General features: G+C 46.6%; 1 protein-coding gene and 1 long non-coding RNA gene across 5 annotated transcripts in view; both read right to left on the bottom strand.

The window, feature by feature from the left end:
- The window catches only part of ABHD2 (abhydrolase domain containing 2, acylglycerol lipase), a 112707-nt gene extending 108679 nt beyond the window's left edge, over positions 1-4028 (bottom strand). For 2 of the 3 annotated variants that reach the window (XM_049614271.1, XM_049614268.1), the window contains exon 1: positions 3893-4025. The gene's annotated coding sequence lies outside the window, so the exon portion shown is untranslated. Of the gene's footprint in view, positions 1-3892 lie in introns of all 3 variants that reach the window. The other variant, XM_049614269.1, reaches the window with a different exon arrangement.
- A 34644-nt stretch (positions 4029-38672) lies between these two features.
- On the bottom strand, positions 38673-60352 carry LOC125910770 (uncharacterized). 2 transcript variants are annotated; one of them, XR_007454168.1, is made up of 3 exons: positions 59817-60352; positions 42543-42646; positions 38673-39379 (listed from the first exon to the last, which is right to left on the bottom strand). It is a non-coding gene; the product is annotated as an uncharacterized LOC125910770 (long non-coding RNA). The 2 variants fall into 2 exon arrangements; XR_007454167.1 differs by lacking the exons at positions 38673-39379; positions 42543-42646 and adding an exon at positions 54256-54734 and having other exon boundaries at positions 59817-60336.
- Positions 60353-71733: the final 11381 nt, after the last annotated feature.

Genomic DNA, 71733 nt, shown 5'->3' with positions numbered 1-71733 from the left:
CCCGGTCATCTACGCGCTCAAATTGGTCAAGGGGTACTCAAAACCCACACTGCAATAAAAACCAGAATAATGTTAGCAGTAGATCACAGCAGAAATTCTGCCACATGAAATTCTATTATTTTGGCAGTCTCCCTGCTGGGGTTTTTAATAAAGAACCAGGTTTTAGGCAAAAGGGAAGCCAGACTCCACTTCGGTCTTCCACAGGGACCAAAGAAATTACCTCATGTTCTGGGCACAGGGGAACCACCATATTCATTGTGGGCTCTTTCAGAGATGACCAGGAGGAAGGTGGAAGTGGAGGAATTAAGGAGTAACCGCCAACGAGAAGCCTTAGGCAGGAAAAGGAAGGTGGGGGGAAAGGGGCCCATGTTAACACACAAAGGAACGAAAACAATTATTCTAAGATGGCTGAGCTCTAGAACGTCCAAAACAAAAACCCCAAACTCAGAATCAACTCTTAAGAAGGTGTCAATCAGTGAATATGATAATCTTTGGTTCATTCTAGAAAACTCATAAACACACAGAAGGTAAAACCAAAAGTGACCAGATTCCTGCCAGAGATAAAGGTGACTGGTTATCTTCCAATTAGAAAGGAATTGGCTGTGGCGCCTGGGTGGCTCAGTCAGTTAAGTGGCAGCCCCTTGGCTTCTGCTCAGATCATGATCTCATCGGTTTGTGAGATTGAGCCCCGCGTCGGGCTCTGCGTGGACAGAAAGGAGCCTGCTTTCCATCCTCTCTCTCTGCGCCTCCCCTGCTTGCTCTCTGTCTCTCTCTCTCAAAATAAATAAATAAACTTAAAAAATAAAAAAAGGGATGGGACGCCTGGGTGGCTCAGTCTGTTAAACGTCCGACCTCGACTCAGGTCATGACCTTGCGGTGCGTGGGTTCGAGCCCCGCGTCAGGCTCTGTGCTGACAGCTCAGCACCTGGATCCTGCTTCGGATTCTGTGTCTCCCTCTCTCTCTGATCCTCCCCCTGCTTGCTCTCTGTCTCTCTGTTTCACCCTCAAAACTAAATAAAGAATAAAAATTTTTTTTTCTTAAGTAAAAATTAAAAAAGGGAACTGGCTGGCAAAGTGAGATAAGATATATTTATCAGAACCATGAAAGCAATAATGGAAAGGGAAGGGAAGGAAAGAGAACTGTCCCAACTAAAACGAGAGGAAAAGTCATTCCACTGCACTTTCTCGTTTATTTCAAGCCCGAGCAAAGAACTGGGAAAACATGGGAAAACCAGTGAAGAAGCTACATTCCCAGCAGAAATCAGTCACACGCTTGTGCTTCTGCCGAGGAAGACAGGCGCTGTGGGTGCTCCCCCTGCTCCAATGACTAAGTAACTTGCTTAAATGCATTTGACACACGATCCTTGAACTTCCAAAAAGCACTTAATACAGTGGCTCATGAAATCTTCATCTAAAAATGTTCATCCATTTATAATCAAGCTGCATCACACTGACGAATGGGCAGGAGGGCCGCACAGAGGGAACAGATATTTGGAAGGATGCCGTCAAGACTGGTATTATCAGGGACTTTGTTGATCACTCGGAAGGATTTCTTCCTCCCTTTTTTTTTTTTAATTTTTTTTTTTTCAACGCTTTTTTATTTATTTTTGGGACAGAGAGAGACAGAGCATGAATGGGGGAGGGGCAGAGAGAGAGGGAGACACAGAATCGGAAACAGGCTCCAGGCTCCGAGCCATAAGCCCAGAGCCTGACGCGGGGCTCGAACTCACGGACCGCGAGATCGTGACCTGGCTGAAGTCGGACGCTTAACCGACTGCGCCACCCAGGCGCCCCTCTTCCTCCCTTTTTTAAAGAGAATAAAAGAGATCTGTGGTCTAAATGCAGAGTAATTACAAAGGGAGGACTAACAGAGGAAATGAATTACATGATTCGATAAAAGAAAAAAAAAATTTTTAAATGCAGTGTGACTTAGAAACCCCCACAGATGTCTCTGTTACAATGAAATCTGGAATATGTTTGATGACTTGGGGGCAGGGGGGACAGGGAAAAAAATTAGCTCCTGATAGAAAATATTAGATGGTAGATATGGGGGGGGGGGGTGGAAAAGGCAACTGAACATCAAATTTAGCAAATCAAGAGTGGTTACTATGTGCCAGGCACTGTTCTAAATGCTTCAGATATAGTAACTCATGTAAACCTCAAAACAACCTTCTAATCTAAGTACATTATTCCTGTTTTATAGGTGAGCAAACAGAGGCACAGAGAGGTTAATTAACTGGTCAAAGGTTACAGATTGTAAGACGCAGGGCTAGGATTCCAATCCAAAATCTGTGCTCCTAACCCTTCTGGCTTCCCCTAGAATTTAAACACCGAGAGGGTCAGAGAAATACGAGTCACGCATTGGCTAAATCCAGGGTTAGGAGATCACCCCTTAGTCACGGCTCCGTGATGACCAGTCAGCCCTGTGACCTCTGCGGGCCTTAGTTTCCTCACCTGTGCATTGAAAAGCTAGATTAGGCGAGCTCTAACCAAAGGTTCGGCAGCTCTAAGCTGCCCCAAATCTATGCCGACGGTCTACGGTATATGGCCTGGTCTGCTTTCTGACCAGGATACTCAAAGATTATTTCATCCTAAAACAGGCAGCAAGTTGTATTAAGGTTCTTTCTCTGCCTCCTGACCTTCAGAAGATTATTATGTCCCCTCCATTCAGGCAAATGACAGAGAGTAATGAAAGGGGTACTGTACGGTTTCTCTTCTGGACTCGACTTAATGCGGTTGTAATGAAATGGCTCGAAAAGCTCTCGCTGCAGACCACGGGAACTGTGCTAAACCTACCCATCCCGGGCCCCTCTCAGGAGCCAGTTCTTGGAATCTACCCTCCCATCTGGCTACCGAAATGCAGGTGAAATTGACACACTGGAGGTGGAGCAACCAAAAGAGAGGAATTGGGGAGATGAAGACATGGAGGGCAAGGGAATCCCAATTACAGAGTTTCGCGGTGGCTAAATAAACCTTATCTTCTTGCCATACTCCATTCTCTTTGCTGACACCCACTCTTCAGAGTCGAGACCACAAAATTCATTATGGTGAACTCAACACCCACTTCCAAAATAACAGACCCCCAGAAATATCCTTCTCAAGCTGGGCCTTAAAGGTCACCCAGAGTGCATCTGTGAGTGAAGGAGGACCTTCTAGGTGGGTCATGCAGTCCCTCCTTTGAGAGTCCTTTCTAAGCATCCCTGACAGGTGGCTGTCATCTGGCCTCTGCCTGGACACTTCCAAGGTCGACGCACTGCCTTGCCGGACAGGCAGCCGCCTGCGCTGCTGGACAGCTCTCTGTAGGGAAAGCCCACGAAGCGCCTAGAACAGTGCCTGGCGTGGGGCCAAGCTCAGTAAGTGCGCCTCCAACTGGGTCAAAAGCTGCCTCCTTACAACTTGAACCCACCGATCCATGGTGCACCGCTGGAGCCCTGCAACGCAGAGGCCCCTCGGATATCCGGGGCTGTAAACAGGCCCCTCGGCCCTCTCCTTCCAGGTGCGGATCCCAGACCTCCATCACCAGGCCTGGGTCGGCAGACCCCCTCCCCAAACCCCAGAGGTCCCAAGAGTGAGCACCAATGGAGAGACAGCCGGCAGGGAGGCCGCAGTCAGGGATGCCCCAACCTCGGTACCCGGGGCAGGAGGGGACAAAGAAGAGCTTTCAGAAAGGCGTATCCCACGCGCCGCGGTCCAGGCTGCCTCCCTCCCAGCCACTGGGCGAGCCGGCCCTCGGGATCCCCGCGGCGCCAGGTGACAGGCCCCGGAGGATCCGAGGCGCAGGCAGCGGCGCGATGGGCCGAGCCACGACGGGGACCTCGGGGCTCAGGGATCTGGCCCGACGGATCGTGGGAGCGATCCCGGCTTAGCGGAGCTCGCCGGGCCGTGGCTTTACCTGCGCGTGGTTGACTACCGCGTCCTGGTTTGCCCCTAGCCGGGTTCCCGAAGCTCCGCGGCTTGCCGGCGGCGCTCATGGAAATGCAGCCGGAACCCCTGGCCAGCGCAGCTCCCGCCGCTACCGGCCCCGCCCAAGCAACTGCCGCCACGCCCCTGACGACCGCTTCTGCCACGCCCCTGACTCGGAACCCGCCCGCTCATTGGGCGGCCAAGCCGCTGCTCTACGAGCCCCGCGCGCTCATTGCACCCGGCGGGAAATCCATTGGTCAGCGGAGCTGCTTCTCAGGGTGGAGGCGGGACCCTCGGCGAGAAACTCCTCCACAGTTGGTTACCTTTGACGTCTTTAAGCCTGTGGGCTGAGACGCTATTGGATGAGACCAGTGCGGAGGGAGTGGGGAAAGAGGGAGGTGGGCTAAAAGATGCGTCGTGTTTTGCTGTTGATGGGGGCGGGGTGCAGAAAGGGAGGCAATTGTGACCGCGAGCTTGTTTGGGGGGCCGGGTAAGGTCAGGTGTCTTGTGAATTGAGCGGAGGGAGGCCAACTGGTGGTTAGCTCAGCTGCAGAATCTGGTGGCTCCAGGCCTACCGACTAACTCACCTGTAGCCCAGAACACAGCCCAAGACACCGGTCATAACCGGGAGAGGAAGGAGGTTGGTGAATCACCGAGCCGCAAAGAGAAGAAAGGATGTGGAGGCATCAGCCTCTGGCCCCTTGCAGCTGGTTAGGGTGATGGGGACGTGCTGGGCAGTGTGGACCTGTTACTGCCCCACTGCCCTTTCAGCACTTAAGATGACAGCCCAGTGGGAGGCAGCCTGCAAGAATGCAGCCTTTAGAGTCAGACCTGCTGTTGATTAGTACTGGTTGCATGGCCTTGAGCAAGTCACTTAACCTTTCCATATGCACCCTGATTTCTTCCTTTCGCAACTGGGAGTAACAGTGATAATTGACGAGGAGATTAAATAAATCTGGTAAACACTAAGTGCCTGGCACTCAGCAGGCATTTAATCAAAACTGGTTCTCCACCTACTCACCTCCATGGGTCCATGGAACTAGGCCCAGTTCTAAAATTCTATGAGCCTGAAACTGCTTTTGCAATGGCATGTGCTTCGCCAAGAATAGAACATTTGACTGACTTGAAATGCAACTCCTTTAAGGGCTGGACAGGGTCACCCTACCAGGGCACGGCAGGGCTGGAAGAGAGAGAGGAGAGGAGGAGATGGAAGGAGCATTTAGTGAGAGAAGGGAAGCAGCATTTGTAGCAACGTTAAGTCTTTTCCAGCACATTTCAGGCTTATGACAAGGGAGAATGGAGCTCCCCCCATCCTGTTCACCCAACTGTCCAAGGGCTCAAGTTTCATGGAGCGTGACCAAATAACCCTTTGAAGGCTGATCAGCCCTGGACCAGAAACCACCACGTAAGATCTTTCAGGGATTCCTGAAGCCCAGTCCCCATCCTGAAGGCATGGAAGTCCGAGAGCCTCTCGCCTGAATTTAGCCCCAGACCCCTTGGGACCCAAGGTGTTCCAGGGTGAAAGAGGAGAAAGAATCCTTTGCCATTGCTGGATTTTTCATTCAGTTGTCGCGTTACCTAAAAAAATGTTGCACCTCAGTAGTTATTTATTCCTCTCTATTCTCTTACATCTTGGAAACGAAAAAGCCAGGCTTCAGAAGCAACGAATTTTAGTGAGGGACCTCCATAGTTCTGGCTCCTGTTAAAATAGCTTGGGCCGCCAGAAAAGAGCTTTTGATCTGCTGCCAGTTGTGTGTGCCTGTGTGTGTGTGTGTGCGCACACATGTGCACACGCATGCACCCACAGTTGGTTCTGCCCCACGGTTTTCATGTCTTTAAACAGGACTGCTTGGTGGCCATACATATGTCTGTACATGTGCTGGGGAAACTGGCCCGGCCCGCTTCAGGTTAGCTCCTGCCGTGTTTGCTGAAGGAGACTGAGCTGTTTTGTTAGACCCTGTAAGACATTAAAGTGGCTCCTGAGGTCTGGGAAGATTTCTCCAGCTTGATTCAGAGCCACAGAAAGCAGCTGTTAGAAGTAGATGACTCTACTGGATGGATTTTTCCCCCCTTGTCAGGAATACAAGTTTAGCCAAGAGTTCCAGAAGGGGACAGTCATCCGGTTCAGGAATTCTAAAACAATTGCATCACAAAGGCTTAAAAAGACTTTCGGAATGAGCCCAGAGGAGGAAGAAGGAAAGGATTCCGCGCATCTCTGGCTGGCTTCAAGAATCATCCACTGCCTTCTGCAACACATAGAACTTGTGTTCTTACTTGTTGCTGGTTTCTGTGTCCTCCTCTCTACTTTGGCTCTTGCTGTGTTCTGTTGAATCACATTATTTCCTTCTATAAAGCATTTCTGTGGGAGGCCATTTAGGAGACAGAATGGACTCATTTTTGCCTCCTGGGTTAGTAGTCTGTGGGGACTGAGGATTTGGTGAGGGTTGGCCTGGGATAACCAGTTTGTAGAACATGGCTACGAAATGCATTTCTGGGGGCGCCTGGGTGGCTCAGTCGGTTGAGCATCGACTCTTGATTTTGGCTCAGGTCATGACTTCACGGTTCTCAGGATTGAGCCCTACATCAGGCTCTGTGCTGACAACACAGAGCTTGCTCGGGATCCCCTCTCTCTCCTTCTCTCTCTGTCCCTCCGCATGCTTTCTCTCTCTCAAAATAAATAAAAAATACGTATGACGTACATTTCTGAAAGCATGAGAGTGCCTTGTTATGAAGACAACCAGGGAGAATATGTACACTCACTCTTGTTCTGGAAAAGCTCCGAGACTCTACTAAAGTCGACCGGGCTCTAAAGTCACCTGGGGACGCCTCTGCAGGATTTCCTAACCCTTTGAAAATCTGGGAGGCCCTCCAGGAGATGGCAAGCAGCAGTGGTCAAAGCAGATAGTGTTCTCTGTTTATTCTCTTCTTGCAAAATCAGCAGTTCACCTGGTTGGTCAGTTTCATTGTTTATCTTCAGGGAATGGTTGAGAGCAACTGGCCTTGGAGCCTCTGCTACTTGGCCTTGAATCCTGGCTCTGCCCTTCCTTGCCTGGTGTCCTTGGGCAAGTACCACACCTCTGTATCCCACTTTCTTCTGTAAAATTCGGGTGACATTAATGGTGCTTCCCCAATGGAGCAAATAATAGATGTTAAGTGCATCAAACAGTACCTGGCATATACTTAGCCCTTAATAAATGTTTGCCATGGTTATGACAGGAGACCACTTAAGAACCTTTCTCGGGGCACCTGGGTGGCTCAGTCGGCTAAGCGTCTCTTGATTTCCGTTCAGGTTAGGATATCATGGTCTTTTTATTTTTTTTAATGTTTATTCATTTTGAGAGAGAGACAGAGACAGTGCAAGCAGGGGAGGGGCATAGAGAGAGGGAAAGAGAGAGAATCCCAAGCAGGCTCCATGTTGTCCCAATGTGAGGCTTGAACTCAAACCATGAGATCATGACCTGAGCCAAAATCAAGAGTCAGACACTTAACCGATTGAGCCACCCAGGTGCCCCAGGATCTCATGGTCTTGAGATCAAGCCCCACATCGGGCTCTGCAAAGGACATGGAGCCTGCTTAAGATTCTCGCTCCCTCTCCCTTTGCCCCTCCCCCACTTTGGCTCACATGCTCTTGCTCTCGCTCTTTCTCTCTCTCTCTTAAAAAAAAAAGGAAACTTTCTCTAAGGTGATCATTTAAAAAAAATTTTTTATGTTTTTATTTTATTTTTGAGAGAAAGCCAGAGTGCAAGCAGGGGGAGGGGCAGAGAGAGAGGGAGACAGAATCTGAAGCAGGCTCCAGGCTCTGAGCTGTCAGCGCAGAGCCTGACGTGGGGCTTGAACTCACGGACTGCGAGATCATGACCTGAGCCAAAGTCAGACATTCATTCAACTGACTGAGCCACCCAGGCACCCCTATACTTTACCTTAATATAGCTTTAGATTCACAGCAAAATTGGGCAGAAAGTACAGAAAGTTCCCATTTATGCATCCCCACCCCAGAACGGGCAGGATTTTTTTTTTTTTTACTAGCAATATCTACCAGCTGGTGAAATTTTTCTGTTGGAATACCCTTACCAAAAGAGGGTTCCAAGGACAGAGTCAAGGTTTTTGAGGATAGACCTCATCACCATAATAAATGAGAAGGAAACAGGAAAGGATGTGGCTGAGAAAACCATACTAAAAACTGCAGTCTGGATGTTGATGAAATTTCTCAGAAGGCCTAAGAGTGTCGACTCTAATGAGTCAAAAATTGCTACTTTCTTTTCACACCCAGTGCTGCCTATGTAAAGTCTAGACAGGGAGCTCAGAGTTCTCCATGGCCAGACTTCCTGGCTAGATTCTTATTGATAATGGTGATGATGTTTGCTCAGAAGTCCCTGTATGCAATAGTTGTAGGAGAACAAACTATGAGGAAATTCAAGAGTTTGGCTTGTTTTGTTATTGAAAAGCTTCCTACTGGCCGTTTGAAGCAGTGATGAGTCATAACCTTATGTTTGGGGCTGCTTCCTTAAACCTACATGTGAGGTTGTCTATAAAAAACGCATAGGGTGGTTTTATGCCCAGGATAGTCTTGGTTTATGCCTATTGCCCTGGAAATTTTTTAACAATGCCCCCCTTTAGTCTCAAATGGACTCAGTTTGGGTGATAAATTATATGGCGATATTTACACTTACATACACAGGACCAAGCACTGAAAATGCTCAGGAAACACTGCCCCCCACCCCCCATCCCCCCACACACAGGCGAAAAGGGAATGTTTCAGCCTTATAATCAGATACAGAGTATCGACAGGTGGCTGGCTAAAGATGTCTTCTTAGTCACCATGCATTCGTCTTCTTGACGTCATCCTTAATTACAGTAATAAAAATTGAACTCCTCATGCTATCAACTCAAAAGGAGTCAATAAAACCCGTGCATTAAATAAGTGCATCACATATCCTTTCCTGCATAATTTCATGTTATTGAGCTCTTTTAAAGCTGTTTAGGGGCACCTGGGTGGCTCAGTCAGTTAAGCGTCCAACTTTGGCCAACAGTTCGTGAGTTCGAGCCCTGTGTCAGGCTCAGTGCTGACAGCTGGGAGCCTGGAGCCTGCTTCGGATTCTGTGTCTCCCTCTCTCTCTGCCCCTCCCCCGCTCATGCTCACACTCTGTCTCTGTCAAAAATAAATACACTTAAAAAAAATTTTTTTTAAGCTGTTTACATCCTACCAGAGATCCCTATTTTGTTTTTCCATATATTAGAATTCATTAACAAGATAGTAAATATTTTTACTGCGTGGGACGTATAGTACTAACAAGATAGAACCATAAACCAAAGTCCCATCTCGATATAGGACAAATACTGTAAGAGACACTAAAAAAAGCTGAGCAGTAAGCAATACAGTGTAATCAACATTGCGAACAATTGTTCAGAGGAGGCAACAATTTCTTCTGGTTTAGAATCTTAGAGATTTGAACTGGGCCTTGAAGGTCCACGGGGCTGAAGTTGGGGTGGGAGGTGGGTGGCATTCCCAGCAGGTGAGGACATCAGGAACACAGAGGCCCCTAAGTAGAAGAAAACAAGTTGTTTTGTCTGGAGCAGAGTCCAAGTGGAGAACCAGCAGGCGAGAAGATGAAAAGGCGGACAGGGCCAGTGATAGGCAAAGTTCATATGCCTTCGTCCGAGTTCATCTCAGCTGCCAAGTATTTGGACATCCTAGCACGGTACACGGCATGCTCCAGGCATCTACATATCGCCTTAATAATTTTGAACCTCTCTCTTTAGTACCTGCTTATTATTAACAGTTTCATGAAGCTCACTCACTTTTTAAATCAAATACCTTCTCCGGCCTCGTACCGAATCTCAACTAGGGGGCAAGTTCGCCCCCCAGCTAGAGATGTTTTTTGGTTGTCACAACTAAAGAGAGTACTGCTAGCGTTTAGTGGCTGGAGGCCGGGGATGCTGCTGAACAGGACAGCCCCCACCACAAAGACTTATCTGGCCCAAAATGTCAGTAGTGCTCAGGTTGAGAAGCCCCGATTACAGGCTCGATGTGCTCGTTCTATTTTATTCTACTTTACATTAAAATAATTTCACAGCTATTAAATTTTAAAATCTTCTTCCCTGTGCTACTTGATTCGAACAGATATGTGAACATCCACGTTCACTGCAACATCATTCACGATAGCCAAAAGGTGGAAACACCCTAACCGTCCACTGATGGATGAAGGGATAAACCAAGAATAGCACATACACAACTATGGAATATCATCCAACCTTAAAAAAGAAGAAAATTCTGACACCTGCTATACCATGAATGAACCTTGAAGACATGATGCCAGTCACAAAAGGACAGGTATAGCATGATTCCACCTATATGAGGGACCCGGAATAGTCACATTCACAGAGACAGAAGCTAGAATAGTGACTGCTAGGGAGTGGAGAGGGGGTAATCAGTAGTTAGCTAAAGAGTAAAGAGTTTCTGTTTTGCAAGATGAAAACATTCTGGAGTTGGAGGGCGGCGATGGCTGTATACCAATGTGAGTGTACTTCATATCGCTGAATTGTGCATTTGAAAGTGGTCGAGAGGGTCGACTTTATGTATATTTCACAATAAAACTCTTAAATTTGTTCTCAAGATCATTGGTGATACACCTCAATCCAGTTTTGAAAACACGAGGTGGAGCTCACAGTAGGTGGTCAGTAATGTTCACCGAATGAAATGGAAAGGAGTTAGATGTGTCTTCTTCTAAGACATAAGATGCAATCAAAGGCCACGTGCTTTAGAAGCAGAAAGATCTGAACTTAAATCCAGGCTGTGGCAATTATTAGCTGTGCTTTCTCAGAGAAGTGAACGAAGACCGTATGAGTTTCTATTTCTTCATCTATAATGTAAAGAAAATAATACCCATGTCATAATGGTGGAAAATGAGATCCTGTGTGTGAAATACTTAACACAGTACCCTGTATATTGTAAGTGCTCGATGAGTGCACTCATCGATAATAGCTGTTGCTATTATCATGATTGTTTTTTACAGCTTTAATGAGATATAATTCATATACAATACAATTTACCCATTTAAAGTGTACAATTCAATGGGTTTTCGTGTATTCATAGAGTGTGCAACTATCACCACAAGCAATTTTAGAATGTTTTTCTCACCCCCGAAAGAAACCTCTTCTCCATTAGAAGTCACTCCCCGTTTCCCCCAAACACAACCCCCACCAGCTCTAGACAACCTATTATTCTTTCTGTCTCTTTAGCCTTGCCTAGTCTGGACATGTCATATAGAGGACAGAATACATTATGCGGTCTTTTATGACTGGCTCCTTTCACTTAAAATAATGTTTTCAAGATTCATCCACATTGTAGCCTGTATCAATATTTCATTTCTCCTTTAAAAGATTTAAGTATATTTCTTTAAGAGAGAGCGAGCACAAGCAGGGGCAGAGAGAGAGAAAGAGACAGAGAGAGGGAGAGGGAGGCTGACGGTGCATGGAGCTCATTGCGGGGCTCTATCTCACGAACCATGAGATCACAACCTGAGTCGAAATCAAGAGTCTACACTGTAACTGACCGAGCCACTCAGAAACCCCTTATTTCTTTCTTTTAAATTGAGTTGTAAGTGTTCGTTATGTATTCTAGATATAAGTCCCTTATCAGATATATGATTTGCAGATACTTGCTCCCATTCTGTGAGGTGTCTTCATATTCTTTTTTTTTGAATTTTTTTTAGCATTTATTTATTACTGAGAGACACAGAGAGACAGAGCATGAGCATGGGAGGAGCAGACACAGAATCCGAAGCAGGCTCCAGGCTCCGAGCTGTCAGCACAGAGCCCGACGCGGGGCTCGAACTCACAAACCGCGAGATCGTGACCTGAGCCGAAGTCGGTCGCTCAACTGACTGTGCCACCCAGGTGCCCCAAGGTGTCTTCATATTCTTAATGGTATCCTTGGAAACACAGATGTTTTTAATTTTGATGAAGTCCAGTTCATCTGTTTCTGTTTGTGCTTCTGGTATCATAGTGAAGAAAGCTTTTCCTAACCTGAGATCCAGAGGATTTACTTCTATATTTTCTTCTAAAAGTTTTCTAGTTTCAGCTCAGGCATTTAGGTCTAAGACCGAGTTTGAGTTCATTTTTGTGTGATGTGAGGAAGACGACCAACTTCATTCTTGTGCATGTGAGTATCCAATTGTCCAGCACCATTTATCAAAAAGCAATTATTTTCCCACTGAATGTCATGCTTGTCAAAAATCAATTGGCCGGAGATGTAGGAGCTTCCTTCCGGGCTCTCAATTCTATTCCACTGATCTATATGTCTCTCATGAGGCCAGTATTACATTGTCGTGATTACTGTCGTTTTGTGGCAAGTTTTTAAAAATCGGTTCAGTGTGAGTCCTCCAACTTTGTTCTCCTTTTTCAAGGTTATGCTGCCCCTTCCGGGTCCCCTGATGAATTTTTCGTTTCAGTTAGTGAACTTTTTGATTCCAGAATTTCCATTGGTTTTTTCATAATTTCTCTTTACTACTGAGATTCTTTACTTAATGAGACACTGCCGTCAGACCTTCCTTTACTTCTTTAAACATGGCTTCCTGTATTTCTTTGACCACATTTATAACAATTGCTTTCAAGTCTTCGTTGGCTAAGCCTGACAGCTGAACCCTCGCAAAGGCAGTTTCTGATGCCTGATTTTTTTTTCTTGTATATAAGTCTTCGATTCCTGTTTCGTTGCGTGTGTCATAGTTTTTGTTGAAAAGTGGATACTCTAGGTAACTTTGGATATAGATTCCTCCTCACCCTGAGGCTTGTTGTTGTTAGCTTGCTTAGCTTTCAGGGACTTGGCTGGACTATTCTAGTGAAGTCACTTCCCCCAGAGTGTGCACTCTGATGTCACTCCTCCGAGGGTGCAGCCTTGGGTATGTGCACAGTCTCTCTGAGATGACAGTGGTCAACAAGGCTCTCTTTGTCTTTTTACCTGATTTCTCTGGTAAGCTGTCTGCCCCCTGTGGTATCACATCCCGCTGTTAGCCTCCACCAGCTGCTGGCTGGCTGTTCTACTGGGTTTAACATCGTCCCGGGGCATAAACTGCCCCACAGTCTTGTCTAGCTACATCTGGGCCCCCCTTGCAGGGGTAGTCTTCGAGGCTTCCAACCAAGCTTCGAGCTTCTATGATTGCTCCGTAGCTGTCTCTTTCCCTCGTCCCCTCTAGTATACCTCTAGCTAGTCTGTGGTTTAACTTCTTGTTTGAGTGGAGCTCCAGACTCCTCTTAACCGCTTCCCAACAATGTCTCCATTGTTTTTGAGAGCCCCCTTACCTTGCACTTGAACTTCCCCACTTTGTATTGCAAATAAAGTGAGTTTCCTTGGGGTGAGCCTTGGGGCTCTCCGTTCTTAGGGCCTGCTTCCCCTCCCTAGGCAAAACCACTGCTCCCAACATGGGGAGTATGGGCAGGGGCAATGGCCTTCTTATCTTAGAGGGACAGCGGTGCTTTATGAACAGAGTGCTGGACAAAGGCAGTAGCCTCCAGTTTTGTTGGTTTGCCTTCCTGCCCATAGACACTCTGGCCTGTGAGCAAGCTGGGGCAAGAGTGACTGAGGCCCCAGTACTTTCAGCCTGTTCTGCCCTATGAGTGGGACCTGAGTAGAGTCACTGAGCCCGGAGCGGTGGGAGGGAGGGAGAGGTCTGAGGCTCTTTTGTCACTGACTCTCACTGTTCTGAGCTTTAGTGAATTTTCTTGCACAAAATTTCCTAATTTGCTGTGTGCTCTTCAGACAATTTTCAGATACTGTAAAATTATTGTGATTTGGGTTTTTGTTATTATTATTTTTTTAAATTTTCACCAGTTACGGCTGTTTCGGTATGGAGAGGGTTTACGGAGCAACTCATGCCGCCATTCCAGAAGTCAGGTGCTCTGTTGTGATCATTCATCGCGAGGCAGTACTTTGGCCAAGTTAGTCTGGAGGCAGTGTTCTGGGTAATTTAGCAGTAGGAGTGACTGATGCCAGGTAGAAGAGACAGTTGGCTACTGTCCTGGTTCAGGGGTAAAGTGATAAAGGTCTGAACTTGACAGAGGGAGTACAAAGGAAAGGAGTGGTGTGGGCACGGCCAGATTCATCAGGACCTCCCTGCAGGTTAGATTTGGGGTGCGGGGGCGGGGAGGGAAGGGTCAGAGAGGACTCCAGGTGATTCTAATGTGGAAGAGGTTGGGCAAGTCTGATGTAGATCTGTTGAGACTGTGGTAACAGATATATTCAAGGGAAAAGGCAAAGAGTGCATTGTGATCAGAAAAAAGCAGAACTGGAGAGTAGGGGAAAGGTGGTGTTTTGTAGACAAGGGTTTTTGCAGTCATACTTTTTATGTAACACTTTACAACGTCGCCCACACACAAGATAGCAGAAGTCATGAGAATAGATAATTTTCAGACAGAAAAGCAGACCAGGCCATTTAAATGTGGGAGAATGGAACTCTGAGGGGGCAGGAGTGAGGGAGATCGAGAAGTTACCACAAGAAAGGTAGGAACAATGACTGCTAATACTCATTACCCCTTACTAAGAGCCAAGCACTGTTTTAAAAGCTTTACGTGTTGTCTTACATTTAATCCTCAGAAGAACTCCCCAGGGTTGGGATTATTACTTCCATTTTACAGATCAGAAACCTGAGACCAGAGAGGTGAACGAATGGGCTCAAGTTCATACAGGTGGTAAGCAATAGGGCCCAAACTAAAACCTAAGCCAACTGGGTGCCGGGGTGGCTCAGTGGGTTAAGGGTCCAACTTCAGCTCAGGTCATGATCTGATGGTTCGTGGGCCCGAGCCCCGCATCGGGCTCTGTGCTGACAGCTTGGAACCTAGAGCCTGCTTCAGATTCTGTGTCTTCTTCTCTTTCTGCCCCTCCCTTACTTGCCCTCTGTCTCTCTCTCAAAAATAAATAATAAATATTAAAACAAAAAACCTAAGCGGTCATGGACATATATACAACATTCATTCCAAAGTGTGCACACCAATGTTCACGGTGGCACCATTTGTAATAGCCTGAGACTGTAAATCGCCCTCGTGTCCATCAACACTGGAATGGATAATCAAATTGTGGTACCTTCGTATTCAATGGAATATTATACGGCAGTGAGAGTGAAAAAAAAAAACATTGCTAGAAGTAACAACACGGACACAGTGATGGGGTTTTGGGGTGATGGTGGGGTTCGGAGCTGATGGCCAAGAAAGAATTCTTGAAGACGTCTTTGGTGCAAAAGGTGATTTTATTAAAGCACGGGGACAGGACCCGTGGGCAGAGAGCTGTCTGGTGGGTTGTGAAGAGTGTCTAGTTATATACCTTCAGGTTGGAAGGGGATTCAGGACAGCGTAAGTCTCTAAGGAATTTTGGAACTAAGATTTCCAGGACCTTGAGGGGCTAGCGGCCGTTAAGAAAACGTCATTTATTACTGGTTGGTAAAACCTCAGTCAAGAGACCCTTCAGATGTATATCAGGGGGCCATAAGCCCGGAGTCTGATTGCCAACCTGTATCTTGGGTGGGGGGTAGAGATAAAGGAAGTTTCCAAAGGAATTTTTATGTGTTTAAGGAGATTCACAGGATCCTGGGGGGGTCAGGATAATGTTAAGCCAAGATTCCCTTTTGCCCCTAACAAAGTGTCATCATCGAGGCAGCTGAGCTCCTAGAGGGAGGTCACTCTGCCTGTTTCAAGGACTCGTCACTGGGCTGTAGGCAATAAGGGAATTTAATTTTCATTTACCTTTGTTTCCCACATCGCCATGGCAAGCACTTAAACTCCTTTGCTTTGTTATTGAGTAGCCAGGAGTATTGGAGGAATATCGCACATATCCTACCTTACGGGGGTGGGGGGGGGAAGGGGTTGCTGTTAGCCTGTCCTTTGCCCTCAACTTGCCCTACACTCCCTCATCAATAATACTGAACGAAAGAAGCTGTCACAATAGAGAATATGTTGTATGATTCTATTTATATCAAGTCCAGAATGAGGCAAAATGAATCTATGGTGTGAAAAGTCAGGTCACCTCTGTGGGGCAGTAGAGACTGGGAAAGGGCATGAGGAAGGGGTCTAGTAATGTTCTGGTTCTCGACCTGTGTGGTGGTTACACGGGTGAATTTAGGAAAATTCACCAAGCTGCACACTTAACAATTCATGTACTTTTCTGTGTATAGGTAACACTTCACTACAAAATCTACTAAAACAAAAGAAAACAAAATGGAAGTAGGCTGTATGATTGTGTGATTGAGAATATACCCTTTAAAAAAATTGGTTTTTTAACGTTTATTCATTTTTGAGAGACACAGACAGAACGTGAATGGGGGAAGAGCAGAAAGAGAGGGACACACAGAATCTGAAGCAGGATCCAGGCTCTGAGCTGTCAGCACAAAGCCCAACGTGGGGCTCGAACTCACCAACCGTGAGATCATGACCTGAGTCGATGTTGGACGCTTAACCTATTGAGCCACCCCGGCACCCCATGAGGACATACCCTTTTTAACCATGAAGCTGTCAAGATAGTGGCTGTCTTGTTTCCTCTTCAACAAATAAGATTCAAAGAAAAATACACAGGGAGTCCATAAAATCATAATTTAAAAGAAATTTAAGAGGCAGATTGACCAAATGTAACATATAGGACTTGTTAACTTGTTAGCATCCTTATTAAAACAAAGTGGAAAAAAATAAAAATGATGAAACAATCAGAGACTTTAAACACATTGCATCCAGATGACATTAAAGTATGGTTGATTTTAGGTCTATTATTGTATTGTGATTATTTTTAAAAAGGCTTTATATTTCAGAGATATATATTGACATATTTATGAGTGAAACAATAGGACATTTGGGATTTGCTTCAAAATAACGTGGGCGTAAGCATAGAGATGAAACCAGATTGGGCAGGAGTTGATCACTATTTTTTTTAATGTTTATTTACTTTTGAAGGAGAGAGAGCAGGGTGAGGGCAGAGAGAGAGGGGGACAGAGGATCCAAAGCGGGCTTTGCATTGACAGGCTAACAGCAGCAAGCCCGATGTAGGGCTCAAACTCACGAACTGTGAGTTTATGACCTGAGCTGAAGTTGGATATTCAACTGACTGAGCCACCCAGGTGCCCCAGGAGTTGATCACTATTGAAGGTGGAAGGTAGTTATCTGGGTGTCACTGTACTATTCTCTCTACTTGGGTGTATGTTTGAATATATATATATATATATATATATATATATATATATATACACACATACATACATACACATACACACACTGTATATATATATATATATATATATATATATATATATATATACACACACACACACATATATGTATGTATGTGTATATGTGTGTGTGTGTGTATTTTACTGTTTATTTTGGGGGGAGGGAGGAGAGAGGGAGAGAGAGAATCACAAACACAGAGCCTGACATGGGGCTTGATCTCATGAAACATGAGATTGTGACCTGAACCTACATCAAGAGTTGGACACTTAATTGACTGAGCCACCCAGGTGCCCCCGAACATATTTTTAAATAGAAGTTTTTTAAAAAGAAGAAAACTAACACAATCCCTATCAAAATAACACCAGCATTCTTCACAGAGCTAGAACAAACAATCCTAAAATTTGTATGGAACCAGAAAAGACCCCGATTAGCCAAAGCAATCTTGAAAAAGAAAACCAAACTGAGAGGCATCACAATCCTGGACTTTAGCCTGTACTACAAAGCTGTAATCATCAAGACAGTATGGTACTGGCACAAAAACAGACACTCAGATAGATCAATGGAACAGAACAGAGAACCCAGAAATGGACCCACAAACTATGGCCAACTAATCTTTGACAAAGCAGGAAAGAATACCCAGTGGAATAAAGACAGTCTCTTCAGCAGATGGTGCTGGGAAACTGGACAGCAACTTGCAGAAGAATGAACCTGGACCACTTTCTTACACCAGACACAAAGTAAACTCAAAATGGATGAAAGACCTAAATGTAAGATTCCTAAAGGCTTCCTAAAAGGAAGCCATCAAAATCCTAGAGAAAAGCAGGCAAAAACCTCTTTGACCTTTGCAACAGCAACTTCTTATTCCCCAGAGGCAAGGGAAACTAAAGCAAAAATGAACTATTGGGACCTCATCAAAATAAAGAGTTCTGCACAGCAAAGGAAACAATCAGCAAAACGAAAAGGCAACCGATGGAACAGGAGAAGATATTTGCAAATGACATATCAGATAAAGAGTTAGTATCCAAAATCTATAAAGAACTTATCAAACTCCACACCCAAAAAACAAAATAATCCAGTGAAGAAATGGGCAAAAGACACGAATAGACACTTCTCCAAGGAAGACATCCAGATGGCCAACCGACACATGAAAAAATGCTCAACATCACTCATCACCAGGGAAATACAAATCAAAACCACGATGAGATATCACCTTACACCTGTCAGAATGGCTCACATTAACAACTCAGGCAACAACAGATGTTGGCAAGGATGCGGAGAAAGAGGATCCCTTTTGCATTGTTGGTGGGAATGCAAGCTGGTGCAGCCACCTGGAAAACAGGATGGAGGTTCCTCAAAAAATTAAAAATAGAACTACCCTATGACCCAGCAATTGCACCACTAGGTGTTTATCCAGGGGATACAGGTGTGCTGTTTCAAAGGGGCACGTGTACCCCAATGTCTATAGCAGCGCTATTGACAATAGCCAAAATATGGAAAGAGCCCCAATGTCCGTCGACAATGAATGGATAAAGAAGATGTGGTATATATGTACAATGGAGTATTACTCTGCAATCAAAAAGAATTAAATCTTGCCATTTGCAGCTACATGGATGGAACTAGAGGGTATTATGCTAAGCGAAATTAGTCAGAGAAAGACAAATATCTTAAGACTTCACTCATATGAGGATTTGAAGATACAAAACAGATGAACATAAGGGAAGGGAAGCAAAAACAATATAAAAACAGGAAGGGGGACAAAACATAAGAGACTCTTAAATATAGAGAACAAACAGAGGGTTGCTGGAAGTGTTGTGGGAGGGGGGATGGGCTAAATGGGTAAAGGAATCTATTCCCGAAATCGTTGTTGCACTAGATGCTAACTAGCTTGGATGTTAAAAAGTAAATACCTTTTTTTTTTAATTTTTTTTTAATGTTTATTTATTTTTGAGACAGAGAGAGACAGAGCATGAACAGGGGAGGGGCAGAGAGAGAGGAAGACACAGAATCGGAAGCAGGCTCCAGGCTCTGAGCCATCGGCCCAGAGCCTGACATGGGGCTCGAACTCACGGACCGTGAGATCGTGACCTGAGCTGAAGTTGGACACTCAACCGACTGAGCCACCCAGGCGCCCCAAAAAGTAAATACTTTTTAAAAAAAGAAGAAAACTAACATTCAGTGTGTCAACAAAGTACAGTAAAACCTTGGTTTGCGAGCATAACGTCTTCTGGAAGCATGCTTGTAATCCAAAGCACCTGTATATCAAGGAATTTCAAGAACCATCGGCTCAGTTGTCATCATGTGACAGACATTTGGCGTCACTTACTACTCGTATTGCAAGACATCGCTCATTTATCAAGTTAAAATCTATTAGAAACGTTTGTCTTGCAGAAAACTCACAGAACAAGTTACTCGCCATCCATGGTTTTACCGTAATTGATTTCCATGACTCCATATTTTTAAGTTTGTTTCCACTGAGATGGACAGAGGAGAGCGCAGACACATGGTCACGGATACCAGGGGAGGAGGGAACTAACAGTCTCGCGGTGCGCACTGCCGTAGCTCTGTTTCTGTCTCCACTGCTCCACTGGAATGGTTCTGGCACAGGTCACCATGACCCCCATGCCTGAGATTCTAGCCGCAGGTGCTTCTGCTTTTCCCTGTCTCCCTGTTAGTCTGCGCTATAGACCCTTCTTCCGGCGGCTAAGCTATGCGTTCTGTCATCAGGCCTCTACTCTTCTCCCCTGTACGCTTCCCAGGTGGTTTCATCCTCTCCTACGAGCTCAAGCTGCCGTCATGCTGTCTGTCTAAAATACCACTTTGTTGGGGCGCCTGGGTGGCTCAGTCGGTTAGGCGTCCGACTTCGGCTCAGGTCACCATCTTGCAGTTCATGGGTTTGAGCCCCGCGTCGGTCTGTGTGCTGACAGCTGGGGGCCTGGAAGCTGCTCCGGATTCTGTGTCTCCCTCTCTCTCTGCCCCTCCCCAACTTGCACTCTGTCTCTCTCTCTCTCTCTCTCTCTCAAAAAAAAAAAATAGACATTAAAATACAACTTTGATCACCTGATTCCCTTGTTAAAACCAGAAATGGCCTCCCATTCCTCAGCGATAATGTTCTAACTCTTCTTAGAGGCACAGGACAGCCATCAGCCTCTCTTTGCATCTCCATGTCTCCAACTACCTTCCAGCTTCCCTCTTCCCATTCCCCTTCTGACCTTCCATGTCTGCCTGTTACATCATCAGCACTTCTGGAATGTGCCGTCTTCTCCCATACCTTTGAGTCCATCTGGAATTCCTACCTGTACACTTCCTCACCTGGAAAACCCTGCTCATCCTTTAGGACTCTGCTACCAGGTCATTTCATGTGTAAAGCCTTTCCTCATCTTCCTGTGGAGTTCATTCAGTCATTCAATCATTCATTCATTCATTCAAAAAATATTTATGTTCAGGGCCCTGTGCTAAGGTTGAGCGCTGAGGTAAAAAAATCTACACAGTTCACACTTTACATAATGACTCTTATCTCACTAGTAGTGTTGACTCACTTACGTAAAAGCCACTCCTATCCCAATACCCCACCTCTTGAGGCCAAGAATGGTGACTTATTCATCTTTGTACCCCAGTAGTGGTAGGCATAAATATGTTTGTTTAGTTGAATTGAAGGAGAACAGTCACTGAGAAAACACCTCTGGGTTTGACTATCCAAACGCTCTTGATAATCTTTGGGTTTCTATGTCATAAAGTTCAGGATCAAGAGTGGACAGAACCAGTCCACACTTGGAAACAAGATGGCAGCAAGATTAGGTGATGGGGTGTTCAGAGTGTTTTAAAAGGCAGTGGGAGGGGCGCCTGGGTGGCTCGGTCGGTTGAGCGGCCGACTTCGGCTCAGGTCATGATCTCGCGGTCCGTGAGTTCGAGCCCCGCGTCGGGCTCTGTGCTGACAGTTCAGAGCCTGGAGCCTGTTTCGGATTCTGTGTCTCCCTCTCTCTGACCCTCCCCCGTTCATGCTCTGTCTCTCTGTCTCAAAAATAAATGTTAAAAAAAATTAAAAAAAAAAAAGGCAGTGGGAAGAGCCAATAGGAAACAGGTGAGGGGTGCCTAGCTGGCTCAGTGGGTGGAGCCTGTAACTCTTGATTTTGGGGCTGTGAGTTCAAGCCTCATGGTGGATGTAGAGATTACTTAAAAATAAAATTTTTTAGGGGCACCTGGGTGGCTCTCTTTTTTTTTATGTTTCTTTATTTGAAAGAGAGAGAGAGAGTCAGGGAGGGGCAGAGACAGGGGGACAGAGTATCCAAAGCAGGCTCCAGGCTAACAGCAGAGAGCCTGATGCCAGGTTTTTTTGCACTCATGAACGGTGAGATCATGACCTGAGCCGAAGCCAGACAGACGCTTAGCAGACTGAGTCACCCAGGTGCCCAATTTGACTCTTGATTTCTGCTCAGGGCATGATCTCACAGTTCATGGGTTCGAGCCCCATGTCGGGCTCTGAGCTGACAGCCTGGGACCTGCTGGGGATTCTCTCTCTTTCTCTGTCTCAAAATAAATAAGAAAACATTAAAAAAAAATCTTTTAAAAAAGAAAAATGCCGCTTAGTGGAGGCAAACATCCAGAAGCAAAATGACAAAGACGAGGTTTGCTTTTTTTGGTGGGGGATGGGGGGTGGGGTGGGGAGGCGGGCCTTGGACCGACCCAGAGACAGTGGCAGTAAAAAGAGAAGTAGAGATCGCGGTCCCCTGGAGTGCCCATGTCAGGCCAGATCCTTTGCATCTTGTTGTTTTAAGCTTATTTGTTTTTAAGTAATCTCTATGCCCAATGTGGGGCTCGAACTCATGCCCCCGAGATCAAGAGTCGCACGCTCCACCGGCTGAGCCACCCAGGCCCCCCTACATCTTTATTTTACTTAATCCTCACAGTCTTTACGTTCAAATGAGGAGATTAGCTCAAAGCGTGTCAGTGACTCTCCAGCCTGGCTACCCATTGGAATCACCCGAGGAACGTGCGAAAATGTGGTTCTGGGTCTCCCAGCTTTTCTGGTTTCATTTGATCCGGGATAAAACACAGGCCTCTGCGCTTTTAAAGCTCTTCAGGTGATTTTGTTGTACAGTCAGAGGGTAAGGAGTCTGGGATGGAATTTAACTCCTAGGAGCCTGATGCCCAAGCCTGTACATTTCCGCCTGGAGCCGTGGTTCTCGACGTACGGTCTCTGGAACGTTTCCCGCAAGCAGAGACCTCACTTTCTTGTTGACCTGGTACATGAGAACCCCCGGAGCCCAGCCATCTCCCTCCACAAGCCCCCCTAGGTGGCTCTGATGCTCACTCAAGTCTGAGAACCACCTCGCCCGCAAGCCTTGCTCCTCAAAGTGTGTTCCACGAACACGCAGCATCAGCCGCACCCCCCAGACCTACTGAATCAGAATCTGTGTTTGGCAACACCCCTGGGCACGTCGTACGTGCATTAAGGTTTGAGAAGCGCTGCCTCAAGCCAGTAGTTCCCAGATCTGCCAGACGAACTGAATAAACTCAGGGGCTTTTTGTTTTAAAGCACAAATTCCCCGGGCGCCTGGCTGGCTCAGTCGGTGGAACTCTTGATCTTTGCTCCACGTTGGGAGCAGAGATGACTTTAAAAACTAAAATCTTGGGGCGCCTGGGTGGCTCAGTCGGTTAAGCGCCCGACTTCGGCTCAGGTCACGATCTCGAGGTCCGTGAGTTCGAGCCCCGCGTCAGGCTCTGGGCAGATGGCTCAGAGCCTGGAGCCTGTTTCCGATTCTGTGTCTCCCTCTCTCTCTGCCCCTCCCCCGTTCATGCTCTGTCTCTCTCTGTCTCAAAAATAAATAAACGTTAAAAAAAAATTAAAAAAAAAACAAAAAAACTAAAATCTTTAAAAATCAGTAAATAAATAAAAAAATAAAGTACAGGTTCTCTAGGTATCCCACCCAAGCTTCTGATTCATTAGGTTTGAGATCACGCCTAGGTCCCTTCTTCAAAGCCCCCTGTAAATCTGATGGTCAGTTACGTTCAGGGACTATTCCGCTCTATGATGCTGCCTCTCGGTACAAGAAGGAGTTTTCTGAGTATTCTTCCTTTCCAAGGCACCTCACAAGGTGTTTCCCCTACAACTATGGTTGTGAGATTTGGCAAATGAAAATACAGGAAATACAGGAAAATACAGGACACCCAGTACAATTTGAATTTCAGATAAAGGGTAAATATATTTTGGTGTAAGTATATCCCAATGTTGCTTGGGATATACTTATTAACACTATTTCATATAGTAAGTTCTTAAATTTAGTGTATTTACTAGTAAAAAAATTAAATGTAGTAATTTGGGCAATTTAAATGTAGTAAAAATTGCTAACAATATTTGTTGTTTATGACTTAAATTTAAATTCACATTGAACTGGATGTTCTGAATTTTTTCTGGCAACCCTACTCACAACGTCCCAGGGCTGGCTGGCTGGCTTTCTTTCTTTCTTTCTTCTTTTAATTTTAATTAAACAAATTCTTAACGTTTATTTATTTTTGAGAGACAGAGCGCGAGCAGGGGAAGGGCAGAGAGGGAGACACAGAATCTGAAGCAGGCTCCAGGCTCTGAGCTATCAGCACAGAGCCTGACGTGGGGCTCGAACTCACGAACCGTGGGATCATGACCTGAGCCGAAGTTGGACACTTAACCGACTGAGCCACCCCCGCACCCTAGTCCCAGGGTTTCAAGGAGAAATTTGGAATAACCTTAGGAAGAGGCAGTGCTTGCCAAGACATCAACAAGAAATGGATGAATGAATTCGAGAATATAAAAAACACAGGCCACGTTATTTCAGTCGGCTTAGGCTAAGTTATGCCTAAGGCTGCAGAAACAAATGATTCATGTCTCAGTGGCTCACAACCCCAAACGCTTATTTCTTGGTCACATTCCATGTCCATTAAAGGTCAGCTGCATCTCCTCCTCATTCTGTAACCAAGGCTCATGGGAGGCTTCTAACCTAGAATATTCCTGGCTTCATGAAAAGGAAAAAAGGAGAATCGTTGGCCACATAATGATTTTTTTCCCCCTCAGCACTCTCTCTCTCTTTTTTTAAATTTAAATCCAAGTTAGTTAACATATAGTGTAATAATGATTTCAGGAATAGAATTTAGTTAAAAAAAAAAAAAGGCATAGAATTTAGTTATTCATCACTTACATATAACACCCAGGGCTCATCCCAACAAGTGCCCTCCTTAATGTCTCTTGCCAATTTAGCCCATCCCCCCAACCCAACACCCCCCTAGCAACCGTCAGTTTGTTCTCTGATTTAAGAGTCTCTTATGGTTTGTCTCCCTCTCTGTTTTGATAATATATTGGCTTTCCTTACCTTATGTTCATCTGTTTTGTGTCTAAAATTCAACATATGAGTGAAGTCCTACGATATTTGTCTTTCTCTGACTGACTTGTTTTGCTTAGCATAATACATTCTACCAGTTTCCTCCATGTTGTTGCAAATGGCAAGATTTCATTTTTCTGATTGCTGAGTAATATTCCATTGTATTATATACCACATCTTCTTTATTCATTTGTCAGTTGATGGCCATTGGGGCTCTTTCCATACTTTGGCTATTGTCAAGAGTGCTATGAACATTGGGGTGCAGGCCACATAATGATTCTTTTTTTTTAATGTTTACTTATTTTTGAGAGGGAGAGAGAGGGAGTGCAAACAGGGGAGGGGCAGAGAGAGAAGGAGACACAGAATCCGAAGCAGGCTCCAGGCTCTGAGCTGTCAGCACAGAGCCCTATGCGGGGCTCGAACCCGGGAACTGCGAGATCATGACTTGAGCCGAAGTTGGATGCTTAACCGACTGAGGCACCCAGACACCCCAGGCCACATAATGATTCTTAAAGCTAGGGTGGCCAAATGTCCCATTTTGCCCAGGACTGGGGGCTCCTGAGACACAAGACATTAGTGCTAAAACTAGAGTAGTCCTGGACAAATCAAGATGGTTGGTCACCCAAGGAAAGCTTCTACTTGGAAGTGGCACGTGTCACTTGTGCTCACATTCTATTGGCCAAAAGAGTCACATTATCAAGTTTGTCATCACTGCGGGGAGCACTTATAAGCCTCCAGTAGTGAGGGATCCACAGAGAGAGACAATGAATATTCTTAATGCTAATACAATCTACCACAAAAAGCAGGTAGAAAAACCTCACAGTCCCCAGGAGGGCATATGCCCTCTTTAGGAAGACTAGAGAAGAGGAAAGACCTCCATGATGACAGAGCCAAGGGCCACGAAGGACAATAGTGTGAGGATCTCCCCTCTCCCTGGGAGCAGGACTAGGCCCTAATCAAGAAACCCTGCCCACACTCAGGGTCAGTGTCAGCCCAGTGGAATTTCGAGACTTCCACAGAGCAGTGACTACTATGTCCCCCGTTCTTTCCTTTCCGAATGGATTGGGATCCCCTCATCCCTGTTCTTCCTTTCTCCATCGAAAGGAACGGATAACTTGTCTTGTTAGTTCTAGACCTCCAGATCTAGAGGAACCACATCCAGACCCGACATATCATGAAATGCTGGACTTAGAGTCTGATGCCGTGGTTAGATGGGACTTTAGGTTGTCTCCCGAGAGGACTGAGATTTGCAGAAAAGAGGGAAACAAATACCTGTGGCCAAGGAAGAATATTGGGGTAGATCGTGTTATAACCCAAAATATCTGTTGCCCCTCCAGGACTACCTCCTTTGGGATCCCTACCTATATGAGGACTGTGTTGGCAACGCCACTCACCTGAGGGTTAGCCCTGCGACTCGATGGGGTCAACAGAATGTAAGTAGAACGGACGCGGGTCCCTTCAGAGCAAGGGTTTGAAGAGCCAGCCCATGACCTACTATCTTCTTTCCTTCTGCCCTGAGATTAGCATTGTTCCAGAGAGAGGCTGAATCTCAGAGCAGAGCTTCAGCCAATCAGCGACAAATACGTGGCTACGAGTGAGAAACAAGTGTTTGTAGTCGGAAGGCCACTGCGATTTTGATGTTTGTAACCACGGCATAACGAAGCCAAACCTGCCAGATACGAGAGCAAACACGCAACATCACCTAAGAAAATCGCTGTATGATTCTGTTTTTACAAAGTCTGCCAACTGGCAAAACTAAGTAGTATCTTACTTAGGAATAAACCTGGGGTGGCAAACTTATAAAGAAAGCAAGGGCCTGATTAACACAAAATTCAGGGGAGGGCTTGCCTTTGGTCGGGGGTCAAGGAGACATAAAATTATAGAGTTTCTCCACTATTCATATGTCATATTTTCTCTTTTGCGTGTGATTATAGAACTTAAAGAAAAAGCCCTGACAGATTCTGTTTGCCAAAGATGGACACGGTAACTCCCGTCTACATTTTCTTTTAGAAACTTGCCACGCCTTGACCCTGGGCAACTGTGTGACTGCTTCAATCAATACACTATGGCAGAAGCAATGCCTTGTGACTCCTGAGGCCGGATCGTGAAAACGCCACGCGCTTTTGCTCTGATTTCCTGGACACCTTCTCTTTGATCCCAACCGCCAGCTGGTTTGAGCCCATATGGAGAGACCATATGTAGGTGTTCGGGCTGACGGCCCAGCTGAGGATCCAGCCAACAGCCAGCATCAAATGGCCAGACATGTGAGTGAACATGCCTCCAGATGACTCCAGCCCCCACCCCTGGAGACACCCTCAGCCTTCCGGTCTTCCCACATGAGACCCCAGGCATCGGGGAGCAGAGACAAGCCACCCCTCCTAGGCTGTCATAATTTCTGATGTGCAGAATCCATAAGCATAATAAATTGGTTGTTTTATGCAACCAAGTTTTGAGGCAATTTGTTATGTAGAAGTTGATCATCAACACCCTTCAGATGCACACAACACATTTTGAAAACTGTTTCGGTTCCGTGTTATAAATATCTCTCCCTGGGTCCTCCTACAGTGAGTTTGTGATAGAAGATGGTAGGCTGCCCACAGAGGCCCCTGCAGGGGAAAAAGTCCAGGGCCAGGGTCTTTTTTATTTTTCAATGCCTATTCATGTATTTTTGAGAGAGAGAGAGAGAGAGCGCGCGCAAGTATGAGCGGGGGAGGGGCAGAGAGAGGGGGAGACAGAGAATCCCAAGCAGGCTCTGCTCTGTCAGCACAGAGCCCGACACGGGGCTCGAACTTGCGAACCATGAGATCATGACCTGAGCCTAAATCAAGAGTTGGACCTTTAACCAACTGAGCCACTAGGGCCAGGGTCTTTGAGAAGGAAATTCTCCCTCATTCCGTGGTGAAGGAGGTGGAGGGTTATTTAGTTTTTGTGAACAGAGGGTTGCATCGGACTGTGATTCTGCACTCCGTTGCTTATTCATTTAGAAATTAATTCATTCAGCAAACAGTGGCAGGTCACCTCGAGCGTAGAGCCCAAGAAGGCCATCTGGCCTTCCTTGGTGGTCTGGATCCTCAGAGGCTGGGGGGGAGACGGACAAGCAGCGAGTTCACTCCTGAGTGGTAAGTGTTAGACGCAGGCTGCTGTAGAATTCCAGCGAGGTTTTCGGGAAAGGGACCGAGACACCTCAGTCTCTTCAAACCTCCCTTCTTCTTTGCCAAGAACCGACACAATGTCGGAGCAGAAGCGGCAGCAGACCTTCTGCAAGTTCACGCACGGCGGGCAGCATGGACCTGGATTGCAGGCGGGATGCAGCCTGCCCACCCGTGAGCTGGAAGTGGTGACTGCGCACCTGCTCGGACACCTGCTGATGCGCCTGCAAGCGGCCGGGCAGCCTGGGGTGTCTACACCCTCGAGACGTTCAACCAGGTGGAAATGCAGCCTGGGATGACTGGCCACTACCTGGGCGAGTTCTCCATCACCTACAAACCCCTGAACCCCGGCTGCCGGGCATGGGGGGGCCCCTCCTCCTCCCGCCTCACCCCCCTCAAGTAAGAGGCAAAGGCACAGACTTCTCTAAAACAACACGCAACAAACCTCTCTCCTTGACCCTACAGAGTCTGCGGCGGAAAGAGTCACGAGTCTCCACCGCTTTTGCCTCTTTGTCAATCAGAGCCAAACTCCCTGAGCCCTGTGACCTCACAAAGGCCCAACCATGTCTTCCAGAGGGCAGGGCATCCAGAGGGGGGACGACTATCGCAGCCGGGCCCTGTCGCCACGCCCTCAGGAGCTCGGCTGCTGACACCAGAGGGAAACACTTCACCACGGGTCTTGCCCCGTCTCGCTGCTGGCCCGCTGGCTCCCTTGGCCTGCAACCAAGAGGTCCTGCTCAGCGGCTCAGTGTACATTTATATCCAGCACTCCTGTTGCGGATTTGGCTCCGGAAGGCCCTCTGGCACCTCCTGGTTACTTGTTTGAACAGAAAGTAATGTGCCTGCCATGCCCCAGAAAGAATATAGGGCAGCAGGATGCCCAGGGTAGTGGGTTGAACTGTGTCTCTCCAGAAAGTTATGTTCCAGTCCTAACCCCTGATATCTGGGACCATAACTTCATTGGAAGTAGGGTCTTTGTAGATACAATCAAGTTAAGACCACACTGGGTTAGGGTGGGCCCTAGGGCCAATGACAGGCTGTTTCTGAGAGAAACACAATGACAGGTGTTTCTGAGAGAAAGGAGAGGGTGACTCAGTTGGAAGAGCTTGCGACTTGATCTCTGGGTGGTGAGTTCAAGCCCCACATTGGGTGTAGAGATTACTAAAATACATAAATAAATAAGCCTAACACAAAGAGAGCAAGGAGAGGGAAATTTGGATATAGAGACCGAGAGAGACAGAGGCAGGTAGGCCACGTGGCTCCAGAGACGGAGATTGGAGCGATACACTGCCAGGAACACCGAGGATCGCCAGCAACCGTCGGAAGGTAGGAGAGAGGCGGGCGAGAGATTCTCCTCCACAGCCCTCGGCCCTCGTAAGGGACCAATCCTGCCCAAACTTTGATTGCAGCCTTCAGCACCGTGAGATGGTAAAGTTCTGTTGTTCAAGCCACCGGGTCTGCGGGGCTTTGTTACAGCAGCTGTAGCTAACTAATACACCCAGGGAAAAAGTGCCGAATGCTGCACGATGTTAACCCTTTCCAAAGAGAGAATACAGAGCATAGTGGTCACGCACAGACACTCTAGTGAGGTACAGACCAGATCCAAATTCCGAAATCATCCACCAGCCGGTGCCTCTCGATGCATGATTGAACCTGAATTCCCTTATGTGCAAAAGTAGTAAAATTTATTCTCTTCGGATAATCTATGTAAAGTGCCAGGAACATGGCAAGCATGAAGCAAATGGTGGCTAACACTAGCATATCAGCCCAGACTCCTTTCTCTGCCATCACCAAGGATGCTTTCCTTTTTCACCGGGTCTCGTGCTAGTACGGAGGCAAGAAAGAAGGGATTTGCAGATGGCTGAGGACAACCCGAACTACAGTCTGGATAGAAGGGTGACGTAGAAGGGGGAACTAAAACTCCTGTGAATAATCATGAAAATGCCTATACTCGTTTGGGATAGAAGGAATCTTAAGCAGTTGGGTTGTTTTTAATTAAATGTCTCCTCAATGGGCACTAAAAAAAAATATAGTGTCTGAGATCACTGTTCTTAGGAGAAGAGTGTTCGTGTATTGGTTTTATCCTAGAGTTGCCTGTAGGTTGTCAAGAAAAGAATCAGGAGGAGCTCAGAAGGAGGGAGGAAGCCTATCCTACCCTAGAGAAGGGAGCCTCCAAAGTGACGAGTTGGGGATGTCAGAGTCCACCCTGGGCAATTTTGCTGAAGCCTCCCCAGCATGGTGTCCCTCTAGACTCATTATTCAGATTTTGGGAAAGAGTACTGTGGGAATCTATTGTTCCAATGGATTTACCCCAATGGTTGGATGGGAATAGGGCCAGAAGGTGGAAGGATTCTTAAGTGATGCCAACCTTGAGCCTTGTGTGTGTGTGTGTGTGTGTGTGTGTGTGTGTGTGTGTGTGTGTGTGTCTTCCTTGAAGGAGGTGGAAAATGACCTCAATCACCAATGGCAGAGGAGGGGCTCTCTCAGATGGAAAGAATATATATTTTAGTAAACTCTGCACTCAACGTGTGGCTCGAACTCATGACCCCAAGATGTAGAGTTGCATGCTCTACTGACTGAGCCAGTCAGGTGCCCTAAGAATTAGATATTTTAAGTCTGGAAAGGAAGGCCAGGAACCAAGATGTCCAGAACACCCTTACTTTTTCTTTTATCCTGTAAGTACATATTTAAGATCTAGTCTTTGGGGCAGAGGATGCATACTCATATGATAAAATTTTGGAGACAAGCATAGGAAGGATTAACACAAAATTCAGGATAGTGGAACCTTTGGGGGTGAGAGACCAGTAAGATGGGGCAGGGCCTCCAGGGGGCTCCTAAAGTTCTGAATGTGTTCTATTTCTTAAGCAAGGAGTGAAAGTACAGAGGGGTCCATTTTATTATTATCCCTTAAACTTTATATATGTTGTATCTTCTCATATGTAATATATTTCTCAACAAAAACATATAAAGATTGCTCATTACGGAGAGGTTAATTAAGTAAAAATTTTGAGATGATCAAGTGTTTATTATCAGTAATCTGGTTAAATAACTTATAGAATATCCGTTTAACAAAATATTAACTAGCCATTAAAAATAATACTGTAGGGGCGCCTAGCTGGCTCAGTCAGTAGAGTAGTGACTCTTGATCTCAGAGTCATGGGTTCAAGCCCCACGTTGGGTGTAGAGATTACTTAAAAATAAAATAAAATAATACTGTAATCTTACTTTATTGACATGAAACAATGTCCACAATATGCTAAGTGGCGGCTTAAAATAACTTGTGTACTCGAGCACCTGGATGGCTCATTCGGTAGGGTGTCCGACTTTGGCTCAGGTCATGATCTCATGGCTCATGGGTTCGAACCCCACATCCAGCCTTGTGCTCTCAGCTCGGAGCCCGATTTGGATTTCCTGTTTCCCCATCTCTCTGCCAGCCCCCCATTCACCTCTCTCTCTCTCTCTCTCTCAAAAATAAATAAACGTTAAAAAATAACTTATGTACCAACTGTCTATGGACAGCTGAATGGATAAACAAAATGCGAACATGATGAAATATCATTCCACCTTAAAAGGGAAGGAAACTCAGAACATGCTACAACATGGATGAAACTTGAAGACATTACACTAAGTGAAATACCCCACAAACAAACAAACAAACAAACAAACCCAAAAAACCAATTTCTGTGATTCCACTCATAGGAGATCCTTAGAGTAATCAAATTCAAGGAGACAGAAAGTCGAATCGTGGCCACCAGAGTCCGGGCGGGGATGAGGAGTTAGTGCTTAATGGGTACAGTGTTTCTGTTGGGGAAGATGAAAAGGTTCTGGAGATGGATGGTGGTGATAGTTGCATGACAATGAAAATGTACTTAATGCCACTGAACTGTGCACTTAAGATGGCTAAAATCGTAAGTTTTATATTTTGTATATTTTACCATAAAAATAGCTATATGTATAGTTACCTTCCTCTGTGTGTGTGTGTGTGTGTGTGTGTGTGTGAGGGAGAGAGAGAGGGAGAGAGAGAGGGAGAGAGAGAGAGAGAGTATAGGAAAAAGTCTGGCAGGATTTATATCAATATGTCCACAGTAGTTATCCTTTGGGGTTCAGGTTACAAATGATCTTTATTTTCTTCCTTATACCTCACGTGTTTCTATATATTGATAGTTTTTGGCTATGAGTAAGTTTTAAAACGTGTAATAGAAATAAATAAATAAATAAACCTGGGGGACCTGGGTGGCTCAGTCGGTTAAGCGTCCGACTTCAGCTTAGGTCATGATTTCACCTTTCATGAGTTCAAGCCCCGCGTCAGGCTCTGTGCTGACAGCTCAGAGCCTGGAGCCTGCTTCGGTCTCCCTTTCTCTCTGCCCCTCCCCTGTTTGTGCCCCTGGTTTGTCTTTATTCTCAAAAAAGAAAATAAACATTAAAAAAATAAAAATAAATAAACCTGATTTAGAAAGAAAGGGATTCTATCAAGAAGCAGCAGTTGTGATCGGCAGAGTTAAATGAACAAGATAAAAAAAAATTAAAAGGAAATTATTCTCCAATCAAAGTGACTCATCTGGTAAGTGGTAGAAACCAATAAAGTGAGATGGGGCCAGACTTCGATCTCTTCTTTGACATATTCATGCCCACCTTACAATCAAACATCTCCTCAAATGACCCCTATTCTCCTCTTGCCAGAAGAACCAACCAGCACTGTGAGTTCATTCTTAAATGGCTTTTTAAAAAATCAATTCCTTGACCTCCTCCGGACTTCCCCTGGTGCATCACGCCCAATCTGAATGAACAACGACCCTGGAGCCCCTAAACACCCTTCTTCACAACTGTGCTTCTTGGACCTCAGTCTGCTCTCAGGACTCCACTTTCCTTTCAGCCCTGGGGCCCAAAAGACTTCGCTCTCCCGATTTATGTGCTTTATCCTCCAGAATTCATGTCTTAAAAGTGTCCTCAGGCTTCAGCAGTCTCTGTGAGCCTTCACCTTGAGAGTTCTGCCTACTCTTGCTTCTCAAGCTGGGTGGTGCTGGGGCACCTGGGGGGCTCAGTCGGTTAAGCCTCCGACTTCTGCTCAGGTCATGATCTCACGGTTTGTGAGTTCGAGCCCCGCGTCAGGCTCTGTGCTGACAGCTCGGAGCCTGGAGCCTGCTTTGGATTCTGTGTCTCCTTCTTTCTCTGCCCCTCCCCAACTTGTGCTCTCTCAAAAAATAAATGTAAAAAAAAAAAAAAAGCTGGATAGTGCTGGATTCGCTCCTCGCTGGTGTGGCTTTAGCCTTATGACGCGATGGGGCTTAGAATTAAGTCTTGCAGACACAGCCCTTTCATACTGCTGGTGAGTAAAACCTTCCAGAACAACCATTTGGCAGTATGGAAGAAGGTCCTGAAAATATTCATAGCCTTTGAGACTCTGACCTTGTATTTCATTTCCAGCAATATTTCCTAAGGAAATATTCTAAACCGATAGACAAGGATTTATGCAGAAATATGAATCAGATCATTGAAATCAGCAAAACGACAGAAGCACCTTGGATGTCTAAGAGTAGAGAATTGATCAGGCAAATTATGGCATACACATATTATGGACAGTTGTGCCACCATTGATATGTCTGCAAAGTATTACTAACGTTATGGAAAGTATTTTCGATCAAAATTATGTATTTGATATGATTTCATGATTTCAAGTGAAATAATAAAGGCATAGAGCAAAGATAGGAAAGAAATATGTCAAAATATTGATAATTTGCCTCTGGGTTGTGAGATTATAGATGCTTCCCCTCCCCCCATTTGTCTTCATACTTATGGTTTTCAAAAGTTCTATGTGAGTATAAATCACTTTTATAACCTGAAGGAAAAAAACTCCAAAAGACATCTCATGGGTAGAAGAAAAATTATTAAATTACACTTGAACTTGGTATCCTAGTGTGATATTGTGATTTATAATATGAAACATATATTTGGTCTTCCTCTGTGGTTCTGGGCACAGAGCTCCTAAAATCACTGGAATTTCTTAAGTAATGAATCAGGTTGAAGTATCTTTTGTTGTGCTAATGAGGTGACTTTTGGGGAGCACCTAAGGGTGGGGGGCTGGTTTGCATGGGAGCCAACCATTATGATTGAGGAGTTGGAACCTACAGCCCCACTGTCCAATCTCTAGGGATGGGGGAAGGGCTGGAGATTGAGTTCAATGGCCAATGATTTAATCCATCATGGTAGCTAATGAAGCCTCCATAAGAACCCAAAAGGAGGGGATTCAGATAGCATCCAGGTTGAGGAATCAGAATGCTTCCATGTGCCACCATGCTGGGCCCCAGACTCCACAGGGACAGAAGCGCCTTTGTTTGGGACTTCGCTCTAAGTATTTCTTCAGCCAGCTGGTGACTCATGTCTTTTAATATCTTTTGTACTAAATCAATAACCTAGTGAGTAAACGGGTTTACTCCTGAGTTCTTTGAGCTGCTCTAGCAAATTCATAGAACCCAGGGAGGGGGTTCGTGGGAGCCTCTCTATGATAACCAGTTGGTCAGAAGTACAGGTAACGCCCTGGGCTTGTGATTGGTATTTGAAGTGGAGACCAGTCTTGTACGACTGAGCCCTTTGCCTGTGGAATCTGATGCTGATAGTGTCAGAATTGAGTCAAATTATAGGGCACCCAGCTGGTGTTGGAGAATTGCTTGTTGGTGGCATGGAGAACCCTCCCCTCACAACACACACACACACACACACACACACACACACACACACACACACTGGACTTTGGAGTTTAGAACCTTTTACCTGAACTGTTGAACTTCAAGGCCTCCATAGATATCACTGAGAACTTATGTTTTATCTTATTGTCGATGTAGTGCGAAGGGTTCCTTTTCCTTTTGGGGTGAGGCTGTGGGGAAAGAAATCTTCAGGTTTTTGAGATCTGTGTTCTTCCCAGTGGATCTCTAATATGGGGGAAATGGCTGACATGTCCTTTGTATGGGGAACTGGAGTTGAAAACAGGCCCTGGGGTAGTTCTCAGGGGCAGGAGGGAGGTACAGGGTTGCTTTGCAATGAGAGGCACCTGTCTGAGCCACACCCCGCTTGGAATGGGAAAGGCTATGTTACACGAATGCTTAAAAGAACTAGGAACCAAGAGACAATGCATTGGGAGCCGGAGAGGGGCCCCCAAGCTCATGGAGGAAGATGTGTTCCTTTGAGGACCTCAGCTGGTCAGGGGACGGTGGAGTAAGATTTCCCCCTGTGACAGCAGCCTGCCCTCCTACCCCACTTCTGCCCCAGTGCCCACTGTCTCCGGGATGGTGTCTGTAACTCTCCTGCCAGCTTGCATATCATAGGCTAACCAGTCACGCTTCTCAAGCCCATTGCTACATTACAGTCAAATTCTCCAACCCTTATGGTTCAAGGGTTTTTCCCCTTTATCCAAGCCATTGTGTGCCCAGCATGTTGGCAAGAGATCCAAGGCTTCCTTCACAAGTTGACTTATGACCATCTGACCAACCTCATGAATTTTGACCAGATTTGTGGGTTAGGGAATTGGAACAGTAATCTGTAGGGAAGTAATCTGTACGGTGCCCCCTTAAGGGGCAAATAATAGCCAGTCTGGAGGCTCCTCCCAACTGGCGAGTGGTCAAAGACTGTGCCAGCTTGCTCTAGGACACACATTTTGTTGAGGTTGCGGGCGGGTGCCTAGTCTGAAGAGGTACCCCTTCCCGAATGCCCTGGCATATGGGCATTCGTGGTGCTGGTCCAGGGGCTCAAATGAGATGGAAGGGATGTGACCAGGTAGAGCAGAGAAGGGAGCACCTCCCCCACCCCCGAACAAGGGGGGGCATGGTGAGAGGTGCTGGAGAGAAGAGAAAATTTCCATTTGGCTTTTCGAGCTCCTTGCCATGTCCCCAGAGGACAGAAACTTGGCAGCTGTGTGCTTGATCCCTAGTCTTTCTTCATGAATTTTTTATTTCAGGCAAAGAGCCTTATCTCTCCCTGGAGCTGCTTCGGAAGCCTGCTTTCCCATCAGCTGAAGACGGGGCAGATGAAGAGTTGCATTAAGGCGGGAATTATCGGTCCCTTGAGAAAGGAAGGGCACTCTGCTTTTGGAAGGACAGCTCCTACCCCCCCCCCCATTACTGTAGGCCTCTATTCTTCATATAAATGTTAGGTTGCTGTTTTTATTGGGATATTGTTGAGGGCTCAGGGAGAAAGGTTTGGGGGCAGCCACTGCGGGCTTGCCTGCAGGGTGAGGTCCTTCCTGGTGCCACTCGGTGAACATGACAAGCATCCACAGCAGAGATGAGGCACCAAGATGGGGACTTGGCCTCCGACAATTCAGATTTCCAGAAGTCCAGATGTCTGGGGGCATGCTCAAATGGCGGTGGGCTTAAAGATGTCATAGGGGTGCCTGGGTGGCTCAGTAGGTCGAGCGCGTAACTCTTGATTGTGGCTCAGGTCACGATCTCACAGGTTCGTGGGTTCGAGCCCCACATCGGGCTCTGTGCTGACATACAAAGCCTGCTTGGGATTCCCTCTCTCCTTCTCTGTCTCTCTGCCCTCTCCCCTCATGTTCTCTCTCTCTCAAAATGTACCTAAAAAAAAAAAAAATGATGTCATCTGTCCCTGCCCCAGAGCAAGAGAGGCCCCTGCTCTGTACCTCTTCAGTCTGCCCCCTTCCCACCCTATTATGGATTGGATAGCAGCCCCCCGGAAGGCATGTTGAAGCCCTACCCCCAATACCTCAGAATATGACCGTATTTGGAAATAGGGTTATTGTAGATGTTAATTAGCTTACACGAGACACAGACACACGAGGGCAGCGCATCACGTGAAGACAGAACCAGGACTAGAGTGCCGCGGCTACAAGCCACAGACCGCCAAGGACTCCCCGACAAGCCACCAGCAACTAAGAAGAAGCAAGGAAGGATTCCCACCTGTGGGTTTCAGAGGGCACGTGGCCCTGCTGACAGCTTGGTTTTGGACTTCAAGCCGCCAGCTCTGTGAGGCAAAGAGCGTCTGTTGTCGTAAGCCATCCAGTTTGTCGTACTTTATTACAGCAGCCCTGGGAACTTAATGCACACTCCCAGACTAGACTCTGGGTACCAGAGCCCCCAAATTCCTGCCCAATTAGCACCAAGCTCTCTTCCTGCGTGGACTTCCTCTCTGGGTCTGTCCGCCCAAGGGTGGTCCTCACTAGTGTGCGTGCCCTAGCTCCTCAGAATAGCCAAGGGGTGGCTATTAGCAGAGGCGTGGTTATCACATATATAATTATTGTTGGTTACTAGTATGGGCGTAAAGATGACATGTATGGGCTGGGGTGCCCACAGCCATGAATGTGATGGGGCTCACAACGTGGGAGGATTGGACGTGATTTGGGAAGAGAAGGGGTAGATCAAGGGCTGGAGGTAGGGAGCCAGGAGCCAATTCTCCCAAGCCACTGTATCCTGACATCCATCTCTAAGGAGTCTGAAAAATCCTAAATCTGGACCTCGTCTTCCAGATTGTTGTGAAAGGGTGTATAGATGTCAAGGTGGGAGGACGGGAATAATGTATTTCAGTTTGCTAGCTCGAGTGAATAACTTCAAAGTATTCGGACACAGAGTACGCGAGCCTCCACTGTCCTCTTGCTCAGGGCTCTGCACAGGTAGTTAGCCTTAAATTTGGAGGTGGGGACCAGGGAGCCCTAGTCCCTCTGGTTGGAAAGGGCCGTGAGCTGCAGGAAACAAGCGAGTCCTGGCGAGCTAGAATTCTAGCTCATGATGTCCTCTGAGTCCATTATCTTTTTGCTGTTCCTCAGCTTTTAGGACAGTCTTGTCGGAAAGTTCCACCCGTGACAGTTCCACTGCAAGGCAGATGGCCGCTGTTGCAGAGGGAGCAGTGCCACCCTGAGGCCAGGTTGGGAATGGCAGCTGGCGTCTCTGAGCGACACCCAAGGAGGCGTGCCTCTGGGGGAGCCGGACACACCCGACAGATGGGTCTTCTCCCTGGTCCCACAGCCACAGCCACAGCCACATTAGAGAGTCTGCTTTTTCTTTTCTTACCCCAAATACCATTTTCCTCTTTGATGCTCCCCAGGGAACTCTCAGCTGTTTGCTAATGGTGAAAATCAATCCTGGAAGGTTCCAAGGAATGCAGCCCCCAACCTCCCCATGGCCCCTGCGTAACCCCTCCTCCCCCATCCCCAGATACCACCCCCACGCCAAGTGCCGATATGATGCACGAAGGGAATTAGCTGTGAGTAGCTCAGAAGAGCTAATCTGGGGGCAGCCTCTGAAGCAGAACTCACGCGGCTGCCGAGGGGATTAAACAGGTCTTTCCCCCTTCACTGAACATTGTTTTCAATTGTACCAATTGTAGATTAAACTGGATTAAGAGCGTGCAAAAATGTTCACGCCTATTTGCTGTCTTTCCTGGCATTGCCCTCACGTCAACCCTGACAGGTAGAGATTGCTACCATCCCCATTTTATAGACAAGGAAACTGAGGCATGGGGCAATTAATGAACTGCTCAAGGTCAAGCAGTAGTAAGGGGCATTGCTGGATCTGTCTGTGGTTTTTTTTGTTTTGTTTTTTGTTTTTTGTTTTTTTTAAAGGCACTGTCCTGCAAGGGTCTCTGAAAGGATTAAACCTAAAAATTCCTACCACAGTCCCTGCACTGGGGCATGGCGTTCTCTTTTCCCTGTTACTTCTTAAAACATCTTCTACTACATTATTCAAGTTGCAATGTCACACACATCATTGTAACTAGTCAGATACCTCCAACATCAATCACCTCCTGAGGTGAATGATATTAACGGGTTTGTGAGTTATTTTCCCGGGGAGACACAAACTTGTAAAAATGCATATAGGGATTCCCCGCCTCCACTTACAATATTTAAATCGAAAGCGAAAATCAGGGACGCCTGCCAGGCTCAGTTGGTTAAGTGTCTGACTTCGGCTCCGGTCGTGATCTCCCAGTTCCTGAGTCTGAGCCCCGCATGGGGCTCTGCGCTCATAGTGTGGAGCCTGCTTGGGATTCTCTCTCTCCCCCTCTCTCTGCCCCTGCCCTCCTAGCACTGTCTCAGTCTTTCTCAAAATAAATACACTTAATTTAAAACAATTTTTTTAGTAATCTCTACACCCAACATGGGGCTCGAACTCACAACCCTGAGATCAAAAGTCGCATGCTCTACCCACTGAGCCCAATGGGGCGCCCCATCCCCACCCCTCTGGCACTTCCTTTAAACCCTTCAAGAAAGCCAGTCTGCTTGGGCGGCTGGTATTGGGGGCACGTGCGGGGCACAGATCTCGGAGCAGGCCGTGTCGGACGGCACTGGTCCTGCAGGTGGCTGGCTTTGTGGGAGGTCCGGCCCAGCTGTAACACAGGTGGTGGGGTCAGGTCGTACGTTGTCTCTGACCACAGAAATGGCTGGGCTCCTTTTCTGGAACAGCCGTGGCGAAGTACCACAACCTTAACAGAAATACGCTACGTTACTGTCTGGGGGCCGGAAGTTTGAGGTGAAGGTGTCAGCAGGATGGTTTTTTTCTGAGGGCCGTGAGGGAGCGTCTCGGCCGTGCCTCTTTGGGTGATTTGCTGGCAATCCTGAGAACTCCTTGCCTCACAGACACCGTCGTCTCGTATGGCGTTCTCCCCGTGTGGGTGTTTGCGTCCAAAATTCCTTCTTTTCATAGGACACCGTCACGCTGGATTAGGAATGAGGAAGCATTTACATCAAACAGAAACTGTGAAATTCCGAGACAGGTCCGGCTGCTGATTTGGTAGCAATTTAGAACTTTCTTCACCTCTTCTTCCTGCGAACTAGTCCTTTAATAGGATTATAAATGTATGTGAGCAGATGGTTTTGTTATCAAATACACTAAAGACTAACCTTAGGCCTTTTCAAGTTGAATCCCTTCCTGAACCACACCAAAGCCCAGACAAGAAGCCCTCCGCCTAAGGCAGGTCCAGCCCCCCCCCCACCCCCCCGCCCCGCCCCAAGAAAGGAGTTCGGCCACAGGGCTCCCACCTCTCTGAGCCCTGGTCTGGGGAACGGCTTGAGTAATCTAGCTGAATAACAGTATGGGTAAGTCAGTTTCCATCCTGTTGCCTGAGAACCTAGCCTCCATTTATGGTATTGTTCCCATGGGAAAATGCATTCCAAATTCCAAGCAAGTGATTTGCACATGAACTTTCACTCCGGAGGTTAGGGACTGCCAGAATGTGTTCTCTTGTGGCCCTGTCTCCCGACAGCTTCCCATGAGTCCGTTCCCCTGTCCCCCTCCTCATCTCCCACCTCTCCTGTGTACACATTCAACCCTCATATGGTCGAGCCCTCTTCTGCGAAGTCTCCATCACATCTCTCTCCCTCCCTTGAGTCCTTGGATCTTCGGGCCTGGGCTGCATTGCTTACTGTGCTCTGTCTGAGTCTGAGGAATGTGTAAAAGGGTCCTGGCCTCTTACAGGATCTTCAGATCCTTGAGGATGAAACTGTATTTTCTTCATCTTGTATCTTTCCAAGGAAGAGCACGAGAGCGCTTATGAATGAGCATTTATGAAGCACCTACTGTATGCCAGGCTCCGACACAATGCTTTCTTGCATTCTTTCTTTTACTTATCCCCCAGTGCCTAGCCTAGGACTTGGCACATCACAGATGCTCAGTAGGTAACCCTGAAATGGATTGAAAATCTCCCCCCAGCCTCCTTTCCCTCAGTCTTCTCCTGGCCACTGCAGCATGCTCCCCCAAGCTCCCTGACTCACGAGGCTCAGGGAACTGGGCAAGCGGCAGGATTAAGTCCCTGGGGAACTGTCATCTGGTGTCTCAGGGAAAGCTAGCCCCTCCTCTCCACCTCCTACCCCAGCAGATGGGACCCAGTGAATTTTCTGGGAACAGGAACAGGTTGGATCCCCAGGACTCACTATGTAAGAACAGGTGTGCCGGGTAGCAATCTCAGTCAGAGAACTCAGGCGCACGTGAGATTGAACTTCGTTTTTCATAAATCAACTATTCGGCCGAACTGGGGGAAACTGAATTCCGGTTCTTCTTGGGGATGAGTTTCCTACTTCCTAGCCCCCGTGCTGTTGTGCACTCCAGCCCCCAAATCTTAGACTGGGCCAAGCCATCTCGTTGGACGAATGTCACATGGTTACTGCTGAGATGCCCATAGTCCCTGCCCTCTGGTCCCTATGTCCCCAAACTCTGCAAATTCCACCTAAACTGGCTCCCCCACCTGGACACACTCTCTTGCCATCCTTCCCTGTGGTTGCACATGAAGCTTCTGAGTCCTGGCAGGGAGCCCGGCCAGGTCTGTGCTGCTCCTGGGACCCGTGACCTCTCCCTCCGCCCAGGCCTAGCGTCCGAGGGGAGGGGACACCCAGCTGCCTTCACCTTTCTCCAAGACGTTTTGTCTGCCCCCGGAAACCTTCTCAACCTTGAGGACTTAGACTAGACCTATGGAAACAGTCCAGAAAGGGAGCTGGTATTTAGTGGGTGATTTTGTTTTCTGCCCTGCAATAGCCCTGCCCAGAGACAATGAGCTCACTGCCTGTACATTTGGAGGGATGGCAAAAATCACAGTGCAAGGAAGAGGGGAAAAAAAAAAAAACTCATCGATAAATATATTGAAATATTTCTCCCAACCTCGTAGATTGCCCCTGACCTCAACTCTTTCACCGAGAGCAAACACGCCTTGATTTAGGGTGCCAGGAATAGCCCAGGCAGGGTGGACTGTCTCCTTCTCAGGGACTCCAGGTCCGCTATTTGTCCGCTATTTGTCCACAGCTGTGTCACTCGCTGTTTCCTGGCCACCCTGATGATGTTGGAAAGAGCTCTGACTTGCATCCCAATGGTCAGCACAGACACAAAAGCAGATCATGGCAAGCCCCGGAATGAGAGTGGGAAAACCAACGAGTCTAGGCAAGTTAAGAAGGAGGGGATACATTTCCAGGAGGGGAGCAAGCAGGAAGTCTGCATGGAGGAGGTGGCATTCAGTGTAAGGATTTAGGTGTATGCTGTGCAGGAAATGAGCAACAAAACTAAAAGGCGACCTACGAATGGAAGAAGATATTTGCAAACGATAGATCTGATAAAGGGCTAGTCTCCAAAATATACAAAGAACTGATACAACTCAACACCCCAAAAATGAATAATCCAACCAAAACGGGCAGAAAATATGAATGGACATTTTCCTAAAGAAGACATGCAGATGGGGGCGCCTGGGTGGCTCAGTTGATTAAGCAACTGACTTCGGCTTCAGGGCATGATCACGTGGTTCGTGAGTTCGAGCCCCGCCTTGGGCTCTGTGCTGACAGCTCGGAGCCTGGAGCCTGCTTCGGATTCTGTGTCTCCCTCTCTCTCTGCCCCTCCCCCACTCATGCTCTCTCCTTCTCTATCAAAACAAATAAATACACTTAAAAAAATAATAAAGTAGGTGTGCAGATGAGTTAATACCTGTAAGGGGCTTAGACTGGTACTTGGCACAGTTATGCCTCAGTGTTGTCAACAATGTTGGTGATGATGATGATGATGGGCTCCCCTCCCAATCAAACATCCTAGGGGACCCCTCCTAGCCCCACCCCCAGCTGTGCCTCTGATTCCAGATAGGGGAAGATGCTTGTGCCCTTCCAGGTCTCAGGTCCCTTATGCTGTGACCACCTCACTGCCACCAACCTCTGTCTCTGCTTGTCCGCCCCTTACGGAGGGTCTGGGGGAGGCGAGCCCTGTTGATGGAGGCAGGGTGTCATGCATGGTCAGCGGAGCAGGCCGAGGGCAGAGTCGCTTCCCCAGCGGGCACTGGCCCCTGCCCCGGCTCCACCCCGCATGCCTCAGCGTTCTGCTTGGTGACCTCTTTTCTCCTTAGTGACGTCTACCCAGAAGCCTCTTTTCTCCTTAGCGACATCTACCCAGAAGCCCTGACAGAGGCACGGGCTTGACCCAGATCTCACAGCCAATCAACGGCCGAGGCTGGATTCACACGCAGGTAGCCTGACCTTTAACTTTCTGCACTAGAAGCCACTGCACGAGGCCCAGGTACCAAGGGAGTTCCAGGAGTCTTGAAGTCTTAAGTGGTCCTGCCAGGTCAATGCTGTTGAGCCTAAACAGAAGTACCATAAGTATATAGTCAATAAATCATAATAAAGCAGCATTCAAGCCCAAACTCAGAAAAGTCAATTCTTTCTGTGCCCTTGCAAACTACTCTAAAACGTTGTTGGCTTAAAATCACAAAATTCCCATTTGCTTACGGCAGGGACAGCTCCTCTGTGCTCCACGTGGCATCATTTGGGGCCGCTCCACGGAGGCTGGAGGATGCAGTCCCAGGAGGCTCACTCACTGGGCTGGAAACTGATGCTGGCTGTCGGCTGGGGGCTCAGCTGGGGCCGTCAGCCCAGGCGCCCTCCTCCTGCGGCCTCCCCGTGCAGCTAAGTCAAACGTCTGCAGCCTGACAACTGGGTTCCAAGAGGGAGCACCCCAAGAGGACAAGCCCAGGGTGCAAACACCTTTCATGCCTCTTCTGGCCTCTTCTTGCTAACGCCCCATTGGCCAAACTGGTCTCTTGGCCAAGCCCAGAGTCAGGGTAGGGGGACCACACACAGGCATGGACACCGGGAGCCAGCAAAGTGGTAGCCGACCTCCGCTCAGTTTTTCTGAGTTTCACCCCTTGTGCTCTTGACGCGCTCCCCGCCAGCCCCCCTTCCAGCCCCCACCAAATCCTTGCTCCAACCAATTGCCTCTCTCTCCCCTGAGCCATTCTCTCTCTCTTCACTGAATTGTCCCCCCCTTTTTTAAAAAAATATTTTAATGTTTATTTATTTTGGGGAGGGGGGGAGAGGGAGAGAGAGGGAAAGTAGGGGAGGGGTGGAGAGAGAGGGAAAGTAGGGGAGGGGTGGAGAGAGAGGGAGACACAGAATCTGAAGCAGGTTCCAGGCTCAAGCTGTCAGCACAGAGCCGGACGTGGGGCTCGAACCCATGAACCACGAGATCATGACCGGAGCCAAAGTCGGACACTCAACCGACTGAGCCACCCAGGTGCCCCTGAATTGTCACTTTTATCCAATAATCCACTTGCATCACAGCTGTCCCCAACAGCTTCCTCAGCCTTGCTTTCCCCTCAAGCTACTGCCCTTCTTCTCCCTCCATGCCTTCCCTTCCGAAATGCTTCAAAGAGCGACTGATGCTGGAAACAGAAAGGTCAGTTTGTTAAATTTACTGAATATTCTGATTTGCTCACTTAAAATTTGTCTTTAATTTTTTTTAATGTTTATTTATTTTGAGAGAGAGAGAGAGAGAGAGAGAGAGAGAGAGAGAGAGAGAATCCCAAGCAGGCTCTGTGCTAACAGCGTGGAGCCCGACACGGGGCTTGATCTCAACAACTGTGAGATCATGACCTGAGCCGAAATCAAGAGTCTGATACCTAACCTACTAAGCCATCCAGGTGCCCCTCTTTAGTATTTTCAATGAATATGAATATATGCTTCTTACGAATGTATTAATAAATGTACCCAATAATACACTCTTCATGAATATAAGTAAAAGAAAAATATATTCTAAGAGGCCTAAACTACCCTGTAACCCTTAATTTTCAGCAAATTGAGGTTTCAGAAAAAATATACTCATGTCTTGTTGAGAAAAACTTTCTTTAAAATTATTTTTTTTATAAATTTGCCAAAATTAGCACGAATCCCTTAAGTGAAAAATTCTATCCACCCATCCACCCATCCATCCATCCACCCATCTATCTATCCAACCATCCAACAGATATTTAATATCATTGCATGCCCAACCCTGGGGATAAATGTGGTTAGACACAGACCGGGCCCTCGTAGAGTTTACAGTCTAGTAGCAGAGACAATTGTGACTCAAACGATCGTTTGAAAGAAACAGTGAACCTGCAAATATGACCAATGCTACCAATAGAGGCGCCCGGTGTCCTGACAGCCCGTATTATGGGGTTTGACCCGGCCAGCCGAGGGTCAGGGGCTCTGCTCTCCCTACAAAGGGCTGTGGGAGGCTAGATGCATAAGTAGGGGTTAACTAGGTGAGGAGAAGGAAGTGGAACTTCCAAGCAGAGGAGAAAGGTCTTGAGGGGGAAAGAAGCATGACAAGAACGAGGCTCAAGGTCTTCTTCAGTCTTCAGTAGGATCTCTACCTTCAATACCCCTTAAGAGGGGTCCCTCAGACACTGTTCGCTGGCTAGACCAACAGAGGTTCCCACTTATTTCTTGCCTGCTGTTTCCACTACAGAGGTAGTTGAAGGTGACCACGTGACAGATTTCTGACATATGAGACATATACAGAAATGTCTGCTGAAGGCTCACGGGAAAGCTTCTGCTTTCCTCTTTCTCACCTTGAACATGGTTGTGATATCTGGAGCCACAGCAGCTGTTTTGTGACCATGAAGAAAGAAGCAGGAGGGAAAGCCAAGAAGATTATGGAGATCCTTGCTGGCATCCCTGGGAGACTTCAACTAACCCTCCAAACTGTTTATTATATAAGAAAAGTAAACCCCTGTTTGTTTAAGCCAGTGAAAGGTTTTCTGTTGCCTGCAGCTGAATACATTTGATACATTCAGGCTTCTCTATCCTTGGCCTTTTTGTTATTCAATAGACTCTCACAAGGCATTCTCATGGCTTCACACCCACCTGTACATCCAGACACCCAATTTTTAGACCAAATTTTTAGACCCGTCTCTTGAGCTCTGCATGTGTGTATCCACATCACTTTAGGCTTATGCCACAGGCCATGTCTGGTATTCTGTCTGCATCTTTGCTGCATAACTAATTGGCTGTAGGGCAATTTTGCCATAAAACATCAAGTTACAAAAAATAAAAGAGATATTCATTAAAAAGGACATAATGAAATGTGAAAAATGAACAACAAATGAAACATTAAAAATAAACAAAATCAAAAAGACAATTGGGAAATACAAAATATTTGAATACATTCCAAATGTATAGCGTAGATTCATGGTAATACTATGCAAATAACTGATTTGTGTGTGTGTGTGTGTGTGTGTGTGTGTGTGTGTGTGTGTATTGCACCTAAGCACTTGTCTTCAAAGTCTCTCCTTCACAGTATTATTTTTTTTCCTTTGGCTTGTTGATTTGTCTTCCTCATTCAGCATCACACTTTTTCTTTAGTCACTAAAAATATTTCCTTTATTAGAGAGGTATCAGTTTCCAAATACTAGGATGCATCCTTGTAACTGAGCTTTGTGTTATGTTGGGAAAGCCTTCCACACTGTCGTTTGTCCTTGGCATATTGTCAAATGTCCATTGATAGACATTTCAAAGTTCTATGGGAAATGTTGGTTCCATACTCTGCACCACTGCATAGACCATTATGAGGGCTAAGATTTATATAATATAAAAATGGGGACCAGCTTTTTGTTTGCTTGAGAAAACATTTCTTCAAAATTATTTTTTTAATAAATTTGCCAAAATTAGCACAAATCCCTTAAATGAAAATTTCTATCCATCCATCCATCCATCCATCCATGTATCTATCCATCCATCTAACAGATACTTACTGAATGTCATTACGTGTCCAACATTAGGGATAAATGTGGTCAAACACAGACTGGGCCCAGGCCCTCATAGAATTTACAGTCTAGTAGGCGAGACAATTGTGACTGATTGTTTGAAATAGTGATACTGTGCAAATTTCAGTCAATGGAGCATTCCACCCTTGATCTCAGGGTTGTGAGTTCAAGCCCCATAATGGGTGGAGAGATTACTTTTTTTTTTTTTAATTAAAAAAATGATTTATTTATCCAGAGAGAGAGCGAGCGAGAGCGCACACACAAGCATGAGCAGGGGAGGGGTGGGGAGAATCCCAAGCAGGCTCTGCACTGTCAGGGGCTCGAGCAGGGGCTCAAACCCACCAACCGTGAGGGCATGACGTGAGCCAAAACCAAGAATCAGACACTTAGCCAAATGAGCCACCCAGGTGCCTCTAAGAGATTACTTTTAAAAAATGGGAATACTGAGTCAATGGAGAAGTGAAAGCAAACTGTTAACCAATTGATGAAACCAACAGTTATTTCTTTATCTTTTATGGCAAAATTGCCTTATGGCTGATCGTGTTGCAAAAATCTTGCGGCAAAGATAAGCACATTGAAATTACCTAGAACTGTCACAGGCAACTCCAACCCAATATAGCCCAATATGAATTTATATTTTTCTCCCAAACCTCCTTCTTTTTCTGGGTCCCCAACTGAACTGACGATCTCACTTACTATTCACTCCAGTGTCGGAACGACACATCTGAGAGTTGTGCTAAAGCCTTCCCCACTCCTTACCAGCAGCTCGTTTCCTCATAAATTGCTTTTGAACTTAATTCAAAACCATCTTTTTCCTCTCAGTGCCCCGTTCCTTCCACCTCTTTTTCGGTTCTTGGATTTGAAAGGCAGAATCCAGCTGCTGTAACCAAGATCTCCAAGTAACAGGGACTAAAACAAGATAAGAGTTTATTTCCCTGTCACATAACCAGAACCATCCGGGAATACAGGCCAGTCTGGAAGCTTCATGGTGGCAAGACCTATCCTCCTTACATCTCATTGTTCTGCCATCACTAAGCTGTCCTCCTCAGCTTGGTCCCAGATGGCTTGCCATCACATGTAGATTACAGCTGGCAGGGAGAATTTACAGGTGGTCCTTTAATGAGACCACCAAGAAATTTAGTACATTACTTCTGCTTCCATCCCATTGACTAGAACTTGATCACATGGCCACAACTTGCTGCAAGGGAGGCTGGGAAATGTAGTCTTTGTTCTGGATAGCCAGCAAACATTTGGAGATGCTATTTCTCTTCAAGAAGGGAAGAACGGATTTTGGAGACAAATGCCAGTCTCTGCCACTTTCCCTATCATCTGAGCTGGGCATTTCCAGTAGCTTCCTCACCAGTCTCTTCGGTCTTTCTCTCCCCAGTCAACCCTTCCTGCCACAGCCAGAGGGATCTCTCTAAAGCTCAGATCTGAGCACTTCTGTACCTGATTTAGAAAATCTTTGGGATGCCTGCCTGGCTCAGTTGGTAGAGTGTGTGACTCTTGATCCCAGGGTTGTGAGTTCCAGCCCCACGTTAGATGTGGAGCTCACTAAAAATAAATAAAAACGATAAAAATTAAAAAAATAAAAATTCACTGGAACTCAGTGCCTACTGGTTAAAATCCACTTAGAATAACATTCAAAACCATTTAGATATTCACAGGCTCCAACTTGCTTTTCCAAAATTTCCCTATTTATTCTTCCTCCTCCTTCACCACCTCCACACTCACCCTCGTCTTTTTCAGCTCCTACCATGCCCTTTGGCATTTACCCCTTTGATGTTTTGATCATACAACCCCTTTATTTGCAGTGCCCTTCTCCTGCTTTCTCTGCCTCTATGCACCACTTATATTTCAAGACTCCAATTGATAGCCCTTACTCTGAGTTCTAGCCTGGCTCTAATCCCTAGGAAGGATTAATTTCTCCCTTACTTATGCTCTAGCAGCATTTGGTATAAATTTGTAGTAGAGAACACATCAAACCAAAATCTATTATGTGTTTGTATCTTTTCCGTTAGATTGCAAGCTTAACAGGGTCAGGAATTCTGTCTTCAGAGCCTTGCTCTTAGTAGGTGTGAAATAAATGTTTGTTTACACAGGGGGCCATCTTTGACACGGAAAAATTCCCCTCGGCACCCATTAGGGGGCAGACATCCCCATGTATTTTTAAATTCTCTCCTGTCCTTTTAAAGACTTAAAGTCTGTCCCACAATATAGATGTTAAAAATAAGCTTGAGGGAAAAACAATACACTAATATATTTGCTTTCCTATGCCCAAGGTATCTCTGGAAATACCCACAAGAATCTATCATATTTCATCAAATCTAAAGTGCCATCAATTGTAAGATGTTTTGCTGTTTCGTATATAACAAAGACATAGAAAAGACTGCCAAATGGAGAGGCAAAGACCCAGAATAGCCCACACAATATGGAAGAGAAGAATAAAGTCGGAGAGCTGACACTTTAAGACTTATTATAAAGCCGTGGTGATGGAGACCATACAGTAGCAGTGGAAGAACGGACAAGTAGATCAGTGGATCAGAACACAGAGCCCAGAAACGGATTCTCATAAATACAGTCAACTTAGCTTCGATAAAGGAGCAAAGGCAATACAATGAAGGAAAGATCATCTTTTCAACAAACGGTTCTGGAGCAACCAGAAAACATGCAAAAAATTGAATCTTGACACAGACAAACTCTTCAGAAAAACTCACTCCAAATGGATCATAGACCTAAGTGTAAAATGCAAACCTATAAAACCCTAGAAAATGCCACAGGAGAAAATCTAGATGACCTTGGGTATGGTGACGATTTTTTAAATATAACTCCGAAAGTACAATACGTTAAAGAAATCATCGATAGCTTCGATTTCATTAGATGTAAACGCTTCTACTCTGTGAAAGACACTGTTGAGGGGAAGAGACGACAAGGCACAGGCTGGAAGAAAATATTTACAGAAGGCAGTTCTGATAAAGGGCCATTATCCAAAATGTACAAAGAACTCTTAAAACTCAACAATCCAAAAACAAACAGCCTGACTTGAAAATGGGCAAAAGATTTGAAAAGACGTCTCCCCAAAGATCTACAGATGGCAAATAAACATATGAAAAGATGCTTCACATCACATGTCATGAGTGAATTGCATTTTAAAACATCAACGAGGGGCACCTGGCTGGTTCATATGGGGGATCGTGTGACTCTGGATTTCGGGGTTGTGAGTTCAAGGCTCATGTTGGGTGTAGAGATGACTTAAATATATAAAACTTAATATATATGTACATATATATAAATAAATTATATATGTGCATATATAAAAATTATATATGTGTATATATATACATATATATTTTTTTATTTTTGAGAGACACAGATACAGCGTGAGAGCAGGGGAGGGACAGAGAGAGAGGGAGACACGGAATGCGAAGCAGGCTCCAGGCTCCGGGCTGTCAGCACAGAGCCCAACATGGGGCTCGAACCCACGAACTGTGAGATCATGACCTGAACCAAAGTCGGAAGCCCAACAGAGCCACCCAGGCACCCCTTTAAGAAAATATTTTTTAAAAAGCGCCACACAACGAGATACTATTTGAATGGCCCAAATCTGGGACACTGACAGCATCACATGCTGATGAGTATGTGGGGCCACAGAGACGCTCATTCATGGCTGGTGGGAATGCAAAATGGTACAGCCACTCTGGAAGGCAGTTTGGCAGTTTCTCGCAAAACTAAACATACCCTAACCATACGATCCAGTAATTGTGCTTCTTGGTATGTACTCAGATGAACTGACAATTTCTGTCCACCCAAAACGCTGCACAAAGATGTTATAGTAGCTTTATTCGTAATCGCCAAAACTCGGAAGCATTAAGATGCTCTTTAATAGGTTGGCTTTTTGGAAGGCTCTATCATACACTGATAGTTCATTTTGGGGTAATAATAGTAAATAATAGTAAAACAAACAAACAAATGAAAACAAACCCTCTAAAACTTTTAAGCTTTGGGGTGCCTGGCTGACTCAGTCAGTAGAGCATGGCACTCTTGACCTCAGGGTGTGAGTTCGAGTCCCATCTTGGGCATGGAGCCTGCTAAGGTAGGTAGATAGATAGATAGATAATAAAATTTCTAAACCTTTTTTTACAAGGGCTATGAAATTATTTATGTCCCTTGTTTATAATTTTTTTTTCTTTTTTGGGTGTGGACGAATGGGTGGAGTGAGGGAGGAGATTTACATTTATTCTTGTTGAGTAGGATGCTGTTGGTGTTGGCTCATTGGTCTAAAACTTTGGTTTCAAACTCTCGTGGGCACCAGAGCCACCCGAAGGGCTTATTCAGACACAGATTGCTGGGGTGCCTGGGTGGCTCAGTCAGTTGAGTGTCCCATTCTCGATTTCGGCTCTGGTCGTGATCCCAGGGTTGTGGGGTCGAGCCCCATGTCGGGCTCCATGCTGAGTGTGGAGCCTGCTTAAGATTTTCTCTCTCCCCTTGCTCTCTTTCTCTCTCTAAAATAAAACAAACACAAAAAAGCAAACAAAAGAAGAAACAAAACCCCCACAGATTTCTGGGCCGCATTCCTAGAATTGCTTCATTAAGTCAGGAATTTGCATTTCTAGCAAGTTCCCAGGTGATACTGATGGTGCTAGTCTGAGGACCACACTTCCGCCATTGGTCTAGCTAGCCTGTGGAGATCTTTGGAAGCATGATGCCATCCCCCAGATCTTAGCTTCCCTCCTAGTGTGATCTGTATCTTCATCTAGTCACTGACACGAGGTTGAATGGGGTGAGACTGAGGACCCAGCTTTGCAGCAAGAGGCCCCAGGCTGGCCTGGGTCCACTCGTTGGCCCTTGTAGGATAGAACGAATTTCTGTCAACGAGAAAGGCAATAGCCGTTCTTCTCAGCCAATGCATTTACCCTGTTTTCTAATTTTTGCCCTTCTGATGGGAGTGTGAGGAATGTGTAGTCTTGTTTTAATTTTCTATGTCTTCAATTACTAATATGTTTGAACATTTCTTTTAATGTTTGCTAATTTCTGAGAAAGATCTATTTACGACTTTTGTTCATTTTTCCTTTCAAGTTCTCAGAGGATTTTTTTTTTTTTGCCTGATTAGAAGGAATTTTTATATATTTAAGGTTAACCTTTTGGCCTTTGAGATTGGATGTGGTTTACCAGTCTGAGATATGTCTGTTAACTTTCTTCACGATGTCTCTCATTGAATCAAAATCCTTAATTTCATATGATCAAATCTGTCCATATTTTTGCCTATGGATATGCCTTTAGAGTTTTACAAATTCCCCCCAACCCCTGAATTCCCCTATATTATCATTTTTATGCTTTATTATTTCCATTTCAAATTTAGGTATCAAACCCATTGGATTTCCAGCTTTATATGTAGTGTTAGGGAACAATGCAATCTTATTTTCCTCTATATAGGGAGTCAGTTTTCCCAGCAAAATTAAATACTCTGTTCTTTCTGCATTGATATGTGGTGATTACTTACTATATATTGAGTTCTTATACATATGTGGGTTTATTTTCACTTTTATTTTTTTAAGATTTTATTTTTAAGTAATCTCTATGCCCAATGTGGGGCTCGAACCCACAACCCCCAGATCAAGAGTTGTATCCTTTAATATTTTAAAAATGTTTTATTTATTTTTGAGAGAGAGAGAGAGAGAGAGAGGGAACGAGTGCGGGAGGGGCAGAGAGAGAGGGAGAAGGGTGACACAGAATCTGAAGCAGGCTCCAGGCTCGAAGCCATCAGCTGTCAGCACAGAGCCTGATGCGGGGCTCAAACCCACAAACTGGGAGATCATGACCTGAGCTAAAGTCAGACGCTTACCAGCTGAGCCACCCAGGCACCCCAAGAGTTGTATTCTTAATGTTCTACCAACTGAAACTCCCAGGTGCCCCTGGGCTTATTTTTAAAAGCATATCTATGGTGCCTGCCTGTAGCTGTTTATTTATTTGTATCTTTTCTCTTGATAAGCTCATAGGTCTCTCTTACTAATACATTTGACCCTTGAACAATGTAGGGATTAGGGGATGCCAACCCCCTGAGCAGTGGAAATCCGAGAACAATTTTTGACTTGGCCAAAACTTAACTACAAATAGCCTACTGTTGGCTGGAAGGCTTCCTGATAACCCAAACAGTCGATTAACACATTTTTTTGTACGTTACATGTATTATATACTATATCCTTACAATAAAATAAGCTAGGCAAAAAGAAAATGTTACTAAGAAAATCATAAGGAAAATACACTTACAGTATTGTATTTACAGAAAAAAATCTGCATTTAAGTGGACCCACACATTTCAATTCTGTGCTGTTCAAGTGTTAATTGTACATATTTTCAAAGAACCAAATTTTGCTTTCACTGATTCTCTGTATTTCTTTTGTCATCTATTTCATGAAAAATTTTACGCTTATTTTGGGGCACCTGGCTGGCTCAGTCAGTGGAGCGTGCAACTTTTGATCTTGGGGTCCTGCTCAAGCCCCACAGTGGGTACGGAGACTACTTAAAAATACAATCTTGACAAAAATTTTACTTTTATTTCTTGTTTCTTTAGGTCTGCTCAATTGCTGGCTCTCCGACTTCTTGAGCTAAATGTTTACTCATTTATTTTAAAGTTTATTTATTCTGAGAGAGAGAGAGAGAGAGAGAGAGAGAGAGAGAGAGAGAGACGGAGATTGATGTGGGAGGACCGGCGAGGGAGAGAGAGAGAGAATCCCAAGCAAGCTCCGCACCGTCAGCACAGAGCCCGACTAGGGGCTCTGTCCCATTAACTGTGAGATCATGACCTGAGCTGAAACCACGAGTTGGATGCTTAACTGACTAAGCCACCCAGGCACCCCTGTTTACTCATTTAAATCTTTCTTGTCCTGTGGTAAATGTAAGTAAAGCTATATATTTATGTCTCCAACCACTGTTTTAACAATGCTGTTCAGAGTTTGACATGTAATGCTTTCATTGTCATTTAGTTCTAAATATTATAATTTCATATATATATATATATGTATGTATATATATATATACACAGAGACCAACAAGGGGCTCTGTCCCATTAACATAGTAGTTTATTGTTTCCAAACATATGAGATTTTTAATCATTATTTTGTGTATTTTTTTTTTTTTTGTTAATTTTTTTTTTTTTTTTTTTTTTACAAGTTTCTCCCTGGTCTTTGCACATAACCCTGTCTATCTCAGAACCAGCACAGGGCATCAAATCCTTGCTGCCAGGTCTTTGATGCAGCCAGGAAAGGTACTCTGTTTTTAAAAAAAGTATGTATGTATTTATTTCATTCATGGTGGGGGAGGGGCAGAGAGAGAGAGGGAGACAAAATCCTGAGCAGGCTCCACACCATCAGCGCAGAGCTCGACTCAGGGCTCGAACCCACGAACCATGAGATGGTGACCTGAGCCAAAATCAAGAGTTGGACGCTTTACCCACTGAGCCACCCAGGCCCCTTAAGGTACTCTATTTTTAAAGGCATGTTTTGTTTTTATTTTTGTTCTGTAAATAGGTTAGACAAAAGGAGGATTGGAAAGGTGTAGAGGTATCTCACATAGTCAAACTCTAAGAAGGTCAAAGGGGCAGCTGGGACTTAGAATAACTGCAACCAAGGATTTGAAAAACCACCCAAACTCTCACCATCCTTTTCTCTGCTTCTGTCTGATTATGAATTTCATTCTCTTTCACTGCATGTGCACCCTGGAAAGACCAGCTCTGCTTGCTCTGAAATTCAAAAACTCCTGGGAAAGGTGCTGATTGGCTGGCCACCTGGGTCAGTTTCCACCCCAGACCAATCAACTGTGGCCAGAAGGATGGGGTCCATAAAAGTCTGGCACCTTCCATGACATCACATTGTTGGAATGTGATAAAAGAGATGTCTTTCCTTCCTTCCTTCCTTCCTTCCTTCCTTCCTTCCTTCCTTCCTTTCCTTCCTCCCTCCTCCCCTCCCGTTCTCTCTCCCTTTCTTTTTCTTCCTTCCTTCCTTTCCTCTTTCTCTTTCTCCTCTCTCATTCTTTTTTTCCTTCCTTCTTTCCTTCCCTTCTTTCTTTGAATTCAATTTATCTAAAAACAAAACCAAAACAGTTCCCCCATTCCACCCCCCCCCACCCCCCGCATTATAATTGTTATTGCTCAGAGAACATAGTCTGTGTGAATCTTATTCTCTGGTGTTTATTAAAGTTTCCTTCCTTGGCTTCGTACACAGGAAACATTTTGTAAACATCCCACACGTGCTCAAAAGTGCCTATGTGCCCATATGTGTGTACCCTCTGATTTGGGTTGTAGAGTTCTATATAATCCAAGCTTTCCAATTTTGCGTTTTCAATCTTCTAGAACTCTGCCTTTTTGTCATAGTTGCTTCTGCGGGTCAGAAATCTAGGAGCAGCTTGGCTGGGTGGTTCTGGCTCATAATCTCTCATCAGGTTGCAGTCAAAGATGTTAGCCAGGGCTACAGTATCTGAAGATCTGACTGGGGGTGAGGGATCTGTTTCCAAGATTGTCCATTCGGTGGCCAATGGCGGGAGGCCTCAGTTTTTTCCTGGCTGCTGTTAAGGAGGGCTGAGTTCCTCACTACATGGACCTCGCCATGGGGCTCCTTGAGTGTCCTCATGACGTGACAGATGCCTTTTCCTAGAACAAGTGGTTCAAGAGTGTGAGAGAAAGGAAGAACCCATGGTGCCTTTGTGACCCAGTCCTGAAGTCACACACCATCCCTTCCATTACAGTCTATTTATAAGCAGTGAGTCAGTACATTCAGCCCACGCTCAAGGAAAGAATTAATCACCTTTTCAAAAGAGGCTTATCAAAGAATTTATGTACATATTTTATAACCACCCCATGTACTAAGATTCTCTCCTAATGTTATGAAGATGGTTGCTTTAAATTCTTTTCTTTTTAGGTTTATTTTTGAGAGAGAATGCGTGAGCAGGGGAGGGGCAGAGAGAGAGAGAGGGAGACAGAGGATCCAAAGCAGGCTCTGGGCTGACAGTAGTGAGCCCAATGGAGGGCTTGAACTCATAAACCGTGAGATCATGACCTGAGCTGAAGTCAATGCTCAACTGACTGAGCCACCCAGGTGCCCCTGTTATTTTACATTCTTGTTCATTTTGCTTCATGTGATATAAATTTGGTATCATTTTCTGGATGTGTGCGTTCCTTTACAATTTTTTTTAATGTTTATTTATTTTTTGAGAGAGAGAGAGAGAGAGACGGAGCATGAGCAGGGGAGGAGCAGAGAGAGAGAGACACACACACAGAATCCGAAACAGGCTCCAGGCTCCGAGCTGTCAGCACAGAGCCCGACGCGGGGCTCGAACTCACGAACCGTAAGATCATGACCTGAGCCGAAGTCAGATGCTCAACCGACTGAGCCACCCAGGCGCCCCCACTGTGTGTCCCTTTTTATTTTTTTTATTTTATTTTTTTTAACGTTTATTTATTTTTGAGACAGAGACAGAGCATGAACGGGGGAGGGTCAGAGAGAGAGGGAGACACAGAATCTGAAACAGGCTCCAGGCTCTGAGCCGTCAGCACAGAGCCCGACGCGGGGCTCGAACTCACGGACCGCGAGATCATGACCTGAGCCGAAGTCGGACGCTTAACCCACTGAGCCACCCAGGCGCCCCTGTGTGTCCCTTTTTAAATGGAAGATGTACCCCTCCAGTATCTGGTATTTTGGTCCATGCACCCTTGTAACCTTGTTCTCTTATCTTTGGGGACGTCCATGCCTTTTGGGGATGTCGCACCTCTCTGTGACTTACGGAGAGAGGCTTGGATAAAGCCAGGCGTAGAGCCCCAGGCACCACACAGTCACCACTGATCCCTGTCCTCTCTTCCCGGTTTGTTGCTGGGCCACCCAGCAAAGCCTCCAGCCAAGGATTCACCCTTGACTCTTAGAAGCAGAGCTGCAGGAGGGAAGGTGCCCGGTGGGACGCTACCCCCCCTGGTGGCCAGAGGAAGAAATGGGGAGAAGTGAGCGTCTGAAGGAATCTGGTCAGTGTGCACCTGTTTTCACTATTTCACACCCGTTTTCATTATCGGGGCGCTGCTGGGGTGCCCTGATGTTACCCCACCAACACCCGCAACCCCAACTATTGCTCCCAGCTTCTGTCACACAGAGGCGGTGGGGTGTCAATGACCGTCCCAATCGATGTGGGGAAGAAGCAAGAGAAAGACTTAAAAGGGGCACGTGGGTGACACAGTCGGTTGAGCGAGTGACGTCAGCTCAGGTCATGATCTCGCAGTTCATGAGCTCGGGCCCCACATCAGGCTCGCTCCCATCAGGGCAGAGCCTGCTTCAGATCCTCTGTCCCCTTCTCTCTGCTCCTCCCCCACTCACGCGCTCGCTCGCTCTCTCAAAAATGCATAAACATTAAAAAAAAAGAGAAAGACTTAAAAGATCTTTTCCATATTACTCAGCCTTAAAAAAGAATGAGATCTTGCCATCTGTGACGACATGGACGGACCTAGAGAGCATTATGCTAATCGAAATGAGTTAGAGAAAGACAAATACCACATGATTTCACTTATACGTGGGATCTAAAAAAAACAAAACAAAACACAACAAAAAACCAAGAGCAGAAAAAGACCCAGACAGGGGCGCCTGGGTGGCTCAGTCGGTTAGACGGCCGACTTCAGCTCAGGTCATGATCTCACAGTTCACGGGTTTGAGCCCCGCATCGGGTTCTGTGCTGACAACTCAGAGCCTGGAGCCTGCTCCAGATTCCGTGTCTCCCTCTCTCTGCGCCCCTCCCCTGCTTGTGCTGTCTCAAAAAGAAACATTAAAATAATAATAAAATAAAAATTAAAACATCTCTTCCATTCTATCCTTCCACTGCTGTATCAATCAGGTCGTTGTATCCTCAGGCTGGTGCCCAAATCCCCCAAACAACCACCCTACACACCCTAGCTGGTCTTCCTTGGAACTCTTAAGGTTTCTAGGTGTGTTTCTCAAATCCAAGCTGCTCTCTGCTTCTATAGCTTCTCTGGCGTTTACCTGGTGGACAGGGGTCCATGCTAGATTGCCTTTTCATGCTAGATTGCCTTTTCCTGGGGAATCAAGGATTCTTCCACCTCCCTTCTTTCCCCCAAGTCTCTATAAAAGAATGTCGGTAGATTAGATCATACCCTCAAATGCCCTCTGGAGTACATAGACTGGCTGGCTAAGGGTGAGTGAAGCTGGCTAAGGGTGAGGCAATAGGGAACGGTGGAGCTTGGGGTGAATTGCAGTGTGCATGGACATGCTTTATCTGTTGAAGGTAGCGATGCTCCTTGCCAGGCAGGAATGTGGACAGCTGTCATCATGAAGCCAGAAAGGCAGAGTCGGTGGAAAATCTCCCCATTTATTTAAAATGTCTGAGGGTTGAATTCAGCTGGGGGTTGCAGTTTGCCACCCCTGGCATTTTTTTAATGTTTATTTATTTTTGAGAGAGAGAGAGAGAGAGCGAGAGGGAGAGGGGGAGGGGCAGAGAGAGAAGGAGACACAGACTCCGAAGCAGGCTTCAGGCTCTGAGCTGTCAGCACAGAGCTCGACACGGGGCTCGAACCCATGAACCGTGAGGTCATGAACTGAGCTGAAGCCGGATGCTTCACCGACTGAGCCACCCGGGCACCCCTGCCACCCCCTGGCTTTTTAAATCCAAAAGGTTCTTTTCAGATTTAACACGCCAGGAGTCCTGGAGTCTAGAGTATTCCCCTAAGTGACCTGCCAGGGTGAGAACTTCCTCAAAAATGGAAACGAGGCTTGTCTGGCATAACCTGTTCTTAACAAGCCCACACTGGAGCCTTGTCCAGTTTGCCAGCCTGCACTTCTTAGAATATGCTTGTTCCTCTTTTGGAAAGTCAGAACAACATTTGCCCAGTCAGGTGGGGCCTCACCCGTTCTTAAAAATTCCTCAAAGATTACAAACACTGGGAGGCCTTGGAACTTAACCAGAGAGGCCCTTGTTGATTTTAGAGGTTTTTTTTGAATTCTATTTTTTAAAAATAAGCCTCACCTCATTGTATAGTTTCTCCCAAACCCTCTTGTTACGGTACTCCATCATCATTTAAACAACGTTTGTTCGGACTCTAACATTCAGACCAGGTGTGGACCTCTTCTTCTCTCATATCCCCTTCCTCAACCCACACCAAATCCATACGGAATCCTACCATAGTTGTGTGATCTTAGGCAAATCACCCAAACTCTCCGCACCTCAGTATTCCCTCCTACAAAATGGGACAGTTGAACTGAGTGGTCACTAGGTTTACTTCTATAGCTCAGACTTTAGGTTAGGGATCTCTTTGGCAATTGGCTAAAAACTGTAGACCCTTGTAACACCTGACTGGCTCAGCCGGTAAGGCGTAGGACTCTGGATCTCAGGATTGTGAGTTTGAGACCCACGTTGGGGATAGAGATTATTTAAAAAAAAATTTTTTTAACATTTATTTATTTTTGAGACAGGGAGAAACAGAGCATGAACGGGGGGGGGGGTCAGAGAGAGAGGGAGACACAGAATCTGAAACAGGCTCCAGGCTCCGAGCCGTCAGCACAGAGCCCGACGCGGGGCTCGAACTCACGGACCACGAGATCATGACCTGAGCCGAAGTTGGCTGCTTAACTGACTGAGCCACCCAGGCGCCCCAAGCTAGAGATTATTTAAAAAACAAAACTGTGGACTCTTATTTCAGAAAAAAAAATGATCACATGGCTTACACTGGTTTTACCTTGGTGTGTTTCCCAAGACCACCATTCCATTTTCTTTCAGGAGACATTTCTCCCCACTCCAACTATTTGGTTCTAGATGGGCTACCAATAAAATTACCCCCTCCCCCAACTCTGTGCAGAAAAGTGGGCACATGAAGTCCTTTCCTGTTTTTTGTTTCTCTTCTTTCAAATGGAACCAGATGGGAAGAATTCTTTTCCTCTTTGGTAGAAAGTCAAAGGTAAGAGTCCAGATCTGCCTGGGGCCATTTTCCTGCTGGGCAGAGAAAGCCCTTCTCTGTCTGCCATGGAGAGAAAGAGTCTCAGAGGTTGGGGGGACTTGGGAGAAGGGGAGAGAGCGATCTCCTGGCATTTCAGTCCTGGATCGAGTTGTTCCTGAAGCCCATTCCTACCTATTCCATCATTGGGTTCAGTGAGTTTGAGCTGACTCACCAGAATTTACAGCAAAATGAGTCCAGGTTAGTATAGATACAACCTTATCCTCTTTTATACCATTGACCCTTATTTTTCAATACTGTCCCATTCCTTGTCTTCATTGTCCTGACAAAAGTCTAACTTTTTTAATTTTTTAAACTTTTTTTTTAAGTTTACTTATTTAATTTTGAGAGAGAGAGCGCAGAGAGGGCAGAGAGATGGTGGGGGCGGGGGGGAAAGAGAGAGAATCCTAAGTAGGCTCCCCACTGTCAGCCCAGAGCCCGACAGGGGGCTGGAACTCGAGAACCATGAGATCATGGCCTGCGCTGAAATCAAGAGTCCCACGCTTCATCGACGGAGCCACCAGGCGCCCCAAGCCTAACTTCTTTTAAAGCACCTTGACAACGCATCGTACAACTCCTCACACAAGTGCTCGACTGGTTTTGCAGGAATTAAACAGAATTTTAGTTATTTTCTTACATGTACTCCTGTTATCACCCTCCTTCCCGTAAGACTATATGTTTTGGAGAACAAGGACCCTGATTTCTATTTTTTTTAAAGTTCTGAAAAGCCCTCTGCCCACAGTAGGCACTCACAACACGCTGGAGATGGCGAGGACAGTCGTGGCCCCATCGTGAGAGGAACCCGCTGACCTGACGCACCGGAACGTCCTTCAACTCGCCAGAATGGCTGACAGACTGAGTCACGCAGGCGACCAGGTCACATGGCAACAGAGACCCTTCCGCCCAGAGTCCTAGGGGTCGGGCCTGGAAGCAGCGCGTACACGGGACGCCCCACAGCTTCCCCGTTCCCTTGGGAATTTCAGCCAGCCACGGCTGAAGAGGACAGCAGCTTCTGGAACTTTCCCGGTGAAACAAACGGAACACCTGCCTGAAGAGCCTACATCCTGACAGCAGGGGCTGCGGCCACTGTCTGTTCGGTCACACAGGAGTCCCTGACCCGAGGCCCCGGGAAGCTCCCGGGATTACACCAGGGAGCTGAGCACACACAGCACACCCAGACGTACAGCAGGGGCCTCGTCGGAGGGCAAGCAGCATCTTACTGATTTACTCACCCGCTTACTTACGTAAGTGCAATTTTTCAAAAGCACTTCCTCAAGCAATGGCTACTCAAAGCACATGTACTGTCGTGGGTGTATGCGGGGAGCTGGGGACGGATGTGCGAGGGCGGGCTACCACCGGGGAAGCGTTTGGACTCCTGCAAGGAAGGGTCGCTGACGCCCTGGAACCCGGGGAGGGGAGGGGAGGGGAGGGGAGGGGAGAAAGCAGCGGGGCTGCGTGGCCGCTAGGGGGCGCCGGGGAAGACGGGACGCCTCCACTTCGGGCGACGCGTTTTCCTCGCCGCCTCTCCCTGGGCAGAGGCGGGGGCCACCTCCTCGGGGACCAAGGCGCGGGGCCCGTGGGGACGGAGGCGGAACGGACCCGGACCGCCCAGTCTCGTGCTGTGGGCATTTCCGCCACCAGGAAAGGCTGGGGAAGCTCTGTCCCTGCGGGTGAGCTCCGGCAGCCCCGGGGACGTCTGGGCTTCATTACGATTCTCAGCTGGGCCTCTGTCCTGGCCGGTTCTCCAGTCCCCCGGCCAGCTCTGTGTCCCGGCTCTGGCACCGAGGGGATCGGGTGCGAGTGGGGAAGGAGGGGTGGGGAAGGAGGGGTGGGGAAGGAGGGGTGGGGAAGGACCCACTTCCCCCTGCAATGAGCGTGTTGTCTCCGCTACAGGCAGCGGGAGACGCGCTTATGGTCAGGAGCCACCTCAGTTTTTCCAGGTGAGTGGGTGTCCAGGAAGTGCCCCCGGAGTCGCCTCCAGCAGAGTGAGTCACTTACTGGGAAAACGGCAAAAGAATCTATTCACCGAGACCGCAGAGACATTTTGCCCAGCGCTTGGAAGCATGTCTTTTTCCGACGCCGCCTCGGTGTCGTCCGTCACTGGCAAAGGGGACCCACCGCAGGGGCCAAGGAAAGGATTCCTGGCTGTCAAAGAGCCCTTTGGGCAGCAGAGCGTGGCTGGGATGGTGTCCCCCCCCCCCCAGGGGGACTCCCCTGCACTTAGAAAGGCCAGTGGAGACGCAATCCCTCATTAAATCCTCAACTCCACCCCCCCTTCTACATCAGTAGAACCCATCGCCTTCTTTTTTTCCTCTACACCCAACATGGGGCTCGAACTCACAACCCCGAGATCCACAAACGCATGCTTCACCAACAGAACCAGACAGGCACCCACCCCCATTGCCTTTTTTTTTTTTTTTTTTTTTTTTTACTGTTTATTTTTGAGAGAGAAAGAGACGCAGGGTATGATCAGGGAAGAGAGAGAATGGGGGAGAGAGAGAGAGAGAGAGAGAGAGAGAGAGAATCCGAAGCAGGCTCCAGCCTCTGAGCTGTCAGCACAGAGCCCAACACGGGGCTGGAATCCATGAACCAGGAGATCATGACCTGAGCCGAAGTCGGAAGTTTAACTGACCGAGCCACCCAGGCGCCCATCCCATTACCTCCTCTGCTGGGTACAGAGCCTCTGCTGGGTCACCCCAAAAAGAATCCCTGTACCCAAGAGCAGCACTCTGTTCCCGCCGCCCTTCAGCTCCTGGAAACTATGAATCTATTTTCTGTTTCCATGGGTTTCTGATTCTGGACATTTCATACGAATGGAACCATACAATATGTGGCCTTTTGGGGCTGGCTTCTTTCATTTATTTTCAAGGCTTGTGCGTGTCGTAGCACATATTATTACTTTATTTCTTTTTGTTGGTGAATAGTATTCCATTGTGTGCATATACTACTTTGTTTATCCATTCATTAGTCAAGGGACATCTGGGTCGTTTCCATTTTTTTGGCTATTAGGAGTAATGCTGTCGTGCACATCAGTATGCACGTTTTTGTATGAACGTATGTTTTCATTTCTCTTGGGTATGACCTTAGGAGTAGATTTGCTGGGTCATATAATAACTCTATGCTCAAGCTTTTGGGGAACTTCCAGACTGTTTTCCAAAGTGGTTGCACCATTTTATTTGCCCACATCCAATGTCTTGAGAGTTCTAATTTCTTCACATCCTCGCTAACACTTTCTATTGTCCGTCTTTTTGGTGATAGCCACCCTAGTTGGTGCGAAGTGGCATCTCACTGCGGTCTTGGTTTGCGGTTCTCCAATAGCTGATGATGTTGAACATCTTTTCGTGTGCCTGTTGGCCATTTGGAGGTCTTCTTTGGAGAAATATCAATTGATTCAAATCCTTTGCCCATATGCCAGTTGGGTTGTCTTTTTGTTGTTGAGTTATAAGCATTCTTTATATTCTGGGGCATCTGGGTGGCTCAGTCGGTTGAGCATCCCCCCCCCCCAATGTTTACTTATTTATTTTTGAGAGAGAGAAAGAGCACAAGTGGGGGAGGGGCAGAGAGAGAGAGAGAGAGAGAGAGAGAGAGAGAGAGAGAGAGAGAGACACAGAATCCCAAGCAGGCTCCAGGCTCTGAGCTGTCAGCACAGAGCCCGACGCTCAAACCCATGAACTGAGAGATCGTGACCTGAGTCAAAGTTGGACGCTTAACCGGCTGAGCCACCCAGGTGCCCCTGAGCCTCCTACTCTGTCTCAGCTCAGGTCTTGATCTCAGGGTTGTGAATTTGAGCCCTGCGTTGGGCTCCATGATGGGCTTGGAGCCTACTTAAAAAAAAAAAAAAAAAAAAAGAAAGAAAGAAAGAAAAAAAAGAGCTCTTTATATTCTGGATATTAGACTGCTATCAGGCATGCGATTTGCAAGTATTTTCTCCCATTCAATGAGGTTTTTCACTTTAAGAACTATTTTATTTTTAATTAATTACCACACTCAACGTGGGGCTCAAACTCACAACCTTGAGATCAAGAGTCACATGCTCCACCAGCTGAGCCAGCCAGGCGTCACTTTTTTGTTAGTGTCTTTTGAAGTACAAAAGTTTCTGGTTTTGATAAAGCCCAATTTCTGTTTTTTCTTTTGTTGCTTGTGCTTTGTCATACATGAGAAACCATTGTTTAATCCAAGTTCACAAAAACTTACTACTGTTTTCTTCTAAAGAGTTTTATCATTTTAGCTCTTAGGTTTAGATTTTGATCCATTTTTAATTTTTTTTTAAGTTTATTTATTTTGAGAGAAAGAGCGTGAGCTCAAGCAGGGGAGGGGCAGAGAGAGAGGGAGGAAGAATGTCAGGCAGGCTCCATGCTGTCAGTGCAGAGCCTGATGCAGGGCTCGAACTCACAAACTGTGAGATCATGACCTGATCCCAAACCAAGAGTCAGATGCCCAACTGACTGAGCCACCTGGGCGCCTCATGGATGTCCTTTTTTCCCCTTATGGCTGAATAATATTCCATTGTGTATATACAACACATCTTTATCCATTCATCCGTTGACAAACGTTTAGGTTGTTTCCACGTCTTGGCTATTGTGAATAATGCTGCAGTGACCATGGGGGTATGGGTATCTCTTTGAGATACTGATTTCATTTCCTTTGGGTAAATACTCAGAAATGGAATTGCTGGATCATAGGGTAGCTCTACTTTAAAATTGTCAAGACTCCTCCCCACTGGTTTTCACAGTGGCTGCACAATTTACATTCTCATCAATAGTGCACTGGTGTCTTCTCCTCTCATAAGGGATCAATCCTGTCGAATTAGAGTCCTACCCTTAGAACCTCATTCAACCTAGTTACTTCCTAGAGGCCCCATTTCCAAGCTATACTGAGGGTTGAAGCTTCAACATGTGAATTTTGGGAGACACCAGCATTCAGTCCCTAATATCCCCTCTTTCTTTTTACTTTTGTAATGTGGCCACTAGAACATTTAAAATTACATACGCTGTTCACATTTTATTTCTAATGGCAACACCAGTCCAGATGTTGGCTTTAAAAATCGAAAACCAGAGGTGCCTGGGTGGCTCAGTCGGTTAAGCATTCGACTCCTCATTTCGGCTCAGGTCACGATCTCACAGTTTGTGAGTTCGACCCCGTGTTAGGCTCTGTGCTGATGGCATGGAGACTGCTTGGGATGCTGTCTCTTCTTCTCTCTGTGCTTCCCCTGCTTGTCCTCTCTCTCTCTCTCTCAAAATAAATAAATAAACTTAAAAAAAAAATGAGAACCCATTATAGCAGGCTGAATGGTGGCCCTCCCCCCAAATATATTCATGTGTGAAACCTGTAAATGTGACCTTATTTGGAAAAAGGATCTTTAGAGATATAATTAAGCTAAGGATCTTGAGATGAGATCATCCTGGATTTTCTGGACGAGCACTATTTCTAATGACAGGTGTCCTTATAAGGACCCACAGAGCAGACACAGAGGAGGAGGAGAAAGCAACATGGCCATGGAGATTGGAGGCACACAGCCACAAGCACTTTGCCTGAATGCGTGGCTTTGACTCTTAGCTCGTCTCTCTTGGCTTTTCCACTGTCTCAGATGGGCAACCTGGTGGCCTCCCAGGTGATGACTTATGCCGAATGATGCCTGAAGGCACCAGAAGCTGGAAGAGGCAAAGAAAGATGAGTCTTTGGAGGAAGCATGGCCTTGCCAACACCTTGATTTCAGATTTCTGGCCTCCAGGACTGGGAGAGAAGAAATTTCTCTTAAGCCACCAAGCTTATGGCAATTTTGTTATAGCAACTCCAGGAAATAAATACCAGAAGTATCATTTATAATTTAGGACAAAGAATTGTTATCGGATCCCTCAAGAAGTCAATGGACTTCTTTCCACTACACTTGTGTTGCTTGAAAGAGATGTCCTAAGAATCAAGATCAAATGGACTCTTGTTTGTGATGCTCTGTCTAGTTCTCGGTATTAGCTTGTGTTGAATCAGTGGTTGCTTTTGGGTGGAGAGGCTCCACGGGGAGGAGACACGAGGGAATTTCCTCGGGTGATAGAAATGTTTCTCCTCTCGATGGCGGTGTAAGTGAATGATGTTAACTAAGTGTTCACATTTGTCAAAACCAACTAAGTTGCCCTCGTAAGGTCTGAGCATTTTCCTTCACGTACGTTATACCTTAATTTAAAAAGTAAAAACTCTGGGGCACCTGGATGGCTCAATTGGAGGAGCATGCAGCTCTTGATCTCAGGGTTGTGAGTTCAGGCCCCATGTCGAACATAGATCTCACATACATACATACATAGAGGGGCCCCTGGGTGGCTCAGTTAAGTGTCTGACTCTCGACTTTGGATCAGGTCACGATCTAACGGTTTGTGGAATCGAGCCCCACGTGTTGGGCTCTGTGTTGAGGTCGAGGAGTCTGCTTGGAATTTTCATTCTCTCTTCCCCCCCCTTCCCTCCCCCCAACCCCCCTTCCTGTGCATGTGCGCACGCGCTCTCTCTCTCTCTCTCAAAATAAACTTAAGGAAAAAAGGTAGCTTGCTTCATATGTGGGTCCTGACTTTCTTTTGTTTTTCCTAGAGTTTTTCTTTCATTGGTCCCCCTTTTCTTATTGAGGTGGACAATGAAGATCATACTCTGATTAATACTCACCGTTGATTTGAATCCACTTTCTCCCTGAAAGCAGTCTTCATGTGACTCTTTGACTTCCTGCTCCAGTTGAACCACTAATTTACAGGTCTCTGGGAAGCTGCCACTCTGGGATCCCTGCCCCCCCCCCCATATTGTGTTCCTCCATTGATTTCAGTTTCCTTCTCCTAAATTCCCCTTTCATTTTGCTATAGTATGTCCCTGGATTTTTTTTTTCCCCAGAAAAATCACGTGTGGAGTCAATGTTGGGTTCTTCTGCATCTGAAAAATTTTTTATTTGATCTTTCGGCTGGGCATACAATTCCAGGGTCAAAACAACATTTCCTGAGACTTTAGACGGCATTGTTTCAATTATATTCTAGAATCCGATATTGCAGATGAGAAGTTTAAGCCTAGTTGGATATTTATCTTGCAGGTGACCTGATTTTCTCTCTCCAGAAACTTTTAGCATGTTTTTCTCTATCCTTAGAGAGCTATAATATCATCAGGCTGTGTCTAGGGGTTTTACTGGGTTTGGGGTTTGTTTCAGTCTGAAGATTCAGGCCTTTCTTCAGCTTATGGATATTTTCTTCTATTTTTTCCATTCTGTTTCCTTTCTTCTCCTTCCCTGGAACTTCCACATGGGCCGCCTCTCCTGACCCTTATTTTTCCTCTTTCCTGGTACCTCTTAATTTGCTGGTCTTCTCAGTGCCCGGAATGTCCCCAGCAGCCAGCCCCAAGGCCTCCTGTCACTCAAGAGACTTCTTCTCTGGCCGATCACATCCACCCCCACAGCTATACCTCTCCCTCCCTGTCCTGTATTTTGTGTCCACACATACCTTCTGCACAACTCTCCTGAGCTTCAGCCCCAGGTTTCCTTGCACCTGCTCTGTTCACACAGGTGTCTCACGGTTAACTTAAAATCTTTTTTTTATTAAATTTTTTTTTCAACGTTTTTTATTTTTTTTGGGACAGAGAGAGACAGAGCATGAACGGGGGAGGGGCAGAGAGAGAGGGAGACACAGAATCGGAAACAGGCTCCAGGCTCCGAGCCATCAGCCCAGAGCCCGACGTGGGGCTCGAACTCACGGACCGCGAGATCGTGACCTGGCTGAAGTCGGACGTTTAACCGACTGCGCCACCCAGGCGCCCCTTAAAATCTTTTTTTTAATGTTTTGTATTATTATTATCTTTAAAAAGTTTATTTATTTATTTTGAGAGAAAGAGAGCAGGAGCGAGGGGGAGGGGGAGGGAGAGGGAGAGGGAGAGAATCCCAAGCAGGCTCCGCAATGTCAGCACAGAGCCCCATGCAGGGCTGGAACTCACGAACCATGAGATCATGCCCTGAGCCTAAACCAAGAGTTGGATGCTTAACCGACTGAGGCACCCAGGCGCCCCAGACACCTTAAAATCTTAACCACAATTGGGGCACCTGGCTGGCTCAGTCGGTACAGCAGGCGACTTTTGATCTCGAGGTTGGGAGTTTGAGCCCAACTTTGGGCATAGAGATCACTATCAATCGATAAATTAAAAAGGAAAAAAAAGGGGCGCCTGGGTGGCGCAGTCGGTTGAGCGTCCGACTTCAGCCGGGTCACGATCTCGCGGTCCGTGAGTTCGAGCCCCGCGTCGGGCTCTGGGCTGATGGCTCGGAGCCCGGAGCCTGTTTCCGATTCTGTGTCTCCCTCTCTCTCTGCCCCTCCCCCGTTCATGCTCTGTCTCTCTCTGTCCCAAAAATAAATGAAAAAACGTTGAAAAAAAAAATTAAAAAAAAAAAAAAAAAGGAAAAAAAATCTTAACTGCAATCACTTTCTCCACCTGTAAGGAAAAAAAACACTCTTGTGTGTCTCCTCTGGTGTCACTACTCCACCATTAACTCCAGACACTTTTGGTCACCCGATATGTGTGTGTCGGTGGGGGTGGGGAGACCCCACCCTGAACAATTGTGCGACACCAGCCGGATATCCCACAATTAACTCAGTTCCGACACTGTCTAACCAGAGATGGCATCCGATCCCAAAGGTTAGGGACTCAGTCCCAAGAGACTGGCCCTTCCCCAAACACCAATCGCCGGTCCCAGGTCCAGATTGTTACCCGTGATTCTGACCCTTCCGTTTATTTTTATTTAAAAAAAAAATTTTTTTTTAACATTTATTTTTTTTATTTTTTTTTTTTAACGTTTATTTATTTTTGAGACAGAGAGAGACAGAGCATGAACGGGGGAGGGGCAGAGAGAGAGGGAGACACAGAATCGGAAGGAGGCTCCAGGCTCTGAGCCATCAGCCCAGAGCCCGACGCGGGGCTCGAACCCACGAACTGTGAGATCGTGACCTGAGCTGAAGTCAGACGCTTAACCGACCGAGCCACCCAGGCGTCCCCTGACCCTTCGGTTTAAATCGGAGGTTCCCAAGACCTCTTCCTAGTGTGGCTCACAGAACTCAGGGAAACAGCGTATTTGCTGGATCACCGGTTTATCACGAAGGATAAAGGAACAGCCAGCTGCAGAGATACACAGGTGAGGTGTCTGGGCGTCTGTCCCTGTGGAGTTCGGACCTCACCACCCTCCTGTCTCTTGGATACGTTCTTGTTCCCTAACCCATCCTTTTGGAGGGTCTTTGTGGAGGCTTCGTTACATAGTCCCTCTTGATTAAATCGTTGGCCGTCGGTGACTCAACTCAGTCACCATCCCTTCTCCCTTCCCCAGAGGTGGGCAAGTGGGGCTCAAAGTTTGAACTCTCTCCTTCTTTAGGTTTGAACTTGGCTACCAGCCTTCCGATCCCTAGGGGCTTTCCGTAAGTCACTCATTAACATAAACTTGCGTGATGGAAAGCCTCTTGCCATGAATAACAAAGGGAAACTTGATTGCTCTCATTTCTTAGGAAATCACAAGGGTTTTAGGAGCTAGATGCCAGAACCCGTGAGAACCAAACGTGTACTCTTATCAGAAACCACTGTGCCACACGACCCCTTCACCAGCTCTCTTCGTATCCTTTGTCTCCTGTGTCAGTAAATGGCTTCACCAGCCGACCAGGCTCTCAGACACTGCCAGGCCCCGGGTTCTGTCCACTGGGTCTCTGGAGTGTCTCCTACACTTGTGCCTGTCCCTGTCCTTCCAAGCCATGGGGCTGGCTTGGTTCCTGCCTTTGTTCTGTTTTCTTTTCTTTTCTTTTCTTTTTTTTTAACGTTCATTTATTTTTGAGACAGAGAGAGACAGAGTATGAACAGGGGAGGGTCAGAGAGAGAGGGAGACCCAGAATCTGAAACAGGCTCCAGGCTCTGAGCTGTCCGTACAGAGCCCGATGCGGGGCTCAAACTCAGACTGCGAGATCATGACCTGAGCCGAAGTCGGACACTTAACCGACTGAGCTACCCAGGTGCTCTCCTTTTTTTTTTTTTTTTTTAATGTGTATTCATTTTTGAGAGACAGAGAGCACGAGCGGGGGAGGGGCAGAGAGCGAGGGAGACACAGACAAACCCCGAGCTCATGACCTGAGCCGAAGTCAGATGCTTAACCGACTGAGCCACCCAGGCGCCCCTTTGCCCTTGCCCTTTATAATTACCTCCCAGGGCACTCAGCTTCTCTGTCCCACTGTGTTGATTGTCCTCACTTTTGTGTGAATGAGAGAAAATGTGAGGAAAGAGTGAGGAAGAGAGGGAATTGGGGGTGGGGCAGGGCGGGAAAGACGGAAAAAAAGAACGGAGACTGCAGGGATAGGTCATCTCCAAAAGGATAAAGGCTGCCGATAAATCTTTGATCAAGAGACTTGCTTTTATGCTGCTGAAGTTACACTGAAGGACAGATTTAAAGGGGAAAAGAAGTCAGCAAAGGATGGCTGGCTTGCTGTGGGGGCAATGCAGGGGTGCGGGGGGTGGGGGGAGGAAAGAGGGGGAGGGGCTCCCCAGCTCACTCTGGGCAGAGCTGGTCAGGAGGAGCACCCCCATCTCAAAGACCCCCTCATCTCCCCCAGTGTGAATAGTACCTGCTGAGACCAGGGGCCCCAGTCCCAGAAGCCCCACAGACAGAACAGGTCACCTCCCAGGATTACAGCAAAACCTGGATTGGTTCTAGAGGGGGAGGAATGGGAAAGAGAGGGAGAGAGATTTATTTTAAGGACCAGGTTGCTAAGTATGAAGGCTGTAGGGCCGGCTGGGAATCTGGGCAGAAGGTGGTGCTGCAGAATTTCCCTTCCCAGAAAACCTCAGTTTTCGCTCTTACGGCGTTCAACTATTTTTTTTTTTAATTTTTTTTTTCAACGTTTTTTATTTATTTTTGGGACAGAGAGAGACAGAGCATGAACGGGGGAGGGGCAGAGAGAGAGGGAGACACAGGCTCTGGGCTGATGGCTCGGAGCCTGACGCGGGGCTCGAACTCACGGACCGCGAGATCGTGACCTGGCTGAAGTCGGACGCTTAACCGACTGCGCCACCCAGGCGCCCCCGGCGTTCAACTATTTGAGGCTCACGCGCAAGACTCAGGGATCCTATCCTTTACTGGAAGTCAGCGCGTCCACAAAGCACCTTCACGGCCACACCTCGGTTCATGTTTGATTAAATAAGGGGGTACTACGGCCTAGCTAAATGGACACATAAAACTTAAGCACCGTGGACACAATGACGAAACTGAGACCCAAAGAGATGATCAAGGCGGGCAGCCTTTTTAAAAAAAAAAAAAATTTTTTTTAACGTTTATTTATTTTTGAGACAGAGACAGAGCATGAACAGGGGAGGGGCAGAGAGAGAGGGAGACACAGAATCTGAAACAGGCTCCAGGCTCTGAGCCGTCAGCACAGAGCCCGACGCGGGGCTCGAACCCACGGACCGCGAGATCGTGACCTGAGCCGAAGTCGGACGCTTAACCGACCGAGCCACCCAGGCGCCCCAGCCTTTTTTTTTTTTTTTTTAGTGTTTATTTTTATTTTGAGAGAGACAGAGAGAGAGAGAGAGAGCCAGCCACTGACAGTGCAGAGCCTGAGTCAGGGCTTGAACTCATGAACTGAGAGATCATGACCTGAGCTGAAACCAAGAGTCGGATGCTTCACCGACTGAGCCACCCAGGTGCCCCCACTCTTTTCTTTTTTTAAAGTAAGGTCAAGGCCCAATATGGGGCTTGAACTCACAACCCCAAGATCAAGAGTTGCATGCTCTGGACAGAGCCGACCAGGTGCTTCCAAGGAAAACAGCTTTTATACTTCCTAGAGAAACAACATCCTGTGAGAAATCGACAGGGTAAAAACAAACAAAGCAACAACTCCAAACCCCTTATGTTTAGAAGCTTCAATTAATAAGGAACTCTAGGGGCGCCTGGGTGGCTTGGTTGGTTAAGCATCTGGCTCTTCGTTTTGGCTCAGGCCACGATCTCATGGTTCGTGAGATCGAGCCCTGCATCAGGCTCTGTGCTGACAGCATGGGGCCTAATTGGGATTCTCTCTCTCCCTTTCTCTCTCTTAAAAAACAAAAATGGAATTGTAAACAGAATTTGGCCTGGGATAGTAAATTAGTAAAAGTAAAAAGGTCTGTGTATGTGGACTTCAGCTCTGCATTCCCCTTCTCTGATGGTACAGACGTTTGTCTACCTCCTTGTGGAGCGAAGTACTTTTCACACGGGAGATTGTTTCTTTCATCTGGAGGTGAAGGGGAGTCAGGGTGTTGTTCCCGCACGGACTGTGCCTTAAGTAACTTAAATTCAAAATAACCAATATGCCATTGTGGCTGGTCTGGGGGCGGCCAGCCCAGGGCCACTGCAGTCGGGAAGATGGAAAACAGAACGACCACATTTTGTGTTGTTTATATCCCAAGAGAGCAGAGAATCCCGCGGAGTGGGAAAGAGTGCTGCCTTCACATGATTCACCATTTTGAATCGACGTCTGGCGGTTTCCTGAGGTTTAGCTACTGTTGATTTGAACACTGGTTAGAGTTGGTTTCGCACAAGTCCTGATGCTCTCCTGTGACCAGTGCTGTCCAACCAGGGGTGAGATAATGATGGAATGGGGACTCAGAGATTTTTCTTGGGGGGGGGGGTTAAATTTTTTCTGTTCAAATCCCCTTCTCCTGT

This window comes from Panthera uncia (genome assembly GCF_023721935.1).
Source record: "Panthera uncia isolate 11264 chromosome B3 unlocalized genomic scaffold, Puncia_PCG_1.0 HiC_scaffold_2, whole genome shotgun sequence".
Taxonomy (NCBI): Eukaryota; Metazoa; Chordata; class Mammalia; order Carnivora; family Felidae; genus Panthera; species Panthera uncia.
This window is presented reverse-complemented; position numbering and strand designations above follow the sequence as displayed.